Source organism: Oncorhynchus clarkii, unplaced genomic scaffold, assembly GCF_045791955.1.
Source record: "Oncorhynchus clarkii lewisi isolate Uvic-CL-2024 unplaced genomic scaffold, UVic_Ocla_1.0 unplaced_contig_12649_pilon_pilon, whole genome shotgun sequence".
NCBI classification, from domain to species: domain Eukaryota; kingdom Metazoa; phylum Chordata; class Actinopteri; order Salmoniformes; family Salmonidae; genus Oncorhynchus; species Oncorhynchus clarkii.
This window is the reverse complement of record NW_027261039.1, coordinates 15,259-77,018: the sequence shown is the minus strand read 5'-3', so window position 1 is coordinate 77,018 and position 61,760 is coordinate 15,259. Positions and strand designations below refer to the sequence as shown.

The 61,760-nt window shown below is 46.4% G+C and overlaps 1 protein-coding gene across 2 annotated transcripts; it reads right to left on the bottom strand.

Moving 5' to 3' along the window:
- Window positions 1–1,345: 1,345 nt before the first annotated feature.
- On the bottom strand, window positions 1,346–47,617 carry LOC139403913 (E3 SUMO-protein ligase PIAS1-like). Of its 2 annotated transcripts, none has more exons than XM_071147111.1 (13): window positions 47,137–47,617; window positions 23,319–23,403; window positions 21,044–21,091; window positions 14,179–14,269; window positions 10,025–10,159; window positions 9,131–9,254; window positions 8,772–8,845; window positions 8,461–8,621; window positions 4,880–5,016; window positions 4,379–4,568; window positions 3,927–4,066; window positions 2,104–2,144; window positions 1,346–1,972 (listed from the first exon to the last, which is right to left on the bottom strand). In XM_071147111.1, exons 1-13 carry the CDS (start codon window positions 47,615–47,617, stop codon window positions 1,571–1,573), a joined length of 2,109 nt encoding a protein of 702 aa, XP_071003212.1. In that variant the 3' UTR covers window positions 1,346–1,570. The 2 variants fall into 2 exon arrangements, with proteins under 2 accessions (XP_071003212.1, XP_071003213.1); XM_071147112.1 differs by having other exon boundaries at window positions 9,131–9,236.
- Window positions 47,618–61,760: the final 14,143 nt, after the last annotated feature.

Here is a 61,760-nt window from a genome sequence, read left to right as displayed (position 1 = left end):
TATTGGCAGAGAGGGTTTGGAAGTCTCTTTGCTATTGGTCTAGCAACAAATTTACCACATGGTGATGTCACCATGTAAAGGGGGGGAACTGAACACGAGCTGTTATTGGCAGAGAGGGTTTGGAAGTCTCTTTGCTATTGGTCTAGCAACAAATTTACCACATGGTGATGTCACCATGTAAAGGGGGGGAACTGAACACGAGCTGTTATTGGCAGAGAGGGTTTGGAAGTCTCTTTGCTATTGGTCTAGCAACAAATTTACCACATGGTGATGTCACCATGTAAAGGGGGGGAACTGAACACGAGCTGTTATTGGCAGAGAGGGTTCACCATGGAAGTCTCTTTGCTATTGGTCTAGCAACAAATTTACCACATCGTGATGTCACCATGTAAAGCCGAAATTCCCGCCCAAACAAACCTGCTGATTACAAGGTCCTGTGTAGATTATTTTCATCCAGCAACTATCAGGAAATAAAACTGATTTACGTTTTTTTTTCATCAGCCGTTGTGCACTATGATAAAAACACCTGGAAACAGAATTCTGACGGCACTGGCCCTTTAACAGAGACGAAAATCAGAAATGTCTAATATCACCCACCTAGCTATACACTCCCCACAGTATCAAGCTGAAGTTCACGTCATTTAGCAGATCCACTTATCCAGAGAGACTTATTCATATATCTGACATATAACTTAGAACGCAGAGTAGCAAAACAAATTATACAGTAACAAACAAGTCAACCAAGGAAAATATATTGTCTTGGAGAACAAATTCAACTGTGATTTCAAAATGAAGAGTAGAGAGAGTTGAAAATGTCAAGAGGTAATGCCATGAATGTGTGAGGAAAATCCCCATCAGATCTAACAGGATAAAAACCAAAGAAACGTAATGAGATATTAAAGTTCATTTTATCGAGGGGAAACGTATGTATCGCTGTGTGGATACATCTTCAGTCTCCACTTCAAAATAGCAACTGAAGTTACTTACGGGACAGAAAAATTATTCAATTAATTAATATACAAAAGTAAAAAGAGAAAATAGACTTTTTGTTCTCTGTACACAGCGTTACTCTTTTCGTAAAAAAAAAAAAAAAGAGCCTTCCTCCGTTTTTGCACGGCTAGCGTTTCTGGTAGGTACCGGCAGGGAGCTGATCTAGGTCCAGTCTGTCGACGTCAGAGATGAAACCCATAGACCTCTCTGATATCAGTCTAGTGGAATGTCGTCAGGGAGCCAGCTACCAACCGGTAACTGTTCTGGAGTTAGTCTAGTGGAATGTCTAGCAACACTAGTTCTGTTAGCCAATCCCCGGTAACCATCTGTGGGGTGTGACTTTATAACTGTTCCTGGGTCAGCCCAGTCAAACGACACCTCGGGACCGGCTCCGCCACAGACAGGTATTCCACTGTTCTGGAGTCAGCCTTAACGACACAACTCAAAACCAGAGCTGTAGACTGGGTGGGACCGTTAAACTGTTTCTGCGTCAGTTTAGTAGTCATGACTGCATCCTCCATTAAACAACCAACAAACCCTCTGTTTCGGAGTCAGTCGCTGGTCGCCGAAAACAAAATCGTCAGTCTAGTGAGATCACGTCGGGGACGGCCCCGTAGAGGGCTGCGGCCGCCGTCACATCAGCACTGGACCGACCTCCTACGCCGGGGTGTGTGTGTGAGTGCGTGGGGTGTGTGTGTGAGTGCGTGGGGTGTGTGTGAGAGTGTGTGGAGTGTGTGCTGTGAGTGTCTCTCAGACTGCTAGAGGACACTAGGCTACTGCTGCTGCCACCGCTGCTGTTTCCTCCACCATCACCACCGTTGACGGGCGCCAGCGAGCCAGAGGAGGGCGCCCCAGATTGGTCCAGAAACAGCTGGGAGGAGGACGAGGAAGAGGTGGTGTAGGGACGGAAGTGGTTGAGGAGGAGCTCGTGGTCGTCTGAGGCCGAGGCGGCGGCGGCGGCGGCCATCACCATGTTGTAATGCTTCAGAGGAGGACAAACAGGTACATTCACTTATATTCATCTTGTTACCAAACCCAAGTTCTGGGGACATCTTTAGAGGCTATAGTGTTGACTTCAGGAGGCCTACAGGGGGGGTTCCATCTAAAACATACCTGATGATTGTCCCCTTGTAGAAAGGAGAAGAAATTCAGATCTGTGAATAAAACAATGGACCAAACACAACATACAGTCATTCATTTTATTCACAATGAACCATGATCAGTACAGGTTCAACTGACTCAGACAAGTTAGTGTTTACTGTAAACAGGGACATACTGGTCTCCACAGACCCTGAGGAGACTCCTGAAGAAATGTGTCCAGGCAGTGTGTTGTACTAGGTTGGTGTGTGTGTGATTGTGTATGCGTGTGTGTGTGGTTGTGTATGTGTGTGTGTGGTTGTGTATGTGTGGTTGTGTGAGCTGGTTTGGGGCGTGGTAATGTGTATGGTTGTGTGTGGTAATGTGTGTGGTTGTGTATGCGTGTGTTACCTGTGAGCTGGTTTGGGGCGTGGTAATGTGTATGGTTGTGTGTGGTAATGTGTGTGGTTGTGTATGCGTGTGTTACCTGTGAGCTGGGTTGGGGCGTGGTAGTGTGTTACCTGTGAGCTGGGTTGGGGCGTGGTAATGTGTGTGGTTGTGTGTGTGTGTTACCTGTGAGCTGGGTTGGGGCGTGGTAGTGTGTTACCTGTGAGCTGGGTTGGGGCGTGGTAGTGTTACCTGTGAGCTGGGTTGGGGCGTGGTAGTGTGTTACCTGTGAGCTGGGTTGGGGCGTGGTAGTAGGGACGGTAGTGTGTATGTGTTACTTGTGAGCTGGTTTGGGGCGTGGTAGTATGTTACCTGTGAGCTGGGTTGGGGCGTGGTAGTGTGTTACCTGTGAGCTGGTTTGGGGCGTGGTAGTGTGTTACCTGTGAGCTGGGTTGGGGCGTGGTAGTGTGTTACCTGTGAGCTGGTTTGGGGCGTGGTAGTGTGTTACCTGTGAGCTGGGTTGGGGCGTGGTAGTGTGTTACCTGTGAGCTGGGTTGGGGCGTGGTAGTGTGTTACCTGTGAGCTGATTTGGGGCGTGGTAGTATGTTACCTGTGAGCTGGGTTGGGGCGTGGTAGTGTGTTACCTGTGAGCTGGTTTGGGGCGTGGTAGTGTGTTACCTGTGAGCTGGGTTGGGGCGTGGTAGTGTGTTGGGTGTTACCTGTGAGCTGGGTTGTGTGTATGTTACCTGTGAGCTGGTGTGAGCTTGGGGCGTGGTAGTGTGTTACCTGTGAGCTGGGTTGGGGCGTGGTAGTGTGTTACCTGTGAGCTGGGTTGGGGCGTGGTAGTGTGTTACCTGTGAGCTGGTTTGGGGCGTGGTAGTGTGTTACCTGTGAGCTGATTTGGGGCGTGGTAGTGTGTTACCTGTGAGCTGGGTTGGGGCGTGGTAGTGTGTATGTTACCTGTGAGCTGGGTTGGGGCGTGGTAGTGTGTTACCTGTGAGCTGGGTTGGGGTGTGGTAGTGTGTATGTTACCTGTGAGCTGGGTTGGGGCGTGGTAGTACGGACGGTAGTGTATGTTACCTGTGAGCTGGGTTGGAGCGTGGTAGTGTGTTACCTGTGAGCTGGGTTGGGATGTGGTAGTGTGTTACCTGTGAGCTGGGTTGGGGCGTGGTAGTGTGTTATCTGTGAGCTGGGTTGGGGCGTGGTAGTGTGTTACCTGTGAGCTGGGTTGGGATGTGGTAGTGTGTTACCTGTGAGCTGGGTTGGGGCGTGGTAGTGTGTTACCTGTGAGCTGGGTTGGGGCGTGGTAGTGTGTTACCTGTGAGCTAGGTTGGGGCGTGGTAGTATGTTACCTGTGAGCTGGGTTGGGGCGTGGTAGTGTGTTACTTGTGAGCTGGGTTGGGGCGTGGTAGTAGGGAGGGTAGTGTGTATGTGTTACCTGTGAGCTGGGTTGGGGCGTGGTAGTGTGTTACCTGTGAGCTGGGTTGGGGCGTGGTAGTAGGGACGGTAGTCCTGGATGAGGGGAGGTACAGGGGGGATGTAGCTGGTGTCCACAGACGGCATGCTGGGGGTCCGGCTCACTGGGGACACCTGGTGGTGCAGGTTCAACACTCTGCAAACAAACACACACACACAGCACAGAAAGAGAGACAGACAGAGAGAATATTAACACACACAGAGGTGTGTGAGAGGTGCGAGAGAGAGATCGAGAGAATATTAACACACACAGAGGTGTGAGAGGTGTGTGAGAAGTGTGTGAGAGGTGCGAGAGATGAGAGAGGGGTGAGAGGTGCGAAATGGGTATGAGGGATGAGAGGGGAGGGAGGGGAGAGAGGGGCGGGAGGGGAAGGAGAGGTGAAAGGGGTGAGGGAGGCGAGAGGGGGGTGAGATTGGTGTGAGGTGTATTGGTGGAGGTGGGCCTCACCCCTTGTTGACGATGGGAGGCGAGGTGGGGGACAGAGAGGGGCAGGGCCTCTTGAGGGGTGGTTGGTCATCATTGTCGTCCTCTGAGGAGCTGTCCAGGGTCAGGTCAATCACCTCCACCTTCATCCTACTACTGCCCCCGTTGTGGGACGACGAGCTCCTCTGTTCCCCTACCGCCGACCGGTGCAAGCCTGGGGGAGAGAGACACGGGAAACAATCAAATCAATATAGCTAGCCTATTTTGCAGTGATTTACACACCCCAGCCTAGAGAAAGTGGCAACACAGTGGAATAGTCATGAGACATATAGGGTAATGATAACAAGCCAGAATAATATCATCTAACACAACGAGAGACACTGGGTTTGCAGCCTGTTGTTCCAGCACTGTTCTAACACACATTCTGATACAGATCAAGGTCCAACGAACAGAGTAGTGGAATCAGGTATGTTAAAAGCTGCAGGGCTGGACCAAAAGCCTGCCCTTACACACCGCCTCTCTCACCTTCCAGTCCGTTGCTGTAGGAGGCTGACGAGACCTCCTGTACTTCCTTCTTTGTCCTCATGGGGGCCCAGTAGCCATCCTCCTTAAACTGGATCTCATCACAGTCTACACAGCTGTTCAGGATCTCCATAAACAACCTGGACAAGACAGACACACAGAAACAACAGTGTGAAGGTATACTGTACATGCAATGTCTTCACGTTGTGTTGCGGTCATTGTGTGTATGGTGTTATTCACGTTGTGTTACAGTCATTGTGTGTACAGTGTTATTCACGTTGTGTTACAGTCATTGTGTGTACAGTGTTATTCACGTTGTGTTACAGTCATTGTGTGTACAGTGTTATTCACGTTGTGTTACAGTCATTGTGTGTATGGTGTTATTCACGTTGTGTTACAGTCATTGTGTGTACAGTGTTATTCACGTTGTGTTACAGTCATTGTGTGTACAGTGTTATTCACGTTGTGTTACAGTCATTGTGTGTACAGTGTTATTCACGTTGTTTACTTGGTGTGTGTAAATACATCTATACACTACAGATTGTATAAAATAGAAAAGACCATCTGAATCTCTCATGTAGGAATGAATAGAGTGGACTTGTATACAGTATAAATGAATAGAGTGGACTTGTATGCAGTATAACTGAATAGAGTGGACTTGTATGCAGTATAACTGAATAGAGTGGACCTGTATACAGTATAACTGAATAGAGTGGACTTGTATACAGTATAACTGAATAGAGTGGACTTGTATGCAGTATAACTGAATAGAGTGGACTTGTATGCAGTATAACTGAATAGAGTGGACCTGTATACAGTATAACTGAATAGAGTGGACTTGTATACAGTATAACTGAATAGAGTGGACTTGTATGCAGTATAACTGAATAGAGTGGACCTGTATACAGTATAACTGAATAGAGTGGACTTGTATACAGTATAACTGAATAGAGTGGACTTGTATACAGTATAACTGAATAGAGTGGACTTGTATACAGTATAACTGAATAGAGTGGACTTGTATACAGTATAACTGAATAGAGTGGACTTGTATACAGTATAACTGAATAGAGTGGACTTGTATGAGTGGACTTGTATACAGTATAACTGAATAGAGTGGACTTGTATACAGTATAACTGAATAGAGTGGACTTGTATACAGTATAACTGAATAGAGTGGACTTGTATACAGTATAACTGAATAGAGTGGACTTGTATACAGTATAACTGAATAGAGTGGACTTGTATACAGTATAACTGAATAGAGTGGACTTGTATACAGTATAACTGAATAGAGTGGACTTGTATACAGTATAACTGAATAGAGTGGACCTGTATACAGTATAACTGAGAAGGTTGTTTTTGTACATACTGTAGGTCAACTAGCGGAATCCCGTCCTATGGTTGGATGTGACTATCTGGATTCAATACCATTTCATGTTTGAAGAACACAACCACAGACCGTTCAACTCAACAACCCCCCAGCTAAGCACAAATTCATGCTGCTAATCAACTATTCTCAACTTCCTGTTTATTTTGATCACTGCTCACCCAAAATGTCACCCTATGGGTGAATATTGAATTTGTGCAGTTGGTTGCAACTGGAGCCATGTAAAGACTTGTTGGGCTACACATTTTAAACCCATCAGGTCTGATGTGACCATTAAAGTCTGAAACCGGGCACAGAAAATAAAGAAACTAAACCCAGAGGAATATACAGTGGCCAGTGGCACGTTCCCGGATGATGTGCTTCTTTCCAGCCTAAAATTAAGAAAATCTGCACAAAATTGTCGGGGCAGACTCCGCCGCAAGTTTCTGTGATACGGTATAATAACATAGATGTATACAGTATACATACAGTATACACAGTGCCTTCAGAAAGTATTCATACCCCTTGACTTATTCCACATTTTGTTGTGTTACAGCCTGAATTCAAAATGGATTAAATAGATCCCCCCCCCCCCCACCCATACACACACACAATACCCTATACATCACAATACCCTATAATGACATCACAATACCCCATAATGACATCACAATACCCCATAATGACATCACAACACCCCATAATGACATCACAACACCCCATAATGACAAAGTGAAAACATGTTTTTAGACATTTTTGCACATTTATTGAAAATGAAATACAGAAATATCTCACTTACATAAGTATTCACACCCCTGAGTCAATACTTTGCAGGAGCTCCTTTGGCAGTGATTACAGTAGAGTGTTTCTGGGTAAGTCTCTGAGATTTCCACACCTGGATTGTGCAACATTTCTCCATTATTCCTTTCAAAATTCTTCAAGCTCTGTCAATTGGTTTTTGATCATTGCTAGACAACCATTGTCCGGGCTTGCCATAGATTTTCAAGTAGATTTAAGTCAAAACTGTAACTAGGCCACTCATGAACATTCACTGTCTTCTTGTTAAGCAACTCCAGTGTAGATATGGCCTTGTGTTTTTGTCCTACTGAAATGTGAATTCATCTCTGGTGGAAAGCAGACAACCTGGATTTCCTCTAGGATTGTTCCTGTGTTTAGCTCCATTCAGTTTATTTTTTATCCTGAAATACTCCCCCAGTCCTTAACGATTACAAGCATACCCATAACATGATGCAACCACCACTATGCTTGAAAATATGGAGAGTGGTACTCAGTAATGTGTTGTATTGAATTTGCCCCAAACATAAAACTTTGTATTCAGGACAAAAATATAATTGCTTTGCAACATTGTTTGTATTATTACTTTAGTCCCGTGTTGCAAACAGAATATTTTAATTCTGTACAGACTTCCTTCATTTCACTGTCATTTAGGTTAGTATTGTTGCGTACCTACAATGTTGTTTTCTCCAACCACAGCCATTCAACTCTGTAACTGTTTTATAGTCACCATTGGTCTCATGGTGAAATCCGTGAGCTGTTTCCTTCCTCTCCGGCAACTGAGTTAGGAAGGACACCTGTACCTCTGTAGTGACTGGGTGTATTGATACACCATCCAAAGTGTAATTACTAACTTTTCCACGCTCAAAGGGATATTCAATGTCTGCTTTTTTATTTTATTTATTTTTTACCAATCTACCTATAGGTGTCCTTCTCTGCCAGGCATTGGAAAACCTCTCTAGTCTTTGTGGTTGAATCTGTATTTGAAATTCACTGCTCGACTGAGGGACCTTACAGATAATTGTATGTGTGGTGTACAGAGATGAGGTAGTCATTCATGTTAAACACTATTATTGAGTCCACACAACTTATTATGTGGCACATTTTTACTCCTGAACTTATTTAGGCTTGCCATAACAAAGGGGTTGAATATTTATTGACTCAAGACATTTCAGCTTTTCATTTTTTATTAATTACTACAAATTTCAAAAAACATACTTCCACTTTGACATTATGGGGTATTGTGTGTAGACTAGTGACAATAAAAAAAAAAAATGTAAATCCATTTAAATTCAGGCTGTAACACAACAACATGTGGAATAAGTGAAGGGGCTTGAATCCTTTCTGAAAGGCCTGTAGGACCACTATGTTCTGTATTAAATAGAGACACTAAGAGCTGGTACAGGCTTCTGGGTCTCACCCGTCAATGATGAGATGTTCGTAGGGGGCTTTCTTATCACAGACGGGACAAACCCAGGTGGGTTTCTTCTCATTCATCTGGATGTACAGCGTAGCGTCAAAACACTGCAGGTGGGAACACGTCAGCGCCCGGCACGGGATCATCAGACGCATCTTCCCCAGCTGCACACACACACACACACACACACACACACACACACACACACACACACACACACAGTAGTTAAACGGTGATAGGGGTATTGAGACAAGTCGGGACACACACAGTAAAGCACAGTAATAGGGGTATTAAGACAGAGTGTGTGTGTTTACCGGACAGAGCAGCGACACACGCAGGCTGGTGGTGGCGATTTCACTGTCTGGATCTGCAGTTAGCTTCTCTTTGACTGCAGGGGGACAGAGAACAGCATGAAGAAGAAGCAGCAATCATGACCACCTATACAAGACCTGCACAATCCTCTACAGTAAATGAACACTTCACATGGAATATAGTACAGAGCGCCATGACAATACAGAACGAGACGCCTGGTTTCAACAGGCCAGAACTAAACATGTAGCTAGATACACGTGTGTCATGGACCCGTTCAGCCAGATCCATAGATCCATACATTTAACCTAGCATGCTAACAGTGCTAACAGTGTAAATAGTGTGTCGTCCTGGCAACCCTTACTGAGTGCTCTGGAATGGTCTGGGTTCCTGATGCCTTTGGACCGTAGTCTCTGCAACAGTACTGTGGACGACTGCTGCTTGACCAGGTACACCGCCATAGAGTAGCTCTGAAAACACAGAAGGTGCTGTAGGGTTGTTAAAATCACTCTCTTTTTCATCCGGATCACTGCACTTTTATTCATGTGTTTTTGCCCCACTGTTCTTACCAAACCAAAACATTATTTATACAGAGCATTTCTTACAAGAGTAAAGTCTAAGTGCTTAAAGCATCAAATAAATTGGCCTCCCGAGTGGCGCAGACGTCTAAAGACATCTGTATCGCAGTGCTTGAGGCACCACTATAAACCCGGGTTCGATCCCGGGCCGTCCACGACCGGGAGACCCATGAGGCGGTGCACAATTGGCCCAGGTTAGGGGAGGGTTTGGCCGGCCGGCATGTCCTTGTCCTATCGCGCTCTAGCGACTCCTGTGGCGGGCCGGGGGGAGTGCACACTGACACGGTCGCCAGGTGCACGATGTTTCCTCCGACACATCGGTGCGGCTGGCTTCCGGGGTAAGCGAACAATGTGTCAAGAAGCAGTGCGGCTAGGCGGGGTCGTGTTTCGGAGGACGCGTGGCTCTCGACCTTTCACCTCTCCCGAGTCCGTATGGGAGTTGCAACGATGGGACAAGACTAACTACCAATTGGATACCAGGAATTTGGGTAGAAAAGGGGGCAATAATAAACAAATAAAAACATTTAAAACATTAAATAAAATACAAATATATAAAAATACAACAAAAAAATAATAAAAAGGTCAGAAAGAAACTAAACGCTTTCTAGAAATGTTTACAATTAAGATAGACAACAATCAAATTAAGAGAATTTTAAATGTATCATCTTATCATATCTTACCCTTCCAACCTCTGAGGTCCAAGACACCACGATGGTGTTGGGGACTGTGGTGGATAGTCTGACCACTGAGGTAATGTTGATGGGCCGGCTGGGGCGCTTCGGCTCCACACCGTTTTTCGTTGGAGGAAGATAACCCTGAGAGGTGGGGAGAGAGGGATAGAGAGAGGGAGGGAGAGAGACAGTAACTAGCAGTAACTAACAGTACTGTACAGTGTGTAACTAGCAGTACTGTACAGTGTGTATTTAGCAGTAACTAACAGTACTGTACAGTGTGTAACCAGCAGTACTGTACAGTGTGTAATTAGCAGTAACTAGCAGTACTGTACAGTGTGTAACTAACAGGACTGTACAGTGTGTAACCAGCAGTACTGTACAGTGTGTAACCAGCAGTACTGTACAGTGTGTAACCAGCAGTACTGTACAGTGTGTAATTAGCAGTAACTAACAGTACTGTACAGTGTGTAACTAGCAGTACTGTACAGTGTGTAACTAGCAGTAACTAGCAGTACTGTACAGTGTGTAACTAGCAGTACCGTACAGTGTGTAACTAGCAGTACCGTACAGTGTGTAACTAGCAGTACTGTACCGTGTGTAATTAGCAGTAACTAACAGTACTGTACAGTGTGTAACTAGCAGTACTGTACAGTGTGTAATTAGCAGTAACTAACAGTACTGTACAGTGTGTAACTAGCAGTACTGTACAGTGTGTAACTAGCCGTACTGTACAGTGTGTAACTAAAAGTACTGTACAGTGTGTAACTAACAGTACTGTACAGTGTGTAATTAGCAGTAACTAACAGTACTGTACAGTGTGTAACTAGCAGTACTGTAAAGTGTGCAATTAGCAGTACTGTACAGTGTTTAACTAGCAGTACTGTACAGGGTGTAACTAGCAGTACTGTACAGTGTGTAACTAGCAGTACTGTACAGTGTAACTAACAGTACTGTACAGTGTGTAACCAGCAGTACTGTAGTGTGTAACCAACAGTACTGTACAGTGTGTAACCAACACTACTGTACAGTGTGTAACTAGCAGTACTGTACAGTGTGTAATTAGCAGTACTGTACAGTGTGTAACTAGCAGTACTGTACAGTGTGTAACTAGCAGTACTGTACAGTGTGTAACTAGCAGTACTGTACAGTGTGTAATTAGCAGTACTGTACAGTGTGTAACTAGCAGTACTGTACAGTGTGTAACTAGCAGTACTGTACAGTGTGTAACTAGCAGTAATGTACCGTGTGTAATTAGCAGTAACTAACAGTACTGTACAGTGTGTAACTAGCAGTACTGTACAGTGTGTAATTAGCAGTACTGTACAGTGTGTAATTAGCAGTAACTAACAGTACTGTACAGTGTGTAACTAGCAGTACTGTACAGTGTGCAATTAGCAGTAACTAACAGTACTGTACAGTGTGTAATTAGCAGTACTGTACAGTGTGTAACTAGCAGTACTGTACAGTGTGTAACTAGCAGTACTGTACAGTGTGTAACTAGCAGTACTGTACAGTGTAACTAACAGTACTGTACAGTGTGTAACTAGCAGTACTGTACAGTGTGCAATTAGCAGTAACTAACAGTACTGTACAGTGTGTAATTAGCAGTACTGTACAGTGTGTAACTAGCAGTACTGTACAGTGTGTAACTAGCAGTACTGTACAGTGTGTAACTAGCAGTACTGTACAGTGTAACTAACAGTACTGTACAGTGTGTAACTAGCAGTACTGTACAGTGTGTAACTAACAGCAACTAGCAGTACTGTACAGTGTGTAACTAGCAGTAACTAGCAGTAATGTACAGTGTGTAACTAGCAGTAACTAACAGTACTGTACAGTGTGTAACTAGCAGTAACTAACAGTACTGTACAGTGTGTAACTAGCAGTAACTAACAGTACTGTACAGTGTGTAACTAGCAGTAACTAACAGTACTGTACAATGTGTAACTAGCAGTAACTAACAGTACTGTACAGTGTGTAACTAGCAGTAACTAACAGTACTGTACAGTGTGTAACTAGCAGTACTGTACAGTGTGTATTTAGCAGTAACTAACAGTACTGTACAGTGTGTAACCAGCAGTACTGTACAGTGTGTAATTAGCAGTAACTAGCAGTACTGTACAGTGTGTAACTAACATGACTGTACAGTGTGTAACTAGCAGTACTGTACAGTGTGTAACCAGCAGTACTGTACAGTGTGTAACCAGTAGTACTGTACAGTGTGTAACCAGCAGTACTGTACAGTGTGTAACCAGCAGTACTGTACAGTGTGTAACCAGCAGTACTGTACAGTGTGTAATTAGCAGTAAATAACAGTACTGTACAGTGTGTAACTAGCAGTACTGTACAGTGTGTAATTAACAGTACTGTACAGTGTGTAATTAACAGTAACTAACAGCACTGTACAGTGTGTAACTAGCAGCACTGTACAGTGTGTAACTAGCAGTAACTAGCAGTACTGTACAGTGTGTAACTAGCAGTACCGTACAGTGTGTAACTAGCAGTACCGTACAGTGTGTAACTAGCAGTACTGTACAGTGTGTAACTAGCAGTACTGTACAGTGTGTAACTAGCAGTACTGTACAGTGTAACTAACAATACTGTACAGTGTAACTAACAATACTGTACAGTGTGTAACTAACAGTACTGTACAGTGTGTAACCAGCAGTACTGTAGTGTGTAACCAACAGTACTGTACAGTGTGTAACCAACAGTACTGTACAGTGTGTAACTAGCAGTACTGTACAGTGTGTAATTAGCAGTACTGTACAGTGTGTAACTAGCAGTACTGTATAGTGTGTAACTAGCAGTACTGTACAGTGTGTAACTAGCAGTACTGTACAGTGTGTAACTAGCAGTACTGTACAGTGTGTAACTAGCAGTACTGTACCGTGTGTAATTAGCAGTAACTAACAGTACTGTACAGTGTGTAACTAGCAGTACTGTACAGTGTGTAATTAGCAGTAACTAACAGTACTGTACAGTGTGTAACTAGCAGTACTGTACAGTGTGTAACTAGCAGTACTGTATAGTGTGTAACTAGCAGTACTGTACAGTGTGTAACTAGCAGTACTGTACAGTGTGTAACTAGCAGTACTGTACAGTGTGTAATTAGCAGTAACTAACAGTACTGTACAGTGTGTAACTAGCAGTACTGTACAGTTTAGCAGTACTGTACAGTGTGTAACTAGCAGTACTGTACAGTGTGTAACTAACAGTACTGTAGAGTGTGTAACTAACAGTACTGTACAGTGTGTAACTAGCAGTACTGTACAGTGTGTAATTAGCAGTAACTAACAGTACTGTACAGTGTGTAACTAGCAGTACTGTACAGTGTGTAATTAGCAGTAACTAACAGTACTGTACAGTGTGTAACTAGCAGTACTGTACAGTGTGTAACTAGCTGTACTGTACAGTGTGTAACTAGCAGTACTGTACAGTGTGTAACTAGCAGTACTGTACAGTGTGTAACTAGCAGTACTGTACAGTGTGTAACTAGCAGTACTGTACAGTGTGTAATTAGCAGTAACTAACAGTACTGTACAGTGTGTAACTAGCAGTACTGTACAGTGTGTAATTAGCAGTAACTAACAGTACTGTACAGTGTGTAACTAGCAGTACTGTACAGTGTGTAACTAGCTGTACTGTACAGTGTGTAACTAGCAGTACTGTACAGTGTGTAACTAGCAGTACTGTACAGTGTGTAACTAGCAGTACTGTACAGTGTGTAACTAGCAGTACTGTACAGTGTGTAATTAGCAGTAACTAACAGTACTGTACAGTGTGTAACTAGCAGTACTGTACAGTGTGTAATTAGCAGTAACTAACAGTACTGTACAGTGTGTAATTAGCAGTAACTAACAGTACTGTACAGTGTGTAACTAGCAGTACTGTACAGTGTGTAACTAGCAGTACTGTACAGTGTGTAACTAACAGTACTGTATAGTGTGTAACTAGCAGTACTGTACAGTGTGTAACTATCAGTACTGTACAGTGTGTAACTAGCAGTACTGTACAGTGTGTAACTAGCAGTACTGTACAGTGTGCAACTAGCAGTACTGTACAGTGTGTAACTAGCAGTACTGTACAGTGTGTAACTAGCAGTACTGTACAGTGTGTAACTAACAGTACTGCACAGTGTGTGGAGTTGTGTTTCTTACCGGGAGGTTGCATGGCTTCCCGTTCACCTTCACACACAGATTGGGCGGAAAGTGGTCTTCCTGAGGACAACTCGTCTCAGAGAGACAAAACCTGTGCGTGCGACACACGCGACACACACACACACACGACACACACACACACGACACACACACACGACACACACACACACACACACACACACACACACACACACACACACACACACACACACACACACACACACACACACACACACACACACACACACACACACACACACACACACACACACATCATTATAAATGAGCCTTAGACCACAGCTAGCACTGAGGTGCAGAGCCTTAGACCACAGCTAGCACTGAGATGCAGAGCCTTAGACCACAGCTAGCACTGAGACGCAGAGCCTTAGACCACATCTAGCACTGAGACGCAGAGCCTTAGACCACAGCTAGCACTGAGACGCAGAGCCTTAGACCACAGCTAGCACTGAGACGCAGAGCCTTAGACCACAGCTAGCACTGAGACGCAGAGCCTTAGACCACAGCTAGCACTGAGACGCAGAGCCTTAGACCACAGCTAGCACTGAGATGCAGAGCCTTAGACCACAACTAGCACTGAGACGCAGAGCCTTAGACCACAGCTAGCACTGAGACGCAGAGCCTTAGACCACAGCTAGCACTGAGACGCAGAGCCTTAGACCACATCTAGCACTGAGACGCAGAGCCTTAGACCACAGCTAGCACTGAGACGCAGAGCCTTAGACCACAGCTAGCACTGAGACGCAGAGCCTTAGACCACAGCTAGCACTGAGACGCAGAGCCTCAGACCACAGCTAGCACTGAGATGCAGAGCCTCAGACCACAGCTAGCACTGAAATGCAGAGTCTTAGACCACAACGAGCACTGAGATGCAGAGCCTTAGACCACAGCTAGCACTGAGACGCAGAGCCTTAGACCACAGCTAGCACTGAGACGCAGAGCCTTAGACCACATCTAGCACTGAGACGCAGAGCCTTAGACCACAGCTAGCACTGAGACGCAGAGCCTTAGACCACAGCTAGCACTGAGACGCAGAGCCTTAGACCACAGCTAGCACTGAGACGCAGAGCCTTAGACCACAGCTAGCACTGAGACGCAGAGCCTTAGACCACAGCTAGCACTGAGATGCAGAGCCTTAGACCACAGCTAGCACTGAGATGCAGAGCCTTAGACCACAGCTAGCACTGAGACGCAGAGCCTTAGACCACAGCTAGCACTGAGACGCAGAGCCTTAGACCACAGCTAGCACTGAGACGCAGAGCCTTAGACCACATCTAGCACTGAGACGCAGAGCCTTAGACCACAGCTAGCACTGAGACGCAGAGCCTTAGACCACAGCTAGCACTGAGACGCAGAGCCTTAGACCACAGCTAGCACTGAGATGCAGAGCCTTAGACCACAGCTAGCACTGAGATGCAGAGCCTCAGACCACAGCTAGCACTGAGATGCAGAGCCTTAGACCACAGCTAGCACTGAGATGCAGAGCCTTAGACCACAGCTAGCACTGAGATGCAGAGCCTTAAACCACAGCTAGCACTGAAATGCAGAGTCTTAGACCACAACGAGCACTGAGATGCAGAGCCTTAGACCACAGCTAGCACTGAGATGCAGAGCCTTAGACCACAGCTAGCACTGAGAAGCAGAGCCTTAGACCACAGCTAGCACTGAGACGCAGAGCCTTAAACCACATCTAGCACTGAGACGCAGAGCCTTAGACCACAGCTAGCACTGAGACGCAGAGCCTTAGACCACAGCTAGCACTGAGACGCAGAGCCTTAGACCACAGCTAGCACTGAGATGCAGAGCCTTAGACCACAGCTAGCACTGAGATGCAGAGCCTCAGACCACAGCTAGCACTGAGATGCAGAGCCTTAGACCACAGCTAGCACTGAGACGCAGAGCCTTAGACCACAGCTAGCACTGAGACGCAGAGCCTTAGACCACAGCTAGCACTGAGACGCAGAGCCTTAGACCACAACTAGCACTGAGACGCAGAGCCTTAGACCACAGCTAGCACTGAGATGCAGAGCCTTAGACCACAGCTAGCACTGAGACGCAGAGCCTTAGACCACAGCTAGCACTGAGATGCAGAGCCTTAGACCACAGCTAGCACTGAGATGCAGAGCCTTAGACCACAGCTAGCACTGAGACGCAGAGCCTTAGACCACAGCTAGCACTGAGATGCAGAGCCTTAGACCACAGCTAGCTCCAGTCAGGAGGGCAATTGATCTATTTGACAATCATTCTGTACAACTGAAATAAGGTATTTCATCTCCTTGTTAACCACGGAAAATCTACTATGGCAATGTAGCCTAGCCTACATGTTGTTTACATGGTAACATTCTGGTGTAGGATACATTTTTACTTTCCAATTCATGGAAATTCATTCACTATTTTATTTGTCCTAATAAAAAAAAATGTAATTTCTTATCAAGAGGTTCGAGGGAAAAATGATTGAACTGTAGGCTACATAACATTTGAAAGTAAATTGCGATTGTATTGTATTTTGAATATCATATTCTATCATATTCTAATAAAGTTATTTAAAAGTTGAACCAAATGAGGTTATAAACATGGTTTTGTTGTGTTCGTGGTTGGGCTGGTAGTTTATAGTAACGTGTTCTATGTTGTGTGGTTATAAACATGGTTTTGTTGTGTTCGTGGCTGGGCTGGTGGTTTATATGTTCTGACAGGACGACAAGGCCTGTTGTACTGAAAGACTATGTCTGAATTGGAAATAAATGTGGTATGGAGGGTCACTTCCTATTGTTTGGAAGTCGATATCGTAACCATAGAAACAGATACAAAGTGCTTTGTTTTATAAAGATATATAAATTGCGCTTCACACAGTTGCTGTAATCCATATCACTTTCATTTACACCGTGGTAATTCATTAACGCTTAGTCTTCAGTGGCCTAACTTTATTTTCACAGAAGATATATAAATCATTTGGCTTAGTAATTGTCTGTAATTAAAATGTGTTGTTGTCTAAATCATTGTATTTGACATTTACAGTCTAATCATTATATTTCAGTTGTAGGCTGTGTCATATTCTTTAATTCATGTTTTTCATATTTCCATTTTGTGGTTCGTGATAGGATGTTATGTCATTTGGGTGGGAGTCTGTCTAGTATAAATCATGGTAACAGTCACTTCCTCTGTCTAGTATAAATCATGGTAACAGTCACTTCCTCTGTCTAGTAAAAAGCATGGTAACAGTCACTTCCTCTGTCTAGGATAAAGCATGGTAACAGTCACTTCCTCTGTCTAGGATAAAGCATGGTAACAGTCACTTCCTCTGTCTAGTATAAATCATGGTAACAGTCACTTCCTCTGTCTAGTAAAAAGCATGGTAACAGTCACTTCCTCTGTCTAGGATAAAGCATGGTAACAGTCACTTCCTCTGTCTAGGATAAAGCATGGTAACAGCTATATCCTCTGTCTAGTATAAATCATGGTAACAGCTTTATCCTCTGTCTAGTATAAATCATGGTAACAGCTTTATCCTCTGTCTAGTATAAATCATGGTAACAGTCACTTCCTCTGTCTTGTATAAATCATGGTAACAGTCATATCCTCTGTCTAGTATAAATTATGTTAACAGCCATTTCCCCTGTCTAGTATCTAGCTGGCTTGACATGGTAACATCCACATCGTGGTTGTAGTATAGTGGGAGGATATCTATTGATCAGGACCTACATAGTGGTTGTAGTATAGTGGGGGGATATATATTGATCAGGACCTACATAGTGGTTGTAGTATAGTGGGAGGATATATATTGATCAGGACCTACATAGTGGTTGTAGTATAGTGGGGGATATATATTGATCAGGATATATATTGATCAGGACCTACATAGTGGTTGTAGTATAGTGGGAGGATATATATTGATCAGGATATATATTGATCAGGACCTACATAGTGGTTGTAGTATAGTGGGAGGATATATATTGATCAGGACCTACATAATGGTTGTAGTATAGTGGGGGATATATATTGATCAGGATATATATTGATCAGGACCTACATAGTGGTTGTAGTATAGTGGGAGGATATATATTGATCAGGACCTACATAGTGGTTGTAGTATAGTGGGAGGATATATATGGATCAGGACCTACATAGTGGTTGTAGTATAGTGGGGGATATATATTGATCAGGATATATATTGATCAGGACCTACATAATGGTTGTAGTATAGTGGGGGATATATATTGATCAGGATATATATTGATCAGGATCTACATAGTGGTTGTAGTATAGTGGGAGGATATATATTGATCAGGACCTACATAATGGTTGTAGTATAGTGGGGGATATATATTGATCAGGATATATATTGATCAGGACCTACATAGTGGTTGTAGTATAGTGGGAGGATATATATTGATCAGGACCTACATAGTGGTTGTAGTATAGTGGGAGGATATATATTGATCAGGACCTACATAGTGGTTGTAGTATAGTGGGAGGATATATATTGATCAGGACCTACATAGTGGTTGTAGTATAGTGGGAGGATATCTATTGATCAGGACCTACATAGTGGTTGTAGTATAGTGGGGGGATATATATTGATCAGGACCTACATAGTGGTTGTAGTATAGTGGGAGGATATATATTGATCAGGACCTACATAGTGGTTGTAGTATAGTGGGGGATATATATTGATCAGGATATATATTGATCAGGACCTACATAGTGGTTGTAGTATAGTGGGAGGATATATATTGATCAGGATATATATTGATCAGGACCTACATAGTGGTTGTAGTATAGTGGGAGGATATATATTGATCAGGACCTACATAATGGTTGTAGTATAGTGGGGGATATATATTGATCAGGATATATATTGATCAGGACCTACATAGTGGTTGTAGTATAGTGGGAGGATATATATTGATCAGGACCTACATAGTGGTTGTAGTATAGTGGGAGGATATATATGGATCAGGACCTACATAGTGGTTGTAGTATAGTGGGGGATATATATTGATCAGGATATATATTGATCAGGACCTACATAATGGTTGTAGTATAGTGGGGGATATATATTGATCAGGATATATATTGATCAGGATCTACATAGTGGTTGTAGTATAGTGGGAGGATATATATTGATCAGGACCTACATAATGGTTGTAGTATAGTGGGGGATATATATTGATCAGGATATATATTGATCAGGACCTACATAGTGGTTGTAGTATAGTGGGAGGATATATATTGATCAGGACCTACATAGTGGTTGTAGTATAGTGGGAGGATATATATTGATCAGGACCTACATAGTGGTTGTAGTATAGTGGGAGGATATATATTGATCAGGACCTACATAGTGGTTGTAGTATAGTGGGAGGATATATATTGATCAGGACCTCCATAGTGGTTGTAGTATAGTGGGGGGATATATATTGATCAGGACCTACATAGTGGTTGTAGTATAGTGGGAGGATATATATTGATCAGGACCTACATAGTGGTTGTAGTATAGTGGGGGGATATATATTGATCAGGACCTACATAGTGGTTGTAGTATAGTGGGGGGATATATATTGATCAGGACCTACATAGTGGTTGTAGTATAGTGGGAGGATATATATTGATCAGGACCTACATAGTGGTTGTAGTATAGTGGGAGGATATATATTGATCAGGACCTACATAATGGTTGTAGTATAGTGGGGGGATATATATTGATCAGGACCTACATAGTGGTTGTAGTATAGTGGGGGGATATATATTGATCAGGACCTACATAGTGGTTGTAGTATAGTGGGGGATATATATTGATCAGGATATATATTGATCTGGACCTACATAGTGGTTGTAGTATAGTGGGAGGATATATATTGATCAGGATATATATTGATCAGGACCTACATAGTGGTTGTAGTATAGTGGGAGGATATATATTGATCAGGATATATATTGATCAGGACCTACATAGTGGTTGTAGTATAGTGGGAGGATATGTATTGATCAGGATATATATTGATCAGGACCTACATAGTGGTTGTAGTATAGTGGGAGGATATATATTGATCAGGACCTACATAGTGGTTGTAGTATAGTGGGAGGATATGTATTGATCAGGACCTACATAGTGGTTGTAGTATAGTGGGAGGATATATATTGATCAGGATATATATTGATCAGGACCTACATAGTGGTTGTAGTATAGTGGGAGGATATATATTGATCAGGACCTACATAGTGGTTGTAGTATAGTGGGGGGATATATATTGATCAGGATATATATTGATCTGGACCTACATAGTGGTTGTTGTATAGTGGGAGGATATATATTGATCAGGATATATATTGATCAGGACCTACATAGTGGTTGTAGTATAGTGGGAGGATATATATTGATCAGGACCTACATAGTGGTTGTAGTATAGTGGGAGGATATATATTGATCAGGACCTACATAGTGGTTGTAGTATAGTGGGAGGATATATATTGATCAGGATATATATTGATCAGGACCTACATAGTGGTTGTAGTATAGTGGGGGGATATATATTGATCAGGACCTACATAGTGGTTGTAGTATAGTGGGAGGATATATATTGATCAGGACCTACATAGTGGTTGTAGTATAGTGGGAGGATATTGATCAGGACCTACATAGTGGTTGTAGTATAGTGGGGGGATATATATTGATCAGGACCTACATAGTGGTTGTAGTATAGTGGGAGGATATATATTGATCAGGATATATATTGATCAGGACCTACATAGTGGTTGTAGTATAGTGGGAGGATATATATTGATCAGGACCCACATAGTGGTTAATAGAATCCTACTAGAAGTAGAACAATGAGTTCTATCAACTGACCGTAATTGAACTTGTACTGTGAAGTCACATTTGGTCCCCGAGATGTCCCTGAAAAACACAGATGGACATTAAAGGGTTAGTAGGGTACATGGTAGGGTAGAGGGTAGGTAGGGTACATGGTGGGGTAGAGGGTTGGTAGGGTACATTGGTAATATAGAGTACGTTGGTAAGGTAGGTAGGGTAGGTAGGGTACATGGTAGGGTAGGGTACATGGTAGGGTAGGTAGGGTACATGGTGGGGTAGAGGGTAGGTAGGGTACGTTGGTAAGGTAGAGGGTAGGTAGGGTACATGGTAGGGTAGAGGGTTGGTAGGGTACATTGGTAATATAGAGTACGTTGGTAAGGTAGAGGGTAGGTAGGGTACATGGTAGGGTAGAGGGTTGGTAGGGTACATGGTGGGGTAGAGGGTTGGTAGGGTACGTTGGTAAGGTAGAGGGTAGGTAGGGTACGTTGGTAAGGTAGAGGGTAGGTAGGGTACATGGTAGGGTAGAGGGTTGGTAGGGTACATTGGTAATATAGAGTACGTTGGTAAGGTAGAGGGTAGGTAGGGTACATGGTAGGGTAGAGGGTTGGTAGGGTACATGGTGGGGTAGAGGGTTGGTAGTGTAGAGGGTTGGTAGGGTACATGGTGGGGTAGAGGGTTGGTAGGGTACATTGGTAATATAGAGTAGGTTGGTAGGGTAGAGGGTTGGTAGGGCACATGGTAGGGTAGAGGGTTGGTAGGGTACATTGGTAATATAGAGTACGTTGGTAGGGTAGAGGGTTGGTAGGGTACATTGGTAATATAGAGTACGTTGGTAGGGTAGAGGGTTGGTAGGGTACATGGTAGGGTAGAGGGTTGGTAGGGTACATGGTGGGGTAGAGGGTTGGTAGTGTAGAGGGTTGGTAGGGTACATGGTGGGGTAGAGGGTTGGTAGGGTACATTGGTAATATAGAGTAGGTTGGTAGGGTAGAGGGTTGGTAGGGTACATGGTAGGGTAGAGGGTTGGTAGGGTACATTGGTAATATAGAGTACGTTGGTAGGGTAGAGGGTTGGTAGGGTACATGGTAGGGTAGAGGGTTGGTAGGGTACATGGTAGTATAGAGTACGTTGGTAGGGTAGAGGGTTGGTAGGGTACATGGTAGGGTAGAGGGTTGGTAGGGTACATGGTGGGGTAGAGGGTTGGTAGTGTAGAGGGTTGGTAGGGTACATGGTGGGGTAGAGGGTTGGTAGGGTACATTGGTAATATAGAGTAGGTTGGTAGGGTAGAGGGTTGGTAGGGTACATGGTAGGGTAGAGGGTTGGTAGGGTACATTGGTAATATAGAGTACGTTGGTAGGGTAGAGGGTTGGTAGGGTACATGGTAGGGTAGAGGGTTGGTAGGGTACATTGGTAATATAGAGTACGTTGGTAGGGTAGAGGGTTGGTAGGGTACATGGTAGTATAGGGTACATGGTAGTAAAGTGTATATGGTAGGGTAGAGGGTAGGTAGGGTACGTTGGTAGGGTACATGGTAGGATAGAGGGTGGGTAAGGTACGTTGGTAGGGTACATGGTAGGATAGGGTACATGGTAGGATAGAGGGTAGGTAGGGTACATGGTGGGGTAGAGGGTTGGTAGTGTAGAGGGTTGGTAGGGTACATGGTGGGGTAGAGGGTTGGTAGGGTACATTGGTAATATAGAGTAGGTTGGTAGGGTAGAGGGTTGGTAGGGTACATGGTAGGGTAGAGGGTTGGTAGGGTACATTGGTAATATAGAGTACGTTGGTAGGGTAGAGGGTTGGTAGGGTACATGGTAGTATAGGGTACATGGTAGTAAAGTGTATATGGTAGGGTACATGGTAGTAAAGGTAGGTAGGGTACGTTGGTAGGGTACATGGTAGGATAGAGGGTGGGTAAGGTACGTTGGTAGGGTACATGGTAGGATAGGGTACATGGTAGGATAGAGGGTAGGTAGGGTACGTTGGTAGGATCCATGGTAGTATAGAGGGTAGGTAGGGTAGAGGGTAGGTAGGGTACATTGGTAGGGTAGAGGGTAGGGAGGGTACGTTGGTAGTATAGGGTACATGGTAGGGTAGACGGTAGGTAGGCTACGTTGGTAGGATAGAGGATAGGTAGGGTACGTTGGTAGGGTAGAGGGTAGGCAGGGTACATGGTAGTATAGGGTACACGGTAGGGTAGAGGGTAGGTAGGGTCCGTTGGTAGGGTACATGGTAGTATAGGATACATGGCAGGGTAGAGGGTAGGCAGGGTATGTTGGTAGGGTACATGGTAGAGCAGAGGGTTTGAGTGTCTTACATTGAGCTGCTAATCTGTTGGACTTGCTGCGGCGTTAGTGCGAACGCAAAACACGTTTCCTGAAACCGCTGGCTGTTGTCCGATGCTGCAGAAAGAGAGAGCGAGACAGAGAGAAACACAGAGGGAGAGAGAGAGTGAGAGACAGAGAGAAACACAGAGGGAGAGAGTGAGAGAGCGAGAGAAGGAGAGAGAGAGAGAGAGTGAGAGTGAGACGGAGACAGAGAGCGAGAGAGCGAGAGAGGAGGTACTGGTTAGTGATAAGTGAGGGGAACTGTAGAGGACAGTGAACAATCAGAAGAACAATCTGGCCTTTATGGCCATGTACTCTTATAACCTCCACCCAGCACAGCCAGAAGAGGACTGGCCACCCCTCAGAGCCTGGTTCTTCTCTAGGTTTCTTCCTAGATTCCTGTCTTTCTAGGGAGTTTTTCCTAGCCACCGTGCTTCTACATCTGCGTGGCTTGCTGTTTGAGGTTTTAGCCTGGGTTTCTGTACAAGCACTTTGTGACATCAGCAGACGTAAAAGGGTTTTTTAAATACATTTGATTGATTGATTGAACAGAGGCTTAGTCCCTTTTCAGTGAGAGGTCTGTTCACTCAACCGATCAGACGATACAGGGTCCTCTACCCACAACAGGGATGGTTGTTCTTCACACCAGTTTTCTCCAGACAGACTTCTCAAAACAAAACTGGCTAAACGCTCTGAGAAAAGGAGGGGTGTGCTATCTTGTCATCGATGCCAGTAGAAATGGGGGCTTCAGCAATACGGAACGTGTAATATAGTCAATTGGTAGGGTGACAGTGCCGTTTGAACCTCGCACGGGCAGAGATCCTAAGAAAAACACAGATCAAAAGACCGTTTTGTCTCGTCGTCATTCACCTCCTCAACAAACTGGGTCCTTGTACAGCCTTGGGCTTGGTGGAGTGGTGTAGTGCAACAGTGGGGCGCTGAAGTGCTGCCTGGGGGGGGCTTACGGAGTGGGAGAAACAGCCCTGTATGAAGACAGACTGTGGGGGTAGTACGGTCCCAGCCTGTAGTTCGGCTGTAAAACGTCTTTGTGCTGACAGAGTTGTGAGACCGATGATGTCACTGTAGATGACCGCACAAAGGACTTGTCATGTGTGTGTGTCTGGTGTCTGGTGTTTGTGTGTGTGAGACTGGTGAGTGTGTGTGTGTGTCTCTGGTGAGCGTGTGTGTGTGTCTGGTGAGTGTGTGTGTGTCTGGTAAGCGTGTGTGTGTGTGTGTGTGTGTGTGTGTGTGTGTGTGTGTGTGTGTGTGTGTGTGTGTCTGGTGAGCGTGTCTGGTGAGCGTGTGTGTGTGTCTGGTGAGCGTGTGTGTGTGTGTCTGGTGAGCGTGTGTGTGTGTGTGTGTGTTCAGCCCTTCCTAACTGATCCTTGCGGGATGGACCAACAGAACGTCTTGGCCAGAGAGCTGCTCATCTCCTCACATCACAGGAGCTGAAAGCTGCTCATCCAAATCAGAAACATGTGGTTGGTGGGAGCAGCATACACCTGACGATAAGACCTTTTATGTTGAAGGAGGTTGAAATGGATTTACTGTCAAAGGGAGGCTACCTGTCCATTAACGTCCCCTGATGATTTCCAGTGTGATAGAACATGTTCACAGAGTTACCTGACTGACTGGACCGGAAGCAACCAGATCAAAGACTTGAGTTACATTCATATAAAGAAATCAGTCAATTGAAATACATTAATTCAGGCTATAATCCATGGATTTGACATGACTGGCAATATCAGATATACATCTGTTGGTCACAGATACCTTTAAAATAATAATAATAATAATGGAAGTAGTTGCGTGGATCAGAACCAGTCAGCATCTGGTGTGACCACCATTTGTCTCATCCATTTGTCTCATCTCCTTCGCAGTTGATCAGGCTGTTGATTGTGGCCTGTGGAATGTTGTCCCACTCCTCCTCAATGGCTGTGCGAAGTAGCTGGATATTGTACACGCTGTCGTACACGTGGATACAGAGCATCCCAAACATGCTCAATGGGTGACATCTGGTGAGTATGCAGGCCATGGAAGAACTGGGACATTTTCAGCTTCCAGGAATTGTGTCCAGATCCTTGCGACATGGGGCTGTGCATTATCATGCTGAAACATGAGGTGATGGAGGAGAATGAATAGCACGACAATGGGCCTCAGGATCTCATCTCGCTATCTCTTTGCATTAAAACGGCTATTGATAAAATGCAATTGTGTTGGTTGTCCGTAGCTCATGCCTGCCCCATACCATAACCCCACCATGGGGCACTCTGTTGACATCAGCAAACTGCTCACCCCCACGACGCCATACACGTGGTCTGCGGTTCTGACGTACTGTCAAATTCTCTTAAAAGAAGTTGGATGTGGCTTATATTAGAGAAATTAACATTCAATTCTCTGGCAACAGCTCTGGTGAACATTTCTGCAGTCAGCATGCCAAATACACGCTCCCTCAAAACATGAGACATCTGTGGCATTGTGACACTGCACATTTTAGAGTGGCCTTTTGTCCCCGGGCACAAGGTGCACCTGTGTAATGATCATGCTGTTTAATCAGCTTCTTGATAGGCCATACCTGTCAGGTGGATGGATTATCTTGAAATGCTCACTAACAGGGATGTAAACAAATTTGTGCACAACATTTGATAGAAATAAGCTTTTTGAGCGTATGGAATATTTCTGGGATCTTTTATTTCAGCTCATTAAACGTGACCAACACGCTCACCAGACACACACACACACACGCTCACCACACTCACACACACCACATATTTTTTGTTCAGTGTAGTAACCTGATTGGCTGGACAGGGTAAAGCAGATCGTTCAGGGCCAATCACACGGAAAGGCATCAGGCTGCAACTATACTGACAACAGCTTAACTGGCTTCCTTTTGATTCCACACACACACACACACACACACACACCCCCACCCCCCCACACACACACACACACACGGTAAATGATCACAGAGTAATATGAGGGAACTCTCTTGACGGTGGTAATTACTTTTCGTTTAGGATGATGGGGGCGGGGAGGGGAGAGGGACCAACCAAGAAGAACCCCCCCCCCCCCCCCCCCACGAGACGATTCCCAAGGCCCAACCACCAGGTTCCCCAACTCATCTGCATTAACGGAGAACAATCTGTTTTTCACCGCCTGTCTGTCTGTGGTTCTCTTTCCACCACCTGGGGTGCAATTAGAGATGAGAAGGGGTGTGAGGTGGATTTACCACAGCCCCCAGTCTGCTACAATACTAGATGGTAGAAAGAATACAAACATCCATGTGATCCTCGAGTGCAGCAGTTGGTTCCTAACAATGGTCTTCTTCCTCCCGGGCGCCCAGGCTATAAATAGACTGTTATTCTCTCTTCCCGCTCTCTCTCTCTCTCTCTCTCTCTCTCCCTCCCCCCGCTCAATCTTCAGCATCTGATTTGTTCCAGCCATTGGCTGCAGAGTGGAGGGATCTGTGAGGGGGGTGTTTCTACGTTACTGGTGGAAAGGCAAAGGGTTAACACACACACACACCTCCATCTATCAGATCTATACTGGACGGCTGCTTCTGACAGCAAAGCATGGCAAACACTGTTCCTAGATCAGCTCTTATGGTAAAAGTAGTGTGGGCTCACATCTGTACCTTTTCTTTCTGGGGTGAATGTGTTCTGGAGTCAGTTCTGGCTTAGAGGAGGAGATGAGAGGGAACTATATGCTAGGGAGAATCTGTTCTGGAGTCAGTACTGGCTAAGAGGAGGAGATGAGAGGGAACTATATGCTAGGGAGAATCTGTTCTGGAGTCAGTGCTGGCTAAGAGGAGGAGATGAGAGGGAACTATATGCTAGGGAGAATCTGTTCTGGCGTCAGTACTGGCTAAGAGGAGGAGATGAGAGGGAACTATATGCTAGGGAGAATCTGTTCTGGAGTCAGTACTGGCTGAGGAGGAGATGAGAGGGAACTATATGCTAGGGAGAATCTGTTCTGGAGTCAGTGCTGGCTAAGAGGAGGAGATGAGAGGGAACTATATGCTAGGGAGAATGAGAGCCGCTCTAGTCTTCAGTGGAGCAAAGACCAGCTGGAGTCTATTAGCTAGTCAGTGGCATCATCCCATTGTTTTATACATTACAATACACACACGCGCGCTCACACTGACACAGACACACGAGATCTGGTACTAATCACTCACAGAAAGGAGCCAAAACGGTTTAGCTCCTCTCACTGTCACCCACGGTAACAGACCGCTTCGTTCAGCTCCACCACGGTAACAGACCGCTCCGTTCAGCTCCACCACGGTAACAGACCGCTCCGTTCAGCTCCACCACGGTAACAGACCGCTCCGTTCAGCTCCACCACGGTAACAGACCGCTCCACCACGTTCAGCTCCACCACGGTAACAGACCGCTCCGTTCAGCTCCACCACGGTAACAGACCGTTCAGCTCCACCACGGTAACAGACCGCTCCGTTCAGCTCCACCACGGTAACAGACCGCTCCGTTCAGCTCCACCACGGTAACAGACCGCTCCGTTCAGCTCCACCACGGTAACAGACCGCTCCGTTCAGCTCCACCACGGTAACAGACCGCTCCGTTCAGCTCCACCACGGTAACAGACCGTTCATCTCCACCACGGTAACAGACCGTTCAGCTCCACCACGGTAACAGACCGCTCCGTTCAGCTCCACCACGGTAACAGACCGTTCAGCTCCACCACGGTAACAGACCGTTCAGCTCCACCACGGTAACAGACCGCTCCGTTCAGCTCCACCACGGTAACAGGTAACCATGGATGCCATACCAACCCCCCCCCAACAACTGAACCTTCCAGACTAATCAATTTCCCTTTCCCCAACAGCCATAATGACCCTTTATTGTCCCTATACTGAGAGACCTGTGCAGCCATCCTCTCTACTCTACACAGTAGCAATTAACACATTCCAGAGCTCTTGCTGCAGCCACACACACACACACACTCACTCACACTCACACTCCTGCTGCATGCTTCCTGGTATTAGTTCAGAGTGGTGGCTGTTCCCAGCCTGGCAGCCATCACTGCTATGTGAGGTGATATATGGAGAACACATTGAAGAGGAGTGGGCATGGAGGAGAGATGCTGTGTGTGTGTGAGGTGATGTACACATTGGAGAACACATTGAAGAGGAGTGGGCTTGGAGGAGAGATGCTGTGTGTGTGTGAGGTGATGTATGGAGAACACATTGAAGAGGAGTGGGCTTGGAGGAGAGATGCTGTGTGTGTGTGAGGTGATGTATGGAGAACACATTGAAGAGGAGTGGGCTTGGAGGAGAGATGCTGTAGTGAGGGGGGGGGGGGGTCGGGTTGTGTGTAGTGAGGGGGGGGTGTCGGGTTGTGTGTAGTGAGGGGGGTGGGTCGGGTTGTGTGTAGTGAGAGGGTGGGGCGGGTTGTGTGTAGTGAGGGGGCGGGGGGTCGGGTTGTGTGTAGTGAGGGGGGGGGGTCGGGTTGTGTGTAGTGAGGTCAGGTGTTGTTTTGTCTACTGAGTGAAGAGGTGGTTTGCGTTGAGGGATTGGGTGTGTATTGACTAGTGAGAAGATTGTGATGGGTCAATTTGTTTCTGTGTGTGTGTGTGTGTGTGTGTGGTCACAGCCTTCTGGGGTCTGCATGGTGTGTCATGAAAATATCCATGTTGATGAAAACAAAACACATGAAGCTGTGTAACGCCAACGTTGTGCATTCCAATAAAAATTCCTCCTTGGCCCTTAAAGAGCTGAGTTAAGGTACTTTCAGAGGCCTCTTAAACCTGTTCACACATCTGCCACCTTCTCAGGGCTCTGTTGTGGCAGATGTGGTGGGGGGCAGCCATCTTGTTTGACCAGATGTGGTGGGGGGCAGCCATCTTGTTTGACCAGATGTGGCGGGGGGCAGCCATCTTGTTTGACCAGATGCGGCGGGGGGCAGCCATCTTGTTTGACCAGATGTGGTGGGGGGCAGCCATCTTGTTTGACCAGATGTGGCGGGGGGCAGCCATCTTGTTTGACCAGATGTGGCGCGGGGCAGCCATCTTGTTTGACCAGATGTGGTGGGGGGGCAGCCATCTTGTTTGACCAGATGTGGTGGGGGGCAGCCATCTTGTTTGACCAGATGTGGCGGGGTCAGCCATCTTGTTTGACCAGATGTGGCGGGGGGGCAGCCATCTTGTTTGACCAGATGTGGTGGGGGGCAGCCATCTTGTTTGACCAGATGTGGTAGGGGGCAGCCATCTTGTTTGACCAGATGTGGCGGGGGGCAGCCATCTTGTTTGACCAGATGTGGTGGGGGGCAGCCATCTTGTTTGACCAGATGTGGCGGGGGGCAGCCATCTTGTTTGACCAGATGTGGTGGGGGGCAGCCATCTTGTTTGACCAGATGTGGTGGGGGGCAGCCATCTTGTCTAACTCCTCTAGCTCCACAATGAAATAGGGTGCAGGCCAGGCAGCAGGCTGTTAGCCAGCCTGCCAGCATAGTGGAGTCTGCCACTAGCACAGTCAGTGTAGTCAGCTCAGCTATCACCATTGAGACCGTGTCTGTGCCTCGACCTAGGTTGGGCAAAACTAAACATGGCGGTGTTCGCCTTAGCAATCTCACTAGGATAAAGACCTCCTCCATTCCTGTCATTATTGAAAGAGATCATGATACCTCACATCTCAAAATAGGGCTACTTAATGTTAGATCCCTTACTTCAAAGGCAATTATAGTCAATGAACTAATCACTGATCATAATCTTGATGTGATTGGCCTGACTGAAACATTAAGCCTGATGAATTTACTGTGTTAAATGAGGCCTCACCTCCTGGCTACACTAGTGACCATATCCCCCGTGCATCCCACAAAGGCGGAGGTGTTGCTAACATTTACGATAGAAAATTTAAATTTACAAAAAAAAAAAACGTTTTCGTCTTTTGAGCTTCTAGTCATGAAATCACTTTTTATAGCTACTGTTTACAGGCCTCCTGGGCCATATACAGCGTTCCTCCCTGAGTTCCCTGAATTCCTATCGGACCTTGTAGTCATAGCAGATAATATTCTAATCTTTGGTGACTTTAATATTCACATGGAAAAGTCCACAGACCCACTCCAAAAGGCTTTCGGAGCCATCATCGACTCAGTGGGTTTTGTCCAACATGTCTCCGGACCCACTCACTGTCACAGTCATACTCTGGACCTAGTTTTGTCCCATGGAATAAATGTTGTGGATCTTAATGTTTTTCCTCATAATCCTGGACTATCGGACCACCATTTTATTACGTTTGCAATTGCAACAAATAATCTGCACAGACCCCAACCAAGGAACATCAAAAGTTGTGCTATAAATTCACAGACAACATAAAGATTCCTTGATGTCATTCCAGATTCCCTCTGTCTACCCAAGGACGCCAGAGGACAAAAATCAGTTAACCACCTAACTGAGGAACTCAATTTAACCTTGCGCAATACCCTAGATGCAGTTGCACCCCTAAAAACTAAAAACATTTCTCATAAGAAACTAGCTCCCTGGTACACAGAAAATACCAGAGCTCTGAAGCAAGCTTCCAGAAAATTGGAACGGAAATGGCGCCACACCAAACTGGAAGTCTTCCGACTAGCTTGGAAAGACAGTACCGTGCAGTACCGAAGAGCCCTTACTGCTGCTCGATCGCTCGATCATCCTATTTTTCTAACTTATTTGAGGAAAATAAGAACAATCCGAAATTCCTTTTTAATACTGTCGCAAAGCTAACTAAAAAGCAGCATTCCCCAAGAGAGGATGGCTTTCACTTTAGCAGTGATAAATTCATGAACTTCTTTGAGGAAAAGATCATGATTATTAGAAAGCAAATTACGGACTCCTCTTTAAATCTGCGTATTCCTTCAAAGCTCAGTTGTCCTGAGTCTGCACAACTCTGCCAGGACCTAGGATCAAGAGAGACGCTCAAGTGTTTTAGTACTATATCTCTTGACACAATGATGAAAATAATCATGGCCTCTAAACCTTCAAACTGCATACTGGACCCTATTCCAACTAAACTACTGAAAGAACTGCTTCCTGTGCTTGGCCCTCCTATGTTGAACATAATAAACGGCTCTCTATCCACCGGATGTGTACCAAACTCACTAAAAGTGGCAGTAATAAAGCCTCTCTTGAAAAAGCCAAACCTTGACCCAGAAAATATAAAAAACTAATCGGCCTATATCGAATCTTCCATTCCTCTCAAAAATGTTAGAAAAGGCTGTTGCGCCGCAACTCACTGCCTTCCTAAAGACAATCAATGTATACGAAATGCTTCAGTCTGGTTTTAGACCCCATCATAGCACTGAGACTGCACTTGTGAAGGTGGTAAATTACCTTTTAATGGCATCAGACAGAGGCTCTGCATCTGTCCTGGTGCTCCTAGACCTTAGTGCTGCTTTTGATACCGTCGATCACCACATTCTTTTGGAGAGATTGGAAACCCAAATTGGTCTACACGGACAAGTTCTGGCCTGGTTTAGATCTTATCTGTCCTCTGACAAATCAACTGTAAATGTCGGTGTTCCTCAAGGTTCCGTTTTAGGACCACTATTGTTTTCACTATATATTTTACCTCTTGGGGATGTCATTCGAAAACATAATGTTAACTTTCACTGCTATGCGGATGACACACAGCTGTACATTTCCAAAATTGCCCTCGCTAGAAGCATGTGTTTCAGACATAAGGAAGTGGATGGCTGCAAACTTTCTACTTTTAAACTCGGACAAAACAGAGATGCTTGTTCTAGGTCCCAAGAAACAAAGAGATCTTCTGTTGAATCTGACAATTAATCTTAATGGTTGTACAGTCGTCTCAAATAAAACTGTGAAGGACCTCAGCGTTACTCTGGACCCTGATCTCTCTTTTGAAGAACATATCAAGACCATTTCAAGGACAGCTTTTTTCCATCTACAGTGCCTTGCGAAAGTATTCGGCCCCCTTGAACTTTGCGACCTTTTGCCACATTTCAGGCTTCAAACATAAAGATATAAAACTGTATTTTTTTGTGAAGAATCAACAACAAGTGGGACACAATCATGAAGTGGAACGACATTTATTGGATATTTCAAACTTTTTTAACAAATCAAAAACTGAAAAATTGGGCGTGCAAAATTATTCAGCCCCTTTACTTTCAGTGCAGCAAACTCTCTCCAGAAGTTCAGTGAGGATCTCTGAATGATCCAATGTTGACCTAAATGACTAATGATGATAAATACAATCCACCTGTGTGTAATCAAGTCTCCGTATAAATGCACCTGCACTGTGATAGTCTCAGAGGTCCGTTAAAAGCGCAGAGAGCATCATGAAGAACAAGGAACACACCAGGCAGGTCCGAGATACTGTTGTTTAAAGCCGGATTTGGATACAAAAAGATTTCCCAAGCTTTAAACATCCCAAGGAGCACTGTGCAAGCGATAATATAGAAATGGAAGGAGTATCAGACCTCTGCAAATCTACCAAGACCTGGCCGTCCCTCTAAACTTTCAGCTCAAACAAGGAGAAGACTGATCAGAGATGCAGCCAAGAGGCCCATGATCACTCTGGATGAACTGCAGAGATCTACAGCTGAGGTGGGAGACTCTGTCCATAGGACAACAATCAGTCGTATATTGCACAAATCTGGCCTTTATGGAAGAGTGGCAAGAAGAAAGCCATTTCTTAAAGATATCCATAAAAAGTGTTGTTTAAAGTTTGCCACAAGCCACCTGGGGGACACACCAAACATGTGGAAGAAGGTGCTCTGGTCAGATGAAACCAAAATTGAACTTTTTGGCAACAATGCAAAACGTTATGTTTGGCGTAAAAGCAACACAGCTGAACACACCATCCCCACTGTCAAACATGGTGGTGGCAGCATCATGGGTTGGGCCTGCTTTTCTTCAGCAGGGACAGGGAAGATGGTTAAAATTGATGGGAAGATGGATGGAGCCAAATACAGGACCATTCTGGAAGAAAACCTGATGGAGTCTGCAAAAGACCTGAGACTGGGACGGAGATTTGTCTTCCAACAAGACAATGATCCAAAACATAAAGCAAAATCTACAATGGAATGGTTCAAAAATAAACATATCCAGGTGTTAGAATGGCCAAGTCAAAGTCCAGACCTGAATCCAATCGAGAATCTGTGGAAAGAACTGAAAACTACTGTTCACAAATGCTCTCCATCCAACCTCACTGAGCTTGAGCTGTTTTGCAAGGAGGAATGGGAAAAAAATTCAGTCTCTCGATGTGCAAAACTGATAGAGACATACCCCAAGCGACTTACAGCTGTAATCGCAGCAAAAGGTGGCGCTACAAAGTATTAACTTAAGGGGGCTGAATAATTTTGCACGCCCAATTTTTCAGTTTTTGATTTGTTAAAAAAGTTTGAAATATCCAATAAATGTCGTTCCACTTCATGATTGTGTCCCACTTGTTGTTGATTCTTCACAAAAAAATACAGTTTTATATCTTTATGTTTGAAACCTGAAATGTGGCAAAAGGTCGCAAAGTTCAAGGGGGCCGAATACTTTCGCAAGGCACTGTACGTAACATTGCAAAAATCAGAAACTTTGTCCAAAAAATGATGCAGAAAAATTAATCCATGCTTTTGTCACTTTTAGGTTAGACTACTGCAATGCTCTACTTTCCGGCTACCCGGATAAAGCACTAAATAAACTTCAGTTAGTGCTAAATACGGCTGCTAGAATCCTGACTAGAACCAAAACAAATGATAATATTACTCCAGTGCTAGCCTCCCTACACTGGCTTCCTGTCAAAGCAAGGGCTGATTTCAAGGTTTTACTGCTAACCTACAAAGCATTACATGGGCTTGCTCCTACCTCTCTCTCTGATTTGGTCCTGCCGTACATACCTACACGTACGCTACGGTCACAAGACGCAGGCCTCCTAATTGTCCCTAGAATTTCTAAGCAAACAGCTGGAGGCTCCTATAGAGCTCCATTTTTATGGAACGGTCTGCCTACCCATGTCAGAGACGCAAACTCGGTCTCAACCTTTAAGTCTTTACTGAAGACTCATCTCTTCAGTGGGTCATATGATTGAGTGTAGTCTGGCCCAGGAGTGGAAAGGTGAACGGAAAGGCTCTGGAGCAACGAACCGCCCTTGCTGTCTCTGCCTGGCCGGTTCCCCTCTTTCCACGGGGATTCTCTGCCTCTAACCCTATTACAGGGGCTGAGTCACTGGCTTACTGGGGCTCTCTCATACCGTCCCTGGGAGGGGTGCGTCACCTGAATGGGTTGAGTCACTGATGTGATCATCCTGTCTGGGTTGGCGTCCCCCCCTTGGGTTGTGCCGTGGCGGAGATCTTTGTGGGCTATACTCAGCCTTGTCTCAGGATGGTAAGTTAGTGGTTGAAGATATCCCTCTAGTGGTGTGGGGGCTGTGCTTTGGCAAAGTGGGTGGGGTTATTTCCTTCCTGTTTGGCCCTGTCCGGGGGTGTCCTCGGATGGGGCCACAGTGTCTCCTGACCCCTCCTGTCTCAGCCTCCAGTATTTATGCTGCAGTAGTTTATGTGTCGGGGGGCTAGGGTCAGTTTGTTATATCTGGAGTACTTCTCCTGTCCTATTCGGTGTCCTGTGTGAATTTAAGTGTGCTCTCTCTAATTCTCTCTTTCTTTCTCTCTTTATTTCTCTCTCTCAGAGGACCTGAGCCCTAGGACCATGCCTCAGGACTACCTGACATGATGACTCCTTGCTGTCCCCAGTCCACCTGGCCATGCTGCTGCTCCAGTTTCAACTGTTCTGCCTTATTATTATTGGACCATGCTGGTCATTTATGAACATTTGAACATCTTGGCCATGTTCTGTTATAATCTCCACCCGGCACAGCCAGAAGAGGACCCCACATAGCCTGGTTCCTCTATAGGTTTCTTCCTAGGTTTTGGCCTTTCTAGGGAGTTTTTCCTAGCCACCGTGCTTCTACACCTGCATTTCTAGCTGTTTGGGGTTTTAGGCTGGGTTTCTGTACAGCACGTTGAGATATCAGCTGATGTACGAAGGGCTATATAAATAAATTTGATTTGATTTGATTTGACCGGAGAGTTTAGAGATTTCAGGAATCGTACTCGATGTGTTTTCAACAATCCGCACTGAGGAAGACTATATGAGGAGTCTACAAGACCCTGAATCCACAAAAACAAAAGGACACCTCTGTATTTCAATACAAATATATCCCCCTCCTACTCATGACTTTCAAAGAAACATTCAAAGGAGAAAGTCTCAGAAATATTTATTATTCATGAAATGCTCATCAAATTTGAAATAGTCCTACATTATTTCCCAAGAATATGGTGATTAAAATCATGTATAATGTATGCATGCCACATTGATATCCATAATGAACACAGAGGCATGGCTCCCTGGCAGAGGATGATGGTGTTGGTGATGAAGAGCTTAGAGTTCGACAAACGTGAATGTGGCCTATTTAAATGAGCAGAGCCGCGCGGGTCCTCAGTTGCTACATTAACCAGTCTTTACAGAGGGGAGCTGGGGTAACTGGAGGCCAACAACGTGTACTGATAAGACTCAGGACATTACAGGCCTTCAACAGGAGAACAGGCTGCTGCACAGACTGGAGAGGGGAGGGAGAGGAGCGACAGGGTGAGGAAGGGAGGGCATGGGTAGAGGGAGGGAGGGAGGGGAGTGAATTGAGTGAGGGAGAGGGGGTGGGAGTGGGTAGAGTGAGGGAGAGGAGAGAGGGGGGGGGGGAAGAAAGAGAGTGAATTGAATTGAGTGAGGGAGGGAGGGAGAGGAGAGAGGGTGGGAGTGGGTAGAGTGAGGGAGAGGAGAGAGGGAGGGAGTGGGTAGAGTAGAGAGGGAGGGAGTGGGTAGAGTGAGGGAGAGGAGAGAGATTGAATTGAGTGAGGGAGGTGTGTGTGTGTAGAGTGAGGGATAGAAGAGAGAGATTTAATTGAGTGAGGGAGAGGAGAGCAGGAGGAAGTGGGTAGAGTGAGGGAGAGAAGAGAGAAAGGGAGGGAGAGGGAGCTGGGATAGGGTAGAGAGAGGCAGGGCGAAGATAAAGAGTGGGGGATGGGAGAGAGAGGCACAGCCAGAGAGGGGGAGGGGTGGGAGAGAGAGAGAGAGAGGCACAGCCAGAGAGGGGGGAGGACAAGGCAGCTAGAGATAAACAGAGTGAGAGATGGAGGGAAACAGAGCCAGCGATAATCAGGGAATGCAAGAGTGAGTGAGAGTGAGAGAGCGAGAGAGCGAGAGAGAACACTAATGATAGACAGAGGGAGAGAGAAAGTGGGGGAGGGGTGGGCAAGATAACTAGCATTAAACAGAGAGGGGTGGAGTTAAGGGAGGGGGGCAAGAGAGCTAATGATAGACAGAGAGAGACATGAATATGACTATAGATGAACAGAGAGGGGTAGAGAGAGGGAAGAGAGCAAAGAGCTAGAGATGAAAAGAGAGAGGGGGAAGAGAGGCATAGAGCTAGAGATGAAAAGAGAGGGGGGGAGAGAGAGGCATAGAGCTAGAGATGAAAAGAGAGGGGGGGAGAGAGAGGCATAGAGCTAGAGATGAAAAGAGAGGGGGGGAGAGAGAGGCATAGAGCTAGAGATGAAAAGAGAGGGGGGGAGAGAGAGGCATAGTGCTAGAGATGAATAGAGAGGGGGGGAGAGAGAGGCATAGAGCTAGAGATGAAAAGAGAGGGGGGGAGAGAGAGGCATAGAGCTAGAGATGAACAGAGAGGGGGGGAGAGAGAGGCATAGAGCTAGAGATGAACAGAGAGAGAGGGAAGAGAGAAGCATAGAGCTAGAGATGAACAGAGAGAGGGGGAAGAGAGGCATAGAGCTAGAGATGAACAGAGAGGGAAGAGAGAAGCATAGAGCTACAGATGAACAGAGAGGGGAAGAGAGAGGCATAGAGCTAGAGATGAACAGAGAGAGGGGGAAGAGAGGCATTGAGCTAGAGATGAAAAGAGAGAGGGGGAAGAGAGAGGCATTGAGCTAGAGATGAGAGAGAGGGGGAAGATAGAGGCATTGAACTAGAGATGAACAGAGAGAGGGGGAAGAGAGGCATAGAGCTAGAGATGAAAAGAGAGAGGGGGAAGAGAGGCATAGAGCTAGAGATGAAAAGAGAGGGGGGGGAAGAGAGAGGTAGAGCTAGAGATGAACAGAGAGAGAGAGAGAGGGAAGAGAGAGAGGGGAAGAGAGAGGAATAGAGCTATAGATAAACAGAGAGAGGGGGAAGAGAGAGGGAAGAGAGGAATAGAGCTATAGATAAACAGAGAGAGAGGGAAGAGAGAGGGAAGAGAGGGAAGAGAGAGGGGGAAGAGGGGAATGGAGCTATAAATAAACAGAGAGAGGGGGAAGAGAGAGAGGGGGAAGTGGGGAATAGAGCTATAAATAAACAGAGAGAGGGAAGAGAGAGGGGGAAGAGAGGGGGAAGAGAGAGGAATAGAGCTATAGATAAACAGAGAGAGGGAAAAGAGAGGGGGAAGAGAGAGAGAGGGAGGAGAGGAATAGAGCTATAAATAAACAGAGAGAGAGGGAAGAGAGAGGGGGAAGAGAGGGAAGAGAGAGGGGGAAGAGGGGAATGGAGCTATAAATAAACAGAGAGAGGGGGAAGAGAGAGAGGGGGAAGAGAGAGGGAAGAGAGAGAGGGGGAAGAGAGAGAGGGGGAAGAGAGAGGAATAGAGCTATAAATAAACAGAGAGAGGGGGAAGAGAGAGGGGGAAGAGAGGAATAGAGCTATAAATAAACAGAGAGAGGGGGAAGAGAGAGAGAGGGGGAAGAGAGAGAGGGGGAATAGAGAGAGGGGGAAGAGAGAGGAATAGAGCTATAAATAAACAGAGAGAGGGGGAAGAGACAGGAATAGTGCTATAGATAAACAGAGTGAGGGGAAGAGAGAGGGGGAAGAGAGAGAGGGGGAAGAGAGAGGGGAGAGAGAGGGGGAAGAGAGGAATAGAGCTATTAATAAACAGGAATAGTGCTATAGATAAACAGAGTGAGGGGAAGAGAGAGGGGGAAGAGAGAGAGGGGGAAGAGAGGGGAGAGAGAGAGGGGGAAGAGAGAGAAGAGAGAGAGGGGGAAGAGAGAGAAGAGAGAGAGGGGGAAGAGAGAGAGGGGGAAGAGAGAGAGGGGGAAGAGAGAGAGGGGGAAGAGAGAGAGAGGGGGATGAGAGAGGAATAGAGCTATAAATAAACAGAGAGAGGGGGAAGAGAGAGGGGGAAGAGACAGGAATAGAGCTATAGATAAACAGAGTGAGGGGAAGAGAGAGGGGGAAGAGAGAGGGGGAAGAGAGAGGGGAGAGAGAGGGGAGAGAGAGGGGGAAGAGAGGAATAGAGCTATTAATAAACAGAGAGAGGGGAGAGAGAGGGGGAAGAGAGAGAGAAGAGAGAGAGGGGGAAGAGAGAGAGAGGGAAAAGAGAGGGGGAAGAGAGAGGGGGGGAAGAGAGGAATAGAGCTATAAATAAACAGAGAGAGAGGGAAGAGAGAGGGGGAAGAGAGGGAAGAGAGAGGGGGAAGAGGGGAATGGAGCTATAAATAAACACAGAGAGGGGGAAGAGAGAGAGGGGGAAGAGAGAGGGAAGAGAGAGAGGGGAGAAGAGAGAGAGGGGGAAGAGAGAGGAATAGAGCTATAAATAAACAGAGAGAGGGGGAAGAGAGAGGGGGAAGAGAGGAATAGAGCTATAAATAAACAGAGAGAGGGGGAAGAGAGAGAGAGGGGGAAGAGAGAGAGGGGGGGAAGAGAGAGAGGGGGAAGAGAGAGGAATAGAGCTATAAATAAACAGAGAGAGGGGGAAGAGACAGGAATAGTGCTATAGATAAACAGAGTGAGGGGAAGAGAGAGGGGGAAGAGAGAGAGGGGGAAGAGAGAGGGGAGAGAGAGGGGGAAGAGAGAGAGGGGGAAGAGAGGAATAGAGCTATTAATAAACAGGAATAGTGCTATAGATAAACAGAGTGAGGGGAAGAGAGAGGGGGAAGAGAGAGAGGGGGAAGAGAGGGGAGAGAGAGAGGGGGAAGAGAGAGAAGAGAGAGAGGGGGAAGAGAGAGAGGGGGAAGAGAGAGAGGGGGAAGAGAGAGAGAGGGGGATGAGAGAGGAATAGAGCTATAAATAAACAGAGAGAGGGGGAAGAGAGAGGGGGAAGAGACAGGAATAGAGCTATAGATAAACAGAGTGAGGGGAAGAGAGAGGGGGAAGAGAGAGAGGGGGAAGAGAGAGGGGAGAGAGAGGGGAGAGAGAGGGGGAAGAGAGGAATAGAGCTATTAATAAACAGAGAGAGGGGAGAGAGAGGGGGAAGAGAGAGAGAAGAGAGAGAGGGGGAAGAGAGAGAGGGGGAAGAGAGAGAGGGGGAAGAGAGAGAGGGGGAAGAGAGAGGGGGGGAAGAGAGAGAGGGGGAAGAGAGAGGAATAGAGCTATAAATAAACAGAGAGAGGGGGAAGAGACAGGAATAGAGCTATAGATAAACAGAGTGAGAGGGGAAGAGAGAGAGGGGAAGAGAGAGAGGGGAAGAGAGAGAGGGGGAAGAGAGAGAGGGGGAAGAGAGGAATAGAGCTATAAATAAACAGAGAGAGGGGGAAGAGACAGGAATAGAGCTGTAGATAAACAGAGAGAGGGGAAGAGAGAGGGGGAAGAGAGAGGAATAGAGCTATAGATAAACAGAGAGAGGGGAAGAGAGAGAGAGGGGGAAGACAGAGAGGGGGAAGAGAGAGGGGAGAGAGAGGGGGAAGAGATAGGGGGAAGAGAGAGAGGGGGAAGAGAGGAATAGAGCTATTAATAAACAGACAGAGGGAAGAGAGAGGGGGAAGAGAGAGAGCGGGGGAAGAGAGAGGGAGGAGAGCGAGAGGGGGGAGAGGAATAGAGCTATAAATAAACAGAGAGAGGAGGAAGAGAGAGAGAGGGGGAAGAGAGGGGGAAGAGAGAGAGAGGGTGAAGAGAGAGGGAAGAGAGAGAGAGGGGAAGAGAGAGGAATAGAGCTATAAATAAACAGACAGAGAGGGAAGAGAGAGGGGGAAGAGAGAGGGGGGAGAGAGAGGGAAGAGAAAGAGGGGGAAGAGAAAGAGGGGGAAGAGAGGAATAGAGCTATAAATAAACAGAGAGAGGGAAGAGAGAGAGGAGAGATGGGGAAGAGAGAGGGGAGAGAGAGGGGGAAGAGAGAGAAGAGGGAAGAGAGAGGAATAGAGCTATTAATAAACAGAGAGAGGGGAGAGAGAGGGGGAAGAGAGAAGAGAGAGAGAGAGGGAAGAGAGAGAGGGGGAAGAGAGAGGAATAGAGCTATTAATAAACAGAGAGAGGGGACAGAGAGGGGGGAGAGAAGAGAGAGAGGGAAGAGAGAGAGGGGGAAGAGAGAGGAATAGAGCTATAAATAAACAGACAGAGTGGGAAGAGAGAGGGGGAAGAGAGAGAGGAGAGAGAGGGGGAAGAGAGAGAAGAGAGAGGGGGAAGAGAGAGGGAAGAAAGAGAGGGGGAAGAGAGGAATTGAGCTATAAATAAACAGAGAGAGGGGGAAGAGACAGGAATAGAGCTATAGATAAACAGAGAGAGGGGGAAGAGACAGGAATAGTGCTATAGATAAACAGAGTGAGGGGAAGAGAGAGAGGGGGAAGAGAGGAATAGAGCTATAAATAAACAGAGAGAGGGGAGAGAGAGGGGGAAGAGAGAGAAGAGAGAGAGGGAAGAGAGAGAGGGGGAAGAGAGGAATAGAGCTATAAATAAACAGACCGAGAGGGAAGAGAGAGGGGGAAAGAGAGAAGAGAGAGGGGGAAGAGAGAGGGAAGAGAGAGAGGGGGAAGAGAGGAATAGAGCTATAAATAAACAGAGAGAGGGGGAAGAGAGAGAGGGGGAAGAGAGAGAGGGGGAAGAGAGAAGGAAGAGAGAGGAATAGAGCTATAAATAAACAGAGAGAGGGGGAAGAGAGAGAGGGGAGAGAGAGGGGGAAGAGAGAGAGAGGGGGAGAGAGAGAGAGGGGGAAGAGAGAGGAATAGAGCTATAAATAAACAGACAGATAGGGAAGAGAGAGGGGGAAAAGAGAGAAGAGAGAGGGGGAAGAGAGAGGGAAGAGAGAGAGGGGGAAGAGAGGAATAGAGCTATAAATAAACAGAGAGAGGGGGAAGAGAGAGAGAGGGGGAAGAGAGGGGGAAGAGAGAGAGGGGAGAGAGAGGGGGAAGAGATAGGGGAGAGAGAGAGGAGAGAGAGAGGGAAGAGAGAGAGGGGGGAGAGAGGAATAGAGCTATTAATAAACAGACAGAGGGAAGAGAGAGGGGGAAGAGAGAGAGCGGGGGAAGAGAGAGGGAGGAGAGCGAGAGGGGGGAGAGGAATAGAGCTATAAATAAACAGAGAGATGAGGAAGAGAGAGAGAGGGGGAAGAGAGGGGGAAGAGAGAGAGAGGGGGAAGAGAGAGGGGGAAGAGAGAGGAATAGAGCTATAAATAAACAGACAGAGAGGGAAGAGAGAGGGGGAAGAGAGAGAAGAGAGAGGGGGGAGAGAGAGGGAAGAGAAAGAGGAGAGAGGGGGAAGAGAGAGGGGAGAGAGAGGAATAGAGCTATAAATAAACAGACAGAGAGGGAAGAGAGAGGGGGAAGAGAGAGAAGAGAGAGGGGGGAGAGAGAGGGAAGAGAAAGAGGAGAGAGGGGAAGAGAGAGAGGGGGAAGAGAGAGGGGAGAGAGAGGAATAGAGCTATTAATAAACAGAGAGAGGGGACAGAGAGGGGGGAGAGAAGAGAGAGAGAGGGAAGAGAGAGAGGGGGAAGAGAGAGGAATAGAGCTATAAATAAACAGACAGAGTGGGAAGAGAGAGGGGGAAGAGAGAGAGGAGAGAGAGGGGGAAGAGAGAGAAGAGAGAGGGAAGAAAGAGAGGGGGAAGAGAGGAATAGAGCTATAAATAAACAGAGAGAGGGGGAAGAGACAGGAATAGAGCTATAGATAAACAGAGAGAGGGGGAAGAGACAGAGAGGGAAGAGAGAGAGGGGAAGAGAGAGAGGGGGAAGAGAGGAATAGAGCTATAAATAAACAGAGAGAGGTGAGAGAGAGGGGGAAGAGAGAGAAGAGAGAGAGGGAAGAGAGAGAGAGGGAAGAGAGGAATAGAGCTATAAATAAACAGACAGAGAGGGAAGAGAGAGGGGGAAGAGAGAGAAGAGAGAGGGGGGAGAGAGAGGGAAGAGAGAGAGGGGGAAGAGAGAGAGGGGGAAGAGAGAGAGGGGAAGAGAGAGAGGAGAGAGGGGGAAGAGAGAGGGGGAAGAGAGAGGGGGAAGAGAGAGGAATAGAGCTATAAATAAACAGACAGAGTGGGAAGAGAGAGGGGGAAGAGAGAGAGGAGAGAGAGGGGGAAGAGAGAGAAGAGAGAGGGAAGAAAGAGAGGGGGAAGAGAGGAATAGAGCTATAAATAAACAGAGAGAGGGGGAAGAGACAGGAATAGAGCTATAGATAAACAGAGAGAGGGGGAAGAGACAGAGAGGGAAGAGAGAGAGGGGAAGAGAGAGAGGGGGAAGAGAGGAATAGAGCTATAAATAAACAGAGAGAGGTGAGAGAGAGGGGGAAGAGAGAGAAGAGAGAGAGGGAAGAGAGAGAGGGGGAAGAGAGGAATAGAGCTATAAATAAACAGACAGAGGGGGAAGAGAGAGAGAGAGGGGGAAGAGAGAGGAATAGAGCTATAAATAAACAGACAGAGGGAAGAGAGAGGGGGAAGAGAGAGAAGAGAGAGGGGGAAGAGAGAGGGAAGAGAGAGAGGGGGGGAAGATAGAGGAATAGAGCTATAAATAAACAGAGAGAGGGGGAAGAGAGAGGGAAGAGAGAGGAATAGAGCTATAAATACACAGAGAGAGGGGGAAGAGAGAGAGGGAAGAGAGAGCGGGGGAAGAGAGGAATATAACTATAGATAAACAGAGAGAGAGAAGAGAGAGAAAGGGGAGAGAGGAATAGAGCTATAAATAAACAGAGAGAGGGGGAAGAGAGAGAGAGGGGGAAGAGAGAGAGAGGGGGAAGAGAGAGAAAGGGGAAAGAGAGAGGGAAGAGAGGAATAGAGCTATAAATAAACAGAGAGAGGGGGAAGAGACAGGAATAGAGCTATAGATAAACAGAGAGAGGGGGAAGAGACAGAGAGGGAAGAGAGAGAGGGGAAGAGAGAGAGGGGGAAGAGAGGAATAGAGCTATAAATAAACAGAGAGAGGTGAGAGAGAGGGGGAAGAGAGAGAAGAGAGAGAGGGAAGAGAGAGAGAGGGAAGAGAGGAATAGAGCTATAAATAAACAGACAGAGAGGGAAGAGAGAGGGGGAAGAGAGAGAAGAGAGAGGGGGGAGAGAGAGGGAAGAGAGAGAGGGGGAAGAGAGAGAGGGGGAAGAGAGAGAGCGGAAGAGAGAGAGGAGAGAGGGGGAAGAGAGAGGGGGAAGAGAGAGGGGGAAGAGACAGAGAGGGAAGAGAGAGAGGGGGAAGAGAGAGGGGGAAGAGAGGAATAGAGCTATAAATAAACAGACAGAGTGGGAAGAGAGAGGGGGAAGAGAGAGAGGAGAGAGAGGGGGAAGAGAGAGAAGAGAGAGGGAAGAAAGAGAGGGGGAAGAGAGGAATAGAGCTATAAATAAACAGAGAGAGGGGGAAGAGACAGGAATAGAGCTATAGATAAACAGAGAGAGGGGGAAGAGACAGAGAGGGAAGAGAGAGAGGGGAAGAGAGAGAGGGGGAAGAGAGGAATAGAGCTATAAATAAACAGAGAGAGGTGAGAGAGAGGGGGAAGAGAGAGAAGAGAGAGAGGGAAGAGAGAGAGGGGGAAGAGAGGAATAGAGCTATAAATAAACAGACAGAGGGGGAAGAGAGAGAGAGAGGGGGAAGAGAGAGGAATAGAGCTATAAATAAACAGACAGAGGGAAGAGAGAGGGGGAAGAGAGAGAAGAGAGAGGGGGAAGAGAGAGGGAAGAGAGAGAGGGGGGGAAGATAGAGGAATAGAGCTATAAATAAACAGAGAGAGGGGGAAGAGAGAGGGAAGAGAGAGGAATAGAGCTATAAATACACAGAGAGAGGGGGAAGAGAGAGAGGGAAGAGAGAGCGGGGGAAGAGAGGAATATAACTATAGATAAACAGAGAGAGAGAAGAGAGAGAAAGGGGAGAGAGGAATAGAGCTATAAATAAACAGAGAGAGGGGGAAGAGAGAGAGAGGGGGAAGAGAGAGAGAGGGGGAAGAGAGAGAAAGGGGAAAGAGAGAGGGAAGAGAGGAATAGAGCTTTAAATAAATAGAGAGAGGGGGAAGAGAGAGAGAGGGGGAAGAGAGAGGGAAGAGAGAGAGGGGGAAGAGAGAGGATAGAGCTATAAATAAACAGAGAGAGGGGGAAGAGAGAGGAATAGAGCTATAAATAGAGAGAGAGGGGGAAGAGAGAGAGGGGGGGAAGAGAGAGAGAGGGGAGAGAGGAATAGAGCTATAAATAAACAGAGAGAGGGGGAAGAGGGAGAGAGGGGAGAGAGGAATAGAGCTAGAGATGAAAAGAGAAAGAGGAATATAACTATAGATAAACAGAGAGAGAGAGAGAGAGGGAAGAGAGAGAGAGGGAAGAGAGAGAGGGGGAAGAGAGAGAGAGGGAAGAGAGAGAGAGAGAGAGGGGGAGAGAGAGAGAGGAATATAACTATAGATAAACAGAGAGAGAGGCTCTCCTCGGTCCGTCTGGGAAGGCAAATGAATTAATCAAGCTGCTTCATTACTGTCCTGCCATTATTATTAGGATAAAGAGGGTCATCTCCTCAAAAACTACGGCTGTGGATAATTCATTACCACACCGTGCAGGGAAGGAATCAGGTCTTCAATGACTGAAAGCAGCTCCATTCTCTACCTCGGGCTGTTCTCTCTGCCTGGGGGACACGTGTGGTTGAAATGCATTATTTATTTTAATGGGTCACTGTTTTTTTATGAGGTTTGGTAAGAGTTTGTGTGGAGGAGCGTGTGTGTGTGTGTGTGTGCCTAACAGTCACATGACGGGGGGATGTGTTTTGTAGGCACAGGTGTATGGCTGTAGGATTTCATCACACAACACAGCACGTCAAAAACGAGAGCGATGGAGAGAGGAGAGATGTGGCGAGAGGACAGTGTTGTGGGCAGTGTGTTTGTACATGCAACCGGAGGCAAATGAATCACAATCCGGTATCCTACTCCATCAAAATGCTAATGTTGGAAAATGTAGACATTTCCATATATTTGCAGGGAGGTTGGTGCAGGTTGAAAGGGGAGGTGTTTTCTCATACAAGGTGCAGTGGGGTGTGATGCAGCATTTGCATATCTAATAGAACGGGACATTTCAAACTAAAGAGCAGTGTTGAGATGCAACTGTACACGTTATTATAAATAGGTTACTTAGACAGACAGAGGATGCACAGCCTAGGAGGCCTAAAAATATTTCTGTATGGCTCCGTATGGTCCCATATGGTCCCGTATGGCTCCGTATGGTCCCGTATGGCTCCGTATGGTCCCGTATGGCTCCGTATGGCTCCGTATGGCCCCGTATGGCCCCGTATGGCCCCGTATGGCTCCGTATGGCTCCGTATGGCCCCGTATGGCCCCGTATGGTCTCGTATGGACCCGTATGGCTCCGTATGGCCCAGTATGGCTCCGTATGGTCCCGTATGGCCCAGTATGGCTCCGTATGGTCTCGTATGGCCCCGTATGGCTCCGTATGGCTCCGTATGGCCCCGTATGGCCCCGTATGGCCTCGTATGGCTCCGTATGGCTCCGTATGGCTCCGTATGGCCCCGTATGGCCCCGTATGGTCCCGTATGGCTCAGTATGGTCCCGTATGGCTCCGTATGGCTCCGTATGGCCCTGTATGGCCCCGTATGGTCTCGTATGGCCCCGTATGGTCTCGTATGGCCTCGTATGGTCTCGTATGGCCCCGTATGGTCTCGTATGGCCCTGTATGGTCTCGTATGGCCCCGTATGGCCCCCAGTTGGTAGAGCATGAATCATTATTATATTAACGTGGAACTGACACCGTTTTAGCAATAATGAATTCTTGTTAAAATATGTTCATACACGCCCCCAGTAAGAATATGATGCCTGCTTCTAAATGGACTGATAAGCACAAAGATATGATCATTTTCAGATGTTCCCACTTCATTAGCATTTGTGAAAATGCTACAGTAATATATATAGAGGGAAAACAGCTGTGCATTTGAACAATTAACACTGCAGTAAATAAAACCTATTGTCCAGACGACACAGACTGGAGCACCATAGCCAATCAGTGATTCAGTAGGCCTTCATGCAAATAAGCCATTTGCCACACAGGCCTGCTGCTATCATTCACTTTGAACTGGACTGTGTGTTTACAGGCAGTAGGGCCTGCCATCATTCACTTTGAACTGGACTGTGTGTTTACAGGCAGTAGGACCTGACATCATTCACTTTGAACTGGACTGTGTGTTTACAGGCAGTAGCAACAGCGTGACTTTGGATCATTAGAAAGCATTCGGCAAAATCCGCGAGTCTCCTTACATTTGGGAACTCTACAGTCCAATTGATCGAACAACCATGAAGTTGTGAAAAGGGTCAATAGAAGAGTTGCAGAGTCAATAAAAAGAAAACCGTTATTGATTAGATGCTTTTTCCATGAATTAGTCTATTTTCTCTGTAACCATATGGTCTATCTACTAGAAACTATTGGACAACATGGACACAGATATATAACAAATAAATGCTATTTATGAAAAAAAAAAATTTAAGTTCAAGTATTCATTACCAAAGTTACCATAGATTATCTGTTAATTACCAAAATTACTGAAGATTCCGGTAACTTTGGTAAATTACCGGTAGTTTTGCAACACTACACATACCAATCCACAGACACCAGCCACCCACAGACACCAGCCACCCACAGACACCAGCCACCCACAGACACCCTTACCTAGACTGGTGGGTTTGATGAGCTCGTCCAGCATATCGTAGAAGGGCAGCCTCTGCAGCTTGACGTCTGGGTGCACCGGATGCAGGGTGGCCGAGGTGGGCAGGTGGTGCGCCAGCCCGCTGAGCTCATGCTTGCCAGGCCCCAGCAACGAGATGGGCAGCAGGGCAGCCGGCGAGGGTACTCCCCCGTGCCCGTGGCCCTCATACGCCAGCTGGCTGAGGCCGGCAGGTAGGGCGGCGGTGCCCCCTCCTCCCGAGGCAGGGTAGTGTGGTCCGGGCAGGACCAGCTCTGAGGGAGAGCCCATCTTGGTGGGGAAGCGTCTGCAGTACAGCTCCTTGATCTTCATCTGCACGGCGGGGCTGCAGCCGGCTTTCAGGAGATGCAAGGCCATGGTTAACAGCTCATGTTTTCGCCCGTGTTTGTTGCGGCCCGCGTAACCTAGAAGAACCTGCAGCTCTGAAACGCGCAGGCTCATCACCATTTGCTGTGGAGGGGAGACAGAGAGACAGAGAGAGAGCGAGAGAGAGCGAGAGAGCGAGAGAGAGCGAGAGAGAGAGAGACAGAGACAGAGAGAGAGAGAGAGACAGAGAGAGACAGAGAGAGAGACAGAGAGAGAGACACAGGGAGAGACACAGGGAGAGACACAGGGAGAGACAGAGAGAGAGACACAGGGAGAGACACAGGGAGAGACAGAGAGAGACAGAGAGACACAGGGAGAGACAGAGAGAGACAGAGAGACAGATAGAGACAGAGAGAGACAGAGAGACAGAGAGAGACAGAGAGAGACAGAGAGACAGATAGAGACAGAGAGAGACAGAGAGACAGAGAGAGACAGAGAGAGACAGAGAGAGACAGAGAGAGACAGAGAGACAGAGAGACAGAGAGAGACAGAGAGACAGAGAGACAGAGAGAGACAGAGAGAGACAGAGAGAGACAGAGAGAGACAGAGAGAGACAGAGAGAGACAGAGAGAGACAGAGAGAGACAGAGAGACAGAGAGAGAGACAGAGAGAGAGACAGAGAGACAGAGAGACAGAGAGACAGAGAGAGAGAGACAGAGAGAGACAGAGAGACAGAGAGAGACAGAGAGACAGAGAGAGACAGAGAGACAGAGAGAGACAGAGAGACAGAGAGACAGAGAGACAGAGAGAGACAGAGAGACAGAGAGACAGAGAGACAGAGAGAGACAGAGAGAGACAGAGAGAGACAGAGAGAGACAGAGAGAGACAGAGAGACAGATAGAGACAGAGAGAGACAGAGAGAGAGAGAGACAGAGAGAGACAGAGAGACAGAGAGAGACAGAGAGACAGACAGAGAGACAGAGAGAGAGACAGAGAGAGACAGAGAGACAGAGAGAGAGACAGAGAGACAGAGAGACAGAGAGAGACAGAGAGACAGACAGAGAGCGAGAGAGAGAGAGACAGAGACAGAGAGAGAGAGAGAGACAGAGAGAGACAGAGAGAGAGAGAGAGAGAGAGACAGAGAGAGACAGAGAGAGAGACAGAGAGAGAGACACAGGGAGAGACACAGGGAGAGACAGAGAGAGAGACACAGGGAGAGACACAGGGAGAGACAGAGAGAGACAGAGAGACACAGGGAGAGACAGATAGAGACAGAGAGAGACAGAGAGACAGAGAGAGACAGAGAGACAGAGAGAGACAGAGAGACAGATAGAGACAGAGAGAGACAGAGAGACAGAGAGAGACAGAGAGACAGAGAGACAGAGAGAGACAGAGAGAGACAGAGAGACAGAGAGAGACAGAGAGACAGAGAGAGACAGAGAGACAGAGAGAGACAGAGAGACAGAGAGACAGAGAGAGACAGAGAGAGACAGAGAGAGACAGAGAGAGACAGAGAGACAGAGAGAGAGACAGAGAGAGAGACAGAGAGAGAGACAGAGAGACAGAGAGACAGAGAGAGAGAGACAGAGAGAGACAGAGAGACAGAGAGAGACAGAGAGACAGAGAGAGACAGAGAGACAGAGAGAGACAGAGAGACAGAGAGACAGAGAGACAGAGAGACAGAGAGAGACAGAGAGAGACAGAGAGAGACAGAGAGAGACAGAGAGAGACAGAGAGACAGATAGAGACAGAGAGAGACAGAGAGAGAGAGAGACAGAGAGAGACAGAGAGACAGACAGAGAGACAGAGAGAGAGACAGAGAGAGACAGAGAGAGAGACAGAGAGACAGAGAGACAGAGAGAGACAGAGAGACAGAGAGAGACAGAGAGAGACAGAGAGAGACAGAGAGACAGATAGAGACAGAGAGACAGAGAGACAGAGAGAGACAGATAGAGACAGAGAGACAGAGAGAGACAGAGAAACAGAGAGACAGAGAGACAGAGAGAGTGCTGAGTTAGGTTAAATGAAATGAGTCTACAAAACTACTGAAGGACTCCTTGCTTAAACCAACAAAGGAGCGAGGAGACTTACCTGGTCGGCGTAGCGTGAAACATGGACAACAGCGTAGGAGAAGTCTAATGATCAGTTGCCTCACACAGAAGAGCTTTAACTATCATTGCCAGTTTGTGAAGTTCTACCCACAAGAATGCGCCATTATTCCATCACGCAAGAAGATATACATTACACCTAAAAACCCAGTTAACTTTAATATACACCCTTTTTAAAATGTATTTTAAATTGTATCTTTATTTAACGAGGCAAGTCAGTTAAGAACAAATTCTTATTTTCAATGACGGCCTAGGAACAGTGGGTTAACTGCCTGTTCAGGGGCAGAACGACAGATTTGTACCTTGTCAGCTCAGGGATTTGAACTTGCAACCTTCCGGTTACTAGTCCAACGCTCTAACCACTAGGCTACCCTGCCACCCCCAGACATCTTATTCTATGCATTCTTGCAGTTGTTTCACCTTACCCTCAACAATATTCCTACTGCTTTAGACTGGGTAGCCAAATAGCTTCATTTTGATTCATGATTTTGAATTTTCATGGTACAGATTAAGCTAAATCCATCAAACGAATGTGTAAACTATGTGATATAGGCTAATACGCATCACCAGCTCTCTCATATGGGTTGATGCAGGCCGAGTTTCCACTACAGATAATTAATTACATGTGGCGAGGGTGTGATATGAATTTCAATGAAGTATCAGACCAGGTTCCTACCAGTACGACCTGTGGACTGGAACCAGTTCATGAGTGAGCTGATACTAATTCCATGCTAATGAGATGCAAATTGTTCATTATCTATAATAATGAAATGCCCATGCATATTAATAATGTATGTTCTCCATGCTATGGGTGGACATTCGAGCAACTAACATCTCATTTGCTCTTGGGCTGGGAATTGCCAGGGACCTCACAATACGATACTTAGGTGCCGATACGACAGCGTTAATTTCATCAACAAAAATACTGACTATAATATAAAACAGACCCAGAAAAAAAATATAAAATGAGACGAGAAAATGATCTCTATGACAAAAATCAGACTACTAAGTGGACTGGACAAGAGTTTCTGGAACGATTGAGCGCTTTTCAGTGATAAGCTCAATTAATATTAGCAGCACAGATGTGCAGCGCATTCAGCAGTGGAAAGGACACGTCACACCCAGCACATACAGCCTACATCAGCTGGTGAGCTGCAGGGGAGCAAGCGATGAGTGTGAAGTCAGGCAGACAGGCACAGCTTATAGTGTACACATCACACAGGCGACTCTCTTGCTTTTACCGCACTTGCTTTTTTTCTAGTTAGCTACCCTTTGGCTGGTTAAGAAACACAAGCTGCTTTACAAAATTAAAAAAACAACAGCAGCATTGAGTTTAGTAGTAAAACAACAGTCTGGCTATGTTTTTCTCTCCCTTGAGTAATCTAGAGAAAAGTAGGCTGTCTTTGAATTTGTAGTCACGCTCAACCCCTCCCACTTTTCTCACTGTGTTTCATATACAGGTTTTATAGACAACGCCACCACGTCTCCCTCTTTTCCTCTGCGAACTGATCGATTACCAGTAGCCTACTGAACGTGACCCTGGTACCATTACCAGTAGTCTACTGAACGTGACCCTGGTACCATTACCAGTAGCCTACTGAACGTGACCCTGGTACCATTACCAGTAGTCTACTGAACGTGACCCTGGTACCATTACCAGTAGCCTACTGAACGTGACCCTGGTACCATTACCAGTAGCCTACTGAACGTGACCCTGGTACCATTACCAGTAGCCTACTGAACGTGACCCTGGTACCATTACCAGTAGCCTACTGAACGTGACCCTGGTACCATTACCAGTAGCCTACTGAACGTGACCCTGGTACCATTACCAGTAGCGTGACCCTGGTACCATTACCAGTAGCCTACTGAACGTGACCCTGGTACCATTACCAGTAGCCTACTGAACGTGACCCTGGTACCATTACCAGGAGCCTACTGAACGTGATCCTGGTACCATTACCAGTAGCCTACGGAACGCGACCCTGGTACCATTACCAAATCACTGAAGCTGGAAACTCATATCTCCCTCACTAGCTTTAAGCACCAGCTGTCAGAGCAGCTCACAGATCACTGTACCTGTACATAGCCCATCTGTAAATAGCCCACCCAACTACCTCATCCCCATACTGTTATTTACTTTGCTCCTTTGCACCCCAGTACCTCTACTTGAACACTCATCTTCTGCACATCGATCACTCCAGTGTTTAATTGCTAAATTGTAATTATTTCGCCACTATGGCCTATTTATTGTCTTACCTCCCTTATCCTATCTCATTTGCACACATTCTATATAGACATTTTCTATTGTATTATTGACTGTACGTTTGTTTATTCCATGTGTAACTCTGTGTTGTTGTTTGTGTCGCACTGCTTTGCTTTATCTTGGCCAGGTCACAGTTGTAAATGAGAACTTGTTCTCAACTAGCCTACCTGGTTAAACAAAGGTGAAAAAATAATAATATTAACTAGACTAAATCCTTCAAATGACAAAAATGTGACATGGTGATATTTTAGTCAAAATGACAAACACTAAATCCAAAAAAATGAACACCGCAATTTTCTTGACTCTGTATGCGATTCGATGTTCCAGACATATATCTCACCAAATGTCTGCTTCCATGATCAGTCATGGAAATAAATGTGCTGAAAACAAATTGGCTCCCGATTAAAAAATAATATGGACAACGAGTTATAAAGTGAAAGTTCTGGAGTTCTGATACAGGTACAGTGATGTTCACCCCCATCACTAATTCTCTCTCCTTCAAGGCTTCGCCTCGATGACCATAGACATGGCCTCGATTCTAAATCTTAATCTAGCCTATAGATTACTGATGTAGACTGATGTACCTAGATCAGTCCACTGATGATCTCCCTATAATGTGACCCCACTATAACTGAGTTTGGGCGGTATAACGTATATACTGTATACCGGGGTATTTGGAAAAAGCCACGGGATGGTTTTCCAAAACCGTTGAAATTATAAATTTGAATATTTGTAGCTACTTTTTAAGTAAATACCTTCAGTCAACTTGTGCAATACATTAGGAGATAAAGAACATTGTGTTCTCCATTTCATCTGTCACATAATTATGACGCTTACGATAGTTCCCCGTCACGTGGTGTTTGTTTATAAGCACACAATAACGAGACCGGAGGCTTGTGAGTCTCTCACTGTCGTGCAGCACGCGCCAGGTGATCGAATTTTCAGACTGGAATTCACAACTAAATGTTCGCCAGCTAGATATCTTATAACTATTAAGTTAACTTTCTAGAATGTTCTAAATGCTCTGCAGTTGTGCATTTGGTTTGCTAATTTAGTAGCTAGTGAGCTATCTGGCGAAGTGGTAGCTTCTTCAACAAATTAAGTATTCTCTTGATAACAGCAGAGTGTCCCCTCGTGGATCACGAGCCTGGCTAATATTCCTTTAGCGCAGCAAACTGAGTAGCATTTGGGAGTTACTTGTATTGTTTAGGTCAGAAACTGTACAAAATGTTTGCAATGCGCTCGTTAGTATTTAATTAGCATCCTCTATGAGGATTCCTTAGTAGTTGTTAGTATTTAGTTAGCATCCTATGAGGATTCCTTAGTAGTTGTTAGCATTTAGTTAGCATCCTATGAGGATTCCTTAGTAGTTGTTAGCATTTAGTTAGCATCCTATGAGGATTCCTTAGTAGTTGTTAGCATCCTATGAGGATTCCTTAGTAGTTGTTAGCATTTAGTTAGCATCCTATAAGGATTCCTTAGTAGTTGTTAGCATTTTGGTAAATTACACTTTTTGGGCTTTGAATATTAGCACTTTTTAAATAAATCCCTGCAGTCAACATGTGCACAAGGTCCAGCACAAGCTTCATTATGAGGCTTACCGGTACTGGGTTTCCCAAAACAGCAGTTTGAGACAGTCACACGTGTTTGTTTACAAAGAAGAACAACAAGCAAAGCTTATGGAGGTGAGTCACTCCAGCAGCGCAACTTAAGTGAGGTGATAATGTGTGGTTCTGAAAGGCTAAGGTAGCAGGATAACGCTGGGTGTATCAGGGCTGTTTCAGACCACACCGGGTGGGTGTGGAATGAGGTGACAGGTCCACTGAGCAGCAGCTGTGCTTTCTTATGGAAAACAGCCCTCAGAAGCTCTAATGTAATAGGTTACATAATAATCAAATATATGGGTAAAATAGCAGATATGATGGCAGCACATAAGTCAACGTGACAGGCACACGCAGCACACACCCCTAGTATAACAAACGCCCTGGGCGTGGAATATTGGAGACTTGGATAGCCACCTTCATATCATTTATCTTAATGACAGGGGAGAGATAAAACCAGTGATTAAAACACAGAGCACTAAAACCTCCCCTGAGCTGCTATCCCCCCACACACACACTCCCAGTAGTCAACCACATACACAGGCTGAAGAGTGTGTGTGAGAGAGAGAGGGGGAAAGATAGAGAGAGTGCGAGAGACAGTGCTATGTTTCTCATGCGAGAGCAAGAGAGAGAGTGAATGTGTGTATCTGTCTTTCTGAAATCTCTCATAACCCACCACTAACACTAGCCCTAGAAACCCTAACTGTAGCTTAGCATAGCCCAGCTACCACTAACACCAGCCCTAGAAACCCTAACTGTAGCTTAGAATAGCCCAGCTACCACTAACACCAGCCCTAGAAACCCTAACTGTAGTTTAGAATAGCCCAGCTACCACTAACACCAGCCCTAGAAACCCTTACTGTAGCTTAGAATAGCCCAGCTACCACTAACACCAGCCCTAGAAACCCTAACTGTAGCTTAGAATAGCCCAGCTACCACTAACACAAGCCCTAGAAACCCTAACTGTAGCTTAGCATAGCCCAGCTACCACTAACACCAGCCCTAGAAACCCTAACTGTAGCTTAGAATAGCCCAGCTACCACTAACACCAGCCCTAGAAACCCTAACTGTAGATTAGCATAGCCCAGCTACCACTAACACTAGCCCTAGAAACGCTAACTGTAGATTAGCATAGTCCAGCTACCACTAACACTAGCCCTAGAAACCCTAACTGTAGCTTAGCACAGCCTAACTACCACTGTGACACTAGTCATACAAACCCTATCTAACTTTAGCTTAGCCCAGCTACCACTGACACTAACCCTAGAAACCCTATCCAACTGTTGCTTAGCATAGCCCAGCTATCACTAACACTAGCCCTAGAAACCCTGTCTAACTGTAGCTTAGCATAGCCCAGCTACCACGAACACTCGCCCTAGAAACCCTAAAAGGGAACCCAACCCGGCTGGCGCACGCGTGCACTTGCTAGCTAATTTGTTCTATTTACCTAGCTTGCTGTTGCTAGCTAATTTGTCCTTTGTCCGACAATTAATCCACACATAAAACGGTCAACCAAATCGTTTCTAGTCATCTCTACTCCTTCCAGGATTTATCATCTTTGAACTTATATGGTGATTGGCATCTAGACTTTCATAGTATTACCACGACGACCGGCAAAACAGTTTGTCTTTCAATCACCCACGTGGGTATAACCAATGAGGAGATGGCACGTGGGTACCTGCTTCTATAAACCTAACTGTAGCTTAGCATAGCCCAGCTACCACTAACACTAGCCCTAGAAACCCTATCCAACTGTAGCTTAGCATAGCCCAGCTACTACTAACACTAGCCCTAGAAACCCTAACTGTAGCTTAGCATAGCACACACAGAACTGTACACATATTTCCCCCCTTTACCACACTGCGGATGTGTAACATTCCTCCACTGACCTGAAGAAAAGTGAGGGAAAACAAATAGAGACAAAAACACTGGAGCCAGAGGAGGAGAGACAGACAGAAGGACAGAGCACTCTCTCTCTCTTTTCCTGACTCATCATACAAGGCCCAATCATCATATTTACAGTTACAGTAATTATCAGGACACTGTATTGAAAGGAGGTCTGGTGTGGTTTTAGCACACAGGCCAAAACATCTGATGTCACACAGTCCTTTAGGCCATGCTGTGAGAGGAGTGATGGGTCCAGACTCCAGGCATGTAGCATCAATCCTAGCATCATGAGGATTTAGGCTATACAGCTATTAGCAAGGCCTACAACAGTGTTCCCAAAACTCCATCCTCAGGAACCCAAGGAGAGCACATTTTGGTTTGCGCCCTAACACTACACAGCTGATGATCAAAGCTTGATAATTAGCTAATTATATGAATCAGCTGTGTAGCGTTAGGGCAAAAACCAAAAGGGGCCCCCCTGGGGGACCGAGTTTGGGAATCGCTGGCCTTATTGAGTAAGTCACACTTCACTCTGTCCTCTATTTTTACTGCAGCACATAGGCTACACTTCCTGTGCTTTCCTTATAAAATAAAGGAAATGTGTATGATAAGTCAGTAAGCACACAGAAGATTCAGACACATAAATTCTAATTGAATCCAGCGTAACATACTGATATCATATCTGACAGCGAAGTAACGCCCTCTGGCATTTCTGTCTCCAGCAGTTCAACTTTGATTTCTGGTCACACAGATGGGTCTTAGAAAACGCCTTCAATAACACAGAACAACACACATGTTGAAGACCTCTGCTAACTCGTATTAACCTCTACATAGCACCCTAAAGAAAAGTGAAGGTATGACATATTTTACTATGTTACTGGTATGAATGTACAGACCGGTTTGAGTTTTTACTTTACCTTCTATAAAAAGGTATTTAAAATGATTGGTTTGTTAAATGGATACTCTGCTACTTGAGTCATCTCTCGCTCTCCCTCAATTAAATTAAATTCAAGGGCTTTATTGGCATGGGAAACACATGTTAACATCGTCAAAGCAAGTGAAATAGATAAAAACAAAAGTGAAATAAACAATCAAAAATGAACAGTAAACATTACTCACAAAAGTTCAGAAAGAATAAAGACATTTCAAATGTAATATTTAAGCAATAAGGCCCAATGCGTCATGCCTAAGAACAGCCCTTAGCAGTGGTATATTGGTCATATAACCACAAACCCCCAAGGTGCCTTATTGGTATTATGAACTGGTTACCAACGTAATTAGAGCAGTAAAAACAAATGCTTTGTCATACCCGTGGTATACGGTCTGACATATCACGGCTGTCAGCCAATCAGCATTCAGGGCTCTAACCATCCAGATATAATATATATATATATATACAGTGTTGTAATGATGTGCAAATAGTTAAAAGTTAAAAAGGGAAAATAAATATGGGTTGTATTTTCAATGGTGTTTGTTCTTCACTGGTTGACCTTTTCTTGTAGCACAAGGTCATACATCTGGCTGCTGTGATGGCACACTGTGGTATTTCAACCAAGAGATACAAGAGTTTATCAAAATTGCACTTGTTTTTCTTAATTCTTTGTTGGTCTGTGTAATCTGAGGGAAATATGTGTCTCTAATATGGTCATACAATTGGGCAGGAGGATAGGAATTGCAGCTCAGTTTCCACCTCATGTTGTGGGCAGTGTGCATATAGCCTGTCTTCTCTTGAGAGCCAGTTCTGCCTACAGTGGCCTTTCTCAATAGCAAGGCTATGCTCACTGAGTCTGTACATAGTCAAAGCTTTCCTTAAGTTTGGGTCAGTCACAGTGGTCAGGTATTTTTCCACTGTGTACTCTCTGTTTAGGGCCTAATAGCATTCTCGTTTCCTCAGATTTTTTTGTAAATTCTTTCCAATGTATCAAGTAATTATCTTTTTGTTTTCTCAAGATTTGGTTGGGTCTAATTGTGTTGCTGTCCTGGGGCTCTGTGGGGTGTGTTTGTGAACAGAGCCCCAGGACCAGCTTGCTTAGGGGACACTTATTCAGGTTCATCTCTCTGTAGGTGATGGCTTTGTTATGGAAGGTTTAGGAATCACTTCCTTTTAGGTGATTGTAGTATGTAACGACCCTTTATCGATTTTGATAATTACTGGGTAATTAGGCCGATACATTATTTGGTGTTTGACGATGTACACGGAGGATATTTTAGGAGAATTCTGCATGCAGAGTCTCACTAAAATAAATTGTAAGCTGAATATGCTAAATCGCTAATTAGTAAGCAAAAGTAGCTAGCTAATACAGCCTGATAACAGTGCTTGTGTAGGCCTAAATCAGCATGTTTGTGCAACAGTATTTTCTAAATCAGAGAGGAATAGGCAAAGCATAAATGTTGGCTACATGAAGTACGAGAAAACATTTATTGTAGACAAAGATTATAAGTTCCCACTCTCCTGGGTAACACTGACCAACACTTTGGTTCCCACCCTGTCAAAGTAATAAATCCACAGAGATCCTATTAGTATAATAATTCCTAATTCCCTGGCTTTTTCATTCGTTGTCATGTCAAACACCATATTCAGTGACCACTTTTACATTCTAACTATAGAATTATGATAATCATCATTATATTTCCAGGATTCCAACATCTCAAGTGTTCTGATCTAAATCGCAAATTGCAATATTTGGTTAAAAATCAGGCTAGATTTTTTTGCCCATATCGTGCAGCTCTACGTGGCACTTTTTGTTGAAGTTTGATTGAACCTTGTAAAACAATCAGAATGGAGAAAGCACCAATGAAATCCCATAATGTCTGTGTTGCCACCCAGGCGACATGCACAACTCCTGAAGCAAATGTCAAACTTATATTATTTAAAATACCGTCAAATGTGAAGAAGAAGAAAAACCCGGTGATATGATATTTTGGCCATATCGCCCTATACTAAACTATTTTTAACTCTACTGTCCTGAACTGTCCGGTCCTGCACTGCACTCTCCTGTGCTCTACTCTGCTGTCCAAACTTGTGAAACAGATTTGGTGGGGTCAGGACAACCCAAATTTGGTCTTAAAATCTGCACAGTTCTTCCAGTAAATGTGTTTTGGTAAAATGTTCAGTGGAAATGTTAAAAGTCGTCATTGTTCATAGAGTTGTATGGTTTGTTTAACTTAGCAATCATTAGTTGTTTGTTTGTCATACATTTAAAGTGAAAAATCAGCGTCTCAGCGTCTGTTACCTTGGAATTACCCTGGTGTATTTTCTATTGGGTGAGGGGGAGTAGAGTAGAGTGCTAGAGAGCATTCATTCCTTTGGAGTGTGGGAAGGAGGGAAAGAGGGAGAGAGGGAGGGAAGGAAGGAGAGAGGGAAGGATACAAGCAGCGGAGCTCCCAAAACAAATTAAATTCTCCACAGCTCCTGTGAAAACAGGGGCAATCATGAGAAGCTATGGCGAGGTAGGGTGAAGGAGCAAGAGTGAGGAGCGCTGACGTGGTAGGGTGAAGGAGCAAGAGTGAGGAGCGCTGGAGAGGTAGGGTGAAGGAGCAAGAGTGAGGAGCGCTGACGTGGTAGGGTGAAGGGGCAGAGGTGAGGAGCGCTAGAGAGGTAGGGTGAAGGGGCAGGCTTGAGGAGTGCTGGAGAGGTAGGGTGAAGGGGCAGGCATGAAGAGCGCTGGAGAGGTAGGGTGAAGGGGCAGGCGTGAGGAGTGCTGGAGAGGTAGGGTGAAGGGGCAGGCGTGAGGAGCGCTGGAGAGGTAGGGTGAAGGGGCAGGAGTGAGGAGCGCTGGAGAGGTAGGGTGAAGGGGCAGGCGTGAGGAGCGCTGGAGAGGTAGGGTGAAGGGGCAGGCGTGAGGAGCGCTGGAGAGGTGGGGTGAAGGGGCAGGCGTGAGGAGCGCTGGAGAGGTAGGGTGAAGGGGCAGGCGTGAGGAGCGCTGGAGAGGTAGGGTGAAGGGGCAGGCGTGAGGAGCGCTGGAGAGGTAGGGTGAAGGGGCAGGCGTGAGGAGCGCTGGAGAGGTAGGGTGAAGGGGCAGGCGTCAGGAGCACTGGAGAGGTAGGGTGAAGGGGCAGGAGTGAGGAGCGCTGGAGAGGTAGGGTGAAGGAGCAAGAGTGAGGAGCGCTGACGTGGTAAGGTGAAGGAGCAAGAGTGAGGAGCGCTGACGTAGTAGGGTGAAGGGGCAGAGGTGAGGAGCGCTGGAGAGGTGGGGTGAAGGAGCAAGAGTGAGGAGCGCTGGAGAGGTAGGGTGAAGGGGCAGAGGTGAGGAGCGCTGGAGAGGTAGGGTGAAGGGGCAGGCTTGAGGAGCGCTGGAGAGGTAGGGTGAAGGGGCAGGCATGAAGAGCGCTGGAGAGGTAGGGTGAAGGGGCAGGGGTGAGGAGCGCTGGAGAGGTAGGGTGAAGGGGCAAGAGTGAGGAGCGCTGGAGAGGTAGGGTGAAGGAGCAAGAGTGAGGAGCGCTGACGTGGTAGGGTGAAGGGGCAGAGGTGAGGAGCGCTGGAGAGGTGGGGTGAAGGAGCAAGAGTGAGGAGCGCTGGAGAGGTAGGGTGAAGGGGCAGAGGTGAGGAGCGCTGGAGAGGTAGGGTGAAGGGGCAGGCTTGAGGAGCGCTGGAGAGGTAGGGTGAAGGGGCAGGCATGAAGAGCGCTGGAGAGGTAGGGTGAAGGGGCAGGGGTGAGGAGCGCTGGAGAGGTAGGGTGAAGGGGCAGGCGTGAGGAGCGCTGGAGAGGTAGGGTGAAGGGGCAGGCGTGAGGAGCGCTGGAGAGGTAGGGTGAAGGGGCAGGCGTGAGGAGCGCTGGAGAGGTAGGGTGAAGGGGCAGGCGTGAGGAGCGCTGGAGAGGTAGGGTGAAGGGGCAGGCGTGAGGAGCGCTGGAGAGGTAGGGTGAAGGGGCAGGCGTCAGGAGCACTGGAGAGGTAGGGTGAAGGGGCAGGAGTGAGGAGCGCTGGAGAGGTAGGGTGAAGGAGCAAGAGTGAGGAGCGCTGGAGAGGTAGGGTGAAGGAGCAAGAGTGAGGAGCGCTGACGTGGTAGGGTGAAGGGGCAGAGGTGAGGAGCGCTGGAGAGGTGGGGTGAAGGAGCAAGAGTGAGGAGCGCTGGAGAGGTAGGGTGAAGGGGCAGAGGTGAGGAGCGCTGGAGAGGTAGGGTGAAGGGGCAGGCTTGAGGAGCGCTGGAGAGGTAGGGTGAAGGGGCAGGCATGAAGAGCGCTGGAGAGGTAGGGTGAAGGGGCAGGGGTGAGGAGCGCTGGAGAGGTAGGGTGAAGGGGCAGGCGTGAGGAGCGCTGGAGAGGTAGGGTGAAGGGGCAGGCGTGAGGAGCGCTGGAGAGGTAGGGTGAAGGGGCAGGCGTGAGGAGCGCTGGAGAGGTAGGGTGAAGGGGCAGGCGTGAGGAGCGCTGGAGAGGTAGGGTGAAGGGGCAGGCGTGAGGAGCGCTGGAGAGGTAGGGTGAAGGGGCAGGCGTGAGGAGCACTGAAGAGGTAGGGTGAAGGGGCAGGAGTGAGGAGCACTGTAGAGGTAGGGTGAAGGGGCAGGCGTGAGGAGCACTGGAGAGGTAGGGTGAAGGGGCAGGAGTGAGGAGCACTGGAGAGGTAGGGTGAAGGGGCAGGCATGAGGAGAGCTGGTCTGGGACAGTATAAGAGCCTATAGCAGCCTACTATTTAACAGAACTGAGTAGCCTAGATATGGCCAGCGACACCAGTCTATTCACTACTTACACACTGATATCCATGTCTGGGTCAGCAGAGACCATAGCTCTAAGACATCTATGCAACGTAAGCCCTGGTCTATTTGCATGTAGGCCAAGCATCAAAACGTAGAATAGGCCAAGCATCAAAACGTACAATAGGCCAAGCATCAAAACGTACAATAGGCCAAGCATCAAAACGTACAATAGGCCAAGCATCAAAACGTACAATAGGCCAAGCACCATAACGTACAATAGGCCAAGCACCATAACGTACAATAGGCCAAGCACCATAACGTACAATAGGCCAAGCACCATAACGTACAATAGGCCAAGCACCATAACGTACAATAGGCCAAGCACCAAAACGTACAATAGGCCAAGCATCAAAACGTACAGTAGTACAGTAGGCCAAGCATCAAAACGTACAGTAGTACAATAGGCCAAGCATCAAAACGTACAGTAGTACAATAGGCCAAGCATCAAAACGTACAGTAGTACAATAGGCCAAGCAGCAAAATGTACAGTAGTACAATAGGCCAAGCAACAAACTGTACAGTAGTACAATAGGCCAAGCAACAAACTGTACAGTAGTACAATAGGCCAAGCAACAAACTGTACAGTAGTACAATAGGCCAAGCAGCAAAATGTACAGTAGTACAATAGGCCAAGCAACAAACTGTACAGTAGTACAATAGGCCAAGCAACAAAATGTACAGTAGTACAATAGGCCAAGCAACAAACTGTACAGTAGTACAATAGGCCAAG

Bases quoted from the DNA above. Each gene is read 5' to 3' on its own strand.
- LOC139403913 (XM_071147111.1), bottom strand. From the start codon at position 47,617: ATGGTGATGAGCCTGCGCGTTTCAGAGCTGCAGGTTCTTCTAGGTTAC. The intron at 21,092-23,318 runs GTAAGACACTCA...TGTGTTTTTCAG, and splicing joins CAACAGATTAGCAGCTCAAT to GGACATCTCGGGGACCAAAT. The intron at 8,846-9,130 runs GTAAGGGTTGCC...GTCCCCCTGCAG, and splicing joins AGACCATTCCAGAGCACTCA to TCAAAGAGAAGCTAACTGCA.